A 72,089-nucleotide genomic window follows, 5' to 3' on the forward strand; every position below is an offset into this window, starting at 1 on the left:
GTGCACTCCTGATTTCTATTTTCCCTCACGTCTGAGACTTGTGACAGTACTCCTCGGTCTTTATAAACCAGGCACATTCAGGACAGTCAAACTTACAGCCTTCTATTTCGTCTTTCCTCTCGATACCAGGGGACGTTGTCACCACTCGTCTGGAGGAGGAAAGAAGGAAGAAGATCACCAACCACCTGGATACCCCAAAGACACTCATCTTTTGTTTTGAGTTGCTCTCTGACCCTGTTTTGACAATAAATTACGCCATCATTGATCCACGAATAAGACCTCTCACATCTGGTGTCAGAAGTGGGATCGGGGAAAATGAGGCCGCGATCCAGAAGATGGCGGAGCGTCACAAGAAGCTAGGATGTATAATGGAGAGGTTTCTAGATGTCACAGAGGAGGATGGGGAAAAGTTCCATAAAACTCCAGAACCCGGGGGATCACAGTTCGATCCCTGGCGCTGGTGGCAGATCAGCCCATCACCATGTGACTCTGAGCAATAGCTTGCTTAATCTTCCCTACGGCCCCCAGCGCCTTGACACCTTTTGGATAATTGTTTGCGTCTTTACAAATACCGGACATTTACATTGAGGGTTATAAGGTGTAGAAATCACATGTCATCCGTTCTAGCAGACAGTATAGTTTTGGAGTGTTTTGCCTGGAGAAGCAGAAACTCAGAATTTACAATGTACCACAGTGGTTGGGTGTCGGCTTTACTAATAAGAATGCATTTCAACCCCAAGGAACCATTTTTAGCAACATTAGGATAATAAAAGACTGTGGAAAAAACATGCAGCTCTTTGATGACAGTTCATAGCTGATTGTGCTATATTAGGATTGTAACTTGTGAACTGCAAGTAACAAAAGGATGTCTGTGATAAAAGCAGTGACTCACCTGCTATCCACATTAAATACAGTTCTGTGATCTGCATGGTACACGTTCTTTGCAGCAGACATTTTAACCTTTTGCACTACCTTATGATGAGTCAAAACTCCCACTAGGCACAACTCTGAATTTCTCCAGCAGGAACATTAATCACACGTGCTATCTTTTTTACTGTTGTCTGTAAAGTGCTGCATAACAGACTCTGCTGCTGGTGTAAGTTATTTCTACACACAGCAGCCCCTCGAGGTCAGCTCCAGGTGGGGCTGCACCGGTCACACCACCCTAAAACTGACCCTGCTCACCGGGTTTACCACCTGACAGCTTCCGCTGATTTTGCATGTGAAACTAGAAGTCATTGGTTTTAAAATGGAGAGACCACATTCTTGGAGGCAATCTAAGGTCATTCAGAGCAGTAGGGGAGATGTAGTTATCAAGCGCTGATGTATGTTGTATGTAAGTAGTATTGGTATAATGCAAATCTATATAAACAAGAAATAACTGTGGGTCTGTAATAACTACTAACTCTGTATTCAATCAGTGTCTAATCTACAACCTCTGTGAATTCAGTGAGATACATCGGGACTGATCACAATGTGATATATGTTCCCATCAGTTACACACTCTGAACCGCCCTCGTAGTCATCATTTGGGCAATTGCACAAGGTGGTATGTCCACACTGTAGGCATAGATATTCTAAATAGTGGTAACTGAAAGCAGTGCTAAACAAGAAAATGTGAGTGAAGGTGCTTCTGTTAAAATTGGATAGTGGGTGCACAAGTAATTTTATTAGAAAGCAGACCACTTCCAAGATTAAAAACATAAAGTGCAAAGTAACAGTAGTTCATAACAAATATCTACTGCATGTATGGTAAGGTCGACATGTTTCTGCAGTTGATAGATCATAACGGTATCTCCTGCTTCCTCAGGACCAATAATCTACTTTGCTACTGCTTCAAAAACGAGTGAGTGCATAATAACAAATCAAAATATTCAAAGATATCACCTGATTCAGTCCTCTCACTACTCCTTTGAGGTGAAACGGATATCCGCATACAAGAGGTACCTTGTAGAGGGGACACAATAAAGAGAAAACAGAGAAAGTGAGATAACATGTTAATAAAAAAGTTATCTCTCATGAGTTTCATTAAAGCATAATAGCTCATGACTGGTGTGTTAAAGAACATTACCCAACCCATTATTATTTGGATTTCCTCTCACTCACCTTGAGTATGAGAGGCAGGCACCGCTCCTCACCTGGCTACAGCTCAGGGAAATGGGGCACAGCTCTAATAAGAATAATGCAAATCTAGGCAAAATGCAGCAGAATACTGTACAGGATCAAAGACAAGCATACAGTTAGAGATGGACAGGAGAGGTAGCTTAGTTTTGGGAGCAGAAAGTATTGGTACTGTATTGTGGTGTAGTGTCCTCTACAAATATGTGTCTCCAACTCTCTCCTAAATTGGAGTGGCATTGGGGCATTCCTGATGGATATTGGGGTTTTGTTCTAGATTCTGGCTGCATAGATGGAAAAGATCTGCATTGTTTTTTTCTATTTTGAACTTCCAGTCTGATGGTGTCCTGGTGCACGTGTGCCAAGAACTCCCAGAGATGGTGTCCATCACAATGCTAAGGGGCAAACATTGACACTGATTGGGAACACAGTTGATTGCTAACAAGCTCTATTTTGCACCTCAATGAGAGCCTCCATGGGTGTGTGTACTATGCCACCTCATCCCCCTGGCAATAATATTTGCAGCAGAAGCTGTGTGTGTCTGAAAAGGTTTGACCCTCCTCACTGGTGCACATTTTCCTGACAGAGAACAAGCTTTGCAGGGAATTCACAAGCTGCAGCTTCTCAGAGTCTGCTGGTCATGTTCCCTCTGTTTACTGATGGATGGAGCTGAGTATGTGGGGGGCATGGTGACATGTCTAGTCACTTATGATATATCATTATTTCTTAGCCCAGTTGGATCCATTGAATTTACCTCAGAAGGATGACAAGTTGAACCTGGCCTTCTGGGACTGAAACTAGTAATCTTTAGTTTGAGCATAGATGACATCAGAAAGGGCATTGGTGAACTTCTCTATCTTACCCACTTGATGCCAGTCAGAATATTTCTACTAGAATGATGTAGCCTGCCTCATTACTGCGAAGGCTTCTCGGTAGTAACCAGTGACACTCTTTAAATCCAGACACCTGACTCCTCATTGTTGATAGTTTCCAAGGGTTCCTCATCTTTGTTGGACTCCCAGTGTTTCCATGGACCTCTAATCCCAAGACTACTCATCACTGCTAAACACAGGAGGCCCTAATTACCACCATCCTTAAGGAGGTTCTCATTACTGGTAGGGTCCAAGTCCTGCAACACCCCAGCCAATATGTTAGGCCCTTGTCTATGACTTCCCAACCCAAAAGAGATCAGTTGTAGAATAATTTCAACTGCAGCTACTCTCACCTGTAGGAGGCATACACCTCTCACAGAGCAGCACCTCCCTGTGCGCTTTGACACAATAGACTATGCCATTAGATTAAAACTCTCAGATTAAATGGATTTTCACTAGAGTACATCAAAGGTCTCTTTCAAATCCACAGTCAACAAACAATGGCGGGGCAATTAAACCATAGGGAAATCAGGTTCCATGTGGTGTATTTGATGGGTTAGCTATCAACTTTGGATCTTGTCACTACGTGTTTGTGAAGTTGTTCTGTGAGTGAGCTGGTCAAGGGAATATTACTGATTGCCTGTTTAACATGTTGTTACATTGATTCCGAAGTCAGGAACTCGAGCTGATTGTCTGTTCTATTCATAGAATAAGTGCTTAGGTGTGTTGTCTGGATTCCTCACAGCTACAAAGTATGAGGTTTATTTACAAGCCCCTTGAGGCGCCAGTGCGTCACTTTTTGTGATTCACCGGTGGCAGGTTTTTCTTCCCCATATTTGCAAGGACAGGAAAAGGCACCCTGCGTGGCTTTTCCAGTCCTTTTAAATATGGCCCCATCACATGCAGCACTTTGCCTAAAAGGGGCGTTCTATGGGTGCTGCTGTGGGTGTTCCCATGCAACACCCATGGAACCTGACACAATTCCAGATTTACGAGAAATCGTAAACCTGGAAATGCATCTGAATGCTACGCCGCCGAGGCGCAACAAGGAATATTTTGCAGCACACATGGCACAAGGAAATCACCTCTTATGATTGTTTATGTGCAGGAAGGGGCACCTGCAGGTTTTAATGTGGCATCAATTGTTGCCTGGTTTGGAGTTAGAGGAATTGGTGAAGGGAGTCAAGGACAGTGTTACAAATTACTGAATATAATTTAGAAGGTCACCGGGATATGGCATATGGTACATTGTAATCTGTATCAAACTTTTTGTAAAATGCTGGTGGTCAGGATATTCTCTGCCCGAGGGAAATGCAAGACTGGCTGTATGTATTGAAATCACCTGTATAACAGTGGGTTGAATAGGAGTATTGATTATCTCAGGTGAGAGTATGGGTGGAGGGTAAATTCCTTGCTGGTGTGCTTAAACTTCTGTACAATGGTAGAAAGCCATGATCTCAAACACCTAAGAAACCATAACCCTTGGCTAAGTATCAGAGATATTTGACACTTAACAATTGCAGGAAAAAGATGACAGGTCTCTATAATGTGTTGTCTGCACGCACTGTTCCCTGATGTCAGTTTGAATATTTGGGACAAATGGTATAGGAGTCTGGATGTTGCTTTAGAGAATGTAGAGTGAGACAGAGAGTCCAGACATCCTATAAGAGTGCTCTCAAATGTAAGCTTTAAATTACTGGATTGCAACATACTTAGAAATAATCTGCATGATATCTACATGGGTCCATGTATGTTCAATCAAGGCCATTCCCCGGGCTTCCCATGAGGCGGCCTTGGAAGACCTGTCTTCCTACACCTGATAAGGACCTGTCCTAACAATCCTACAGATTGTCATAAGGTTGCTGACTATGTTATGGGAAGGCTATCCTGTTTTAGGTTTAAACGTGGAGTGACTGAAAAAAGTGAAAAAACTTTCACTAGTGAAAATATATGAACACTGATAAATACCTGACCAAACTATAAACTAAAATGTAATTCAAAGAGAAAACAATTGATAGAGAATGAGTCTTTATAATTTCTTTCTAAAGGGAACAGCACAATATAATTTGGTAATGTAAGGCAGCGCCAAAAAAGACCGGTCTAGGATTATTCTGCTTGAGTTTTGTTGCTTAGGGGTGTCACTAAAAATATTGCTTCTACTTTCTATTTTTTCTTTATTTCCTTCAGTCTTGTGTACTTGGATTAGAGGTACAAGGTTTAGAAGCATGTTTTAGGTATGATGTAGTTATTTTATACACTGCAGAAACTCTGAAAATATCAAAATCATATTTAATTTTTTGCAGGGTTTAATTCTTTCATTGATTGGTGAAATGGCTGGCTCATAGGAATGTTAGCCAGTACACACTATTTCATTTATCCACAGACACAAAATGGGTAAAATCCTTTGATACAACAGCCCTCTTTTCTAACAAGTCAATATTGATAGCAGTATCTTCCAAACAGGCCAGGCTTTCATCATTCAATGCAAGGTGTAGTGATAGGTACCTGTGAAAAGAATACTTTTACAATACACTTGGGATAGTGGTGAAAACATGACAAAACCTTCCACATGCAAAAAAAATAATAGTTGTAAGGTGTCCAATTGTTATGTGTGATTCCTTCAGCTAATCCTGGATTTTTACCCAACTGTTCTTAACTTCTGGGTGTTTTGAGTGCATCATTACAATGTTAACAGAAAACCTCATGTCCTAGAATGCAATCTGCTATCCGATAAAAAGTCAGACCGATTTGAAATGAGGAATTTGTCATGAGGGACAATTGGCACCTATGAATGTCCACACAACAGCAGCACTGCCTTAATGTAGTCAGGCAGAGTGCAGTAAAGCAGTTCCAAGTATGCTTAAAAGATCAACTTTCTGGCGCCTTAGATTTAAGCTGGTGTAATTTAAAAATGTTAATGGTGTGATAAAATACTATGCAGTTGGCAGTGTTGACCACCCCTACAATGTCATATTATTCAGTAAGGAGTAGGTGAACGACCCCAACTATGTTCAGGAATTTGTTTATTAAAACATTTGAATTCAGCACACTTACATTTGTAATCCATTAATAGTCCTGTAAACTAGACTGCGTCCTGACAGAGTGAGTGTGAGAGGTGATCAGATGTGATAGAAAGTAATGCGATGTGAGTGAGAGTGCAACAGACAGACTTTCTATGCTTAAAATAGTCTAAAAGAAGTGCACTGAACACACCACCAATGAGAAGACACTTCTTCTTCCCATAAAATACATGCTTTATAAAACATCACAGCAAAAAAACACAAAATGATTTGTAAACACTGTAAAACACAATTTTTGTCTATTTTGGGGAGTAAGCAACTGATTAAATACAGAAAAGCATTGATTTCAAAATGTTTGTAAACCAAGGAGAAAACACCACTGATATCCACAATCAAAGAAATGCTGAAAACAGGGCGACCTAGTTATGGGCAGCACCACTGGAATTATGCAACACTGCAGATACAACGTATTCCATGTAACTATGGATCCACAGCACTTGCAAGAAAATTGACCATCTGATGCTTCATTTACATTTTCATCAAAATAAGCGTTTCTAACCCAAACAAGCAAATATATATAAAAACAAACAGAGCTGTCAAAAGAATGATGAGCAGAGAATCAGGGTTACATGGATAAACTTGCCAGCCAAGCAGAGGAGGCAGCCAGAGAAGGTCTTCAAGGTCATGAAGATAGTCAATGGTAAATCTTGTGCAACATACAACACCCCAATCATGGACATGCAAGGTCCGATTTTCCTGAAGAGTCAGATCAGATTTTCCTGAAGAGTCCCTGTATCTTCTGAGCCATGCTTAACCCCTTCCTTGCTGTCCACAAGTGCAACAAAGGCACGCCGGTATACAGGAGGAGCCCTGTATTCATGTCCTCAACGTTTGAGGCAAAAAACACTCATTTATTTCTGAACAGTGAGTGTTAAAGCGTTAAGGTAACCATATTGTTCCTGCTTATATTTTACATGCTTTACATAATCTTGCATTGCCTATGAGTGTTTGCTTTTTCCAGTATGTTAATATTTTTTTCCAGGCAGTGCATAATTTGAATCCAGTCACATCCAGGCGTTTATAACCGGCACAATTGGGTTGTAGCTGAAGGCAGTGCATGTTTCTCTCAGTGGGGCAGAAAGGTGTTCAGGGGGAGAGGATGTGGCACTGTGGCCAGAGCTACCAAAGTTGGAGCTGTGGAACCAGGATCGTGCTTCATGACCAGTCCAACAGACCCCTATCCTGAGGGAACACATTTCCCAACTGGACCTTAGAAGGCCCCACTAGATCATAGAACACCTGGTCTCTTAGCACCAGCAGGTGGACCCTACCAGTGGCCAGTGTGGGTTAACCTTTAAGCCCTTTCCACCACAATCCATACTGAAGTTCACCTCCAGTCTTGCAGGCAGGCCTACAAAGCAGCACACCCTAGATCAACAGAGACATTGTCATTGAGGTTACAAGACCCTTGAGTCCAGTCCGCCTCACCCATTGGTGCCTCCATTGGCCTTGTTCCAGCAGTAGCAATGCAGCTCACCAGGGATCGGCAATGCATGATTTGCACGCACACCAAAATAATGGGCATATTTACGAATCTTGCATCATTCTTGCACCATGGAACGTGGTAAAAACATGACACAAATCTCCAAATCATATTTATGAATCCACGCAAAGCCACTTTGCATGGCATTGAATGGTTTCATAAATATGGAGTAATGCAACACAGCCCAAATTGCTGCTTTGTCTTACGCTGCGCAAGGATGGCATTACAGTGGGTATTCCCACTCAACTTCCATGGTTTTTGACGCATTCCCAGATCTACAAGGCCTTGTAAACCTGGGAATGCATCAAAATCTTATGCCTCCCCAAGGGAGGCACAACAAAGAGAAATATCTTTATTTCTCCGAATTTGGAGAAGTGTGGCTCAATGGTTAGAGCAGGCAGACCTCGATGCAGAGCTCTGGCCAGGGACCAGGGTTCGATTCCTGCCCCAGCGGATCTCGGGCTCATTAATTCCCCTGACCGGATATTCTCACCTCAGTGCTTATTCTGATCATGGGTCCCTCGCTGCAACTCTGGGCAATAGCTTGCTTAGTCTCCACAACGGCCCCCACAACGCGAGGGATGCCTGGTCTGCACCATGGGCGTGCCCAGGAGTGGACACTTCACAAGGAAATCCAAGAAGGGTTCCCTTGCGGTATTCGTACAAGCGCCGGAAAACCCACTGCGGGTAGCTGTGCGCTGTACAAGTACAAAAACATTTACATTTACATTTCTTACTCTTTCTATATGTGCAGCACACATAGAAAGAGAAAAAAGCCTCTCAGGATTCTTATTGTGCAGAAAGGTACAGTGATGCCAGTGTGGGATTTAGTTTAGATTGCATTCAGAGGGCACCTTAGAGATGCCACCTGAAAAACAACCAGCCTCTGGTGGGTTTCCTGACCGGTAGACACCAGCCTGCCATCACAAGACATGTTTCGAGACCCCTAGGGTGGGAGCCTTTGCTCTCTGAGGTATTCACACCTCCCGAAGGTCAGGAAGAGCCATCTGTGGTAGGGGAGCTTCAAAGGCCTTGCTGGCTTTGCAACGCCACTCCCAGCCTCTCCTGCCATCAGGAGCAGGCCCCCTTCCTCACCTCCTTTTTGGTGGGAAGACAGGCAGGCAAATTTAGGACAGCCTAGAAAGTGTGCCCACCTCTGCCAACTCCACCCCTCAGTTGGGGGAGGCAAGGTAAAGCCAACTCTTTAGTGCCCGCCATCTTGCCAATGGCAGGCACTCTCCAATCAGGGCTAGGGATTGTGCCCACTCCCCCATGTGGGTTGAGGACACTAAGGGTGCAGTCACCCTAAGGTTAGTAGCCCTAAAACGCCCCCTAAATACTGTGATTTGGGGGCTGCCCTGGACCCAGAAGGGAAATTTCCGCAACCTACGAAGAAGAAGGACAAAAGAAGAGGCACAGCAGAGGAGACTGCAGAGAAGAACTGACTTGGCTCCAGCCCTACCAGCCTGTCTGCAGCTTCCAGAGGTTCTGCGCCAGAAGTAATCTTGTCCTGCAACCAGCGACCTCCAGAACTCCTGGGAGGACTGACTGCCTTCAACAAGGGATATCCTGTGAACAGCAACTCTGTTAAAAAAAATCTCCATAAAAAGACTCTGAGCCTGCTGAAGACAAACAAACCCGATGCCTGGAACCACCACTCCACCCGTCACCTACGGTCCGAGTGCAAGTGGCCCACCAATCCCCATGAGGTCCCCCAGCGCTCCAGAGTCCAAGTCCACCGTGGGTTGACCCCTCCAGGACTTCCTGAAATTGCCTGCAGCCTCTGTACGGAGACCCCCCCAACCAGTAAGCTTAAATCCGACCTCAAAAGGCACCCCTGCGCCCGGACGCCCTGCAACGCGGTGAAGAGGACCTGAGGTGGACTTACGTCTCTGAGCCCTCAAACTTACCTGCCCAGCTGTTGGTTCCTCTCGAAAGACTTCTTGGACCGAGCCTCCAGTTAAAAAACAAAACAGGAAATCTTCATAGGATTGCATTGGGCTCCTGACCTCTCCTAAGCACTGTGCACTCAGTCGCCTGGCGCAGCTCATTTTGTGGACTTAGTGCTGACCTGGGAACCCCTTTGCCCTGACCTTAACCCTAGGAGCTTGGCCCGTGAGCAGCCACCAACTGCCGGCCCCCTAGCCCCATAGGCTAACATTGGGCAACAGCACTCTGCACCCAGCTGCCCTTGTGCCGCTGAGGGTGCTTTTTGAGTTCATCCTTGACCCTTGGGGATTCCTTGTTCTAACCCCTGAAACCCAACCCTCAAGACCGATTACTTACCTGCAAACTGATAACCACATTTTCCTCCATAGGACTGCTTAGACTGTTTTCCTCTGAAAAAGTTCTGTGGTTGAGTTGTGTTTGTATGGAAATTTAAGTAACTGTGTTTTTAATGTAAATGTTTTTTACTTACCTTTGCCCAGGAAATGTCCCCGTGTGATATCTAGGCATATTACACGGAGTAGAAAAAGTGACCTAAAAAGTAAACACAAAGTATTCCAAAAGTACAGCTATTTTTAAGCAGTGGACCAACCTGTAACAAAGTCAAATTCATTCAGCTTGCATATTCTTATCAACCTGTCTGTGAAAGTACAATTTTACTTACCGTTACCAAGTCCTGCTTGGTTCTAAAAACAAAATACAATAAATAAGTGTCTTGGTTCAAACAATTGGTCTGAGTTCATTCTTTGAGTGTGTGTTATCATTTCTTGCTCAAGTGTGTACAATAAATGCTCACCACTACCCTCTGATAAAGCATTACTGCTCGCCTACACTACCACAAACAGAGAGTAAGGTATTATCTACTTTTACCTTTGTAAGCCTTTGGGGATACACTGGATTCTGTGTACACTATACCTTACGTTGGTTTAGCACATACAGAGCCAGCTTCCTGCACTCATAATTCCAGAGTTGATACATTTGCAATTCTCACTGCTAACTACCTTGAGTAATAATTTCACAAACTACTAACATAATAGTTGTATCTCAGTCATGTGATACTGCTTAAAGCATCTGCAAAACCAACATGTCTGGGTTGTTTTAGGTGTATATTTTTCCACTTTTGAGTGCTATGTCTAGGTGCAATAAAGAGAAACTAAGAGGCTTCTAATGCTGGCTTCATGACATGTTGCATGAAGCACATAAAAAATGTAGGACTACAATTTTGCATTGACCATGGGGCGCAGAATGATTTAATCAACAGGGCTCCCCAAAACATGGTGTTCCTGTCATGTAATTTAAACCCAAATTTTATGTTCCGAAATGGTTTGAAAAATAAAGAAATGACATGGCTCGAAGACAAATGGCTTATGATTCCACTTATAAGCGCATTTGGGACATTCTGTGATTGAAAAACAAACCCACATTGTAAATGTATTTTAATGTCAATAACTCATAAGGTAAACCTCAAATAAACGTGTATCTATTGGTTGCATTAAATACCGTTATAAGCTGTAACTGGTCAGTGAAATACCAAAAATACTAAAAATTGGTATGTTTTGCTCTGACCCAATCCTCAGGTTATGATCCTCCGCCCACTGTTCCCCTACTTGTTTTCCCCACTTCGACCATTGCCTACAAGGGAGAGTGTAGTATAGCTTTGAAGCCAAGATGTGTGTGAGACAGGGATGTGTGATGTCAGTGTAGCTCTTCAACCTAATCATTGACGGTTTTATGTGAAGCACAACTGAAGATCATTCCAGAGGCAACAAATAGACCTTATTCTTTTCACTAGAAGATCTTGACCATGCGTATAACCTAGCCTTACTCTCTCATACACACCAGAATATGCAGAAAAAGAAGTCTTGTTTCAATATCCGTGCACAGCAAGTGGGCCTGAAGATCAGTCCTAAGAAATCAGAAGACATGATGCTCAACATCCCCAACCCTTCACGAAACAAGGATGATCGATAGGAGGAACCTAGCCATAATTGAAGAGTTCACTAACCTAGGCAAGACTATTAGACAAGATGGAGGAGCAGGCAGTTACATCAAGAGCAGACTGATTAAGATCAGGCATGCCTTCAGGATGGTAAACAATGTTCAGAGGTCGTCTCAATACAGCATCAACACTAAGCTGAGAGTTGGGGGACGCTAGAGGGCGCACAGCGGAATGGCTGCCTCCTGAGACGGCTCCGCCGGCCAGAGACAAACAACAGGAAAAAATAGCGTAGAAACGGTGCTAAATGTACTGAAAACGGCATGAATAGGAATCAGAAGTTGACAAGAGCGTGCTGACAGGAGTGGAGTGCTGTTACATGACCTACCTATCTTGAAAACGGCTTTTGAACCTGACGTGGCTGGTAAACAAATGCGGCTAAAATGGCGGTGCCGTGAAGAGATGTGGAGGTGAGCACTCTTGTACTAACCACCAGCGTTGTGTAGTACTGTGAAGCGCCGGACGACCAAAACGGGAGGAGTAAAGCATTAAGTGGAGCCTTGGCTGTCGCTGAGACCGATGTGTGGGAGGCGATACAATTATAAACGGCACAAAAATAGACTGGAGAGCTCCGGTGGGCAGTGAGCGCAAGAACAGCTCTTAAAGGTACATGATCGTCGTAGAAATGTCGGTGCCGTAGCGCTAAACTGGTTGTCAACATTATGAATGACACAGCGAGATAAGAACAAGACCAGGTACTAAGACTCGTATGGTGTGAAAATCGATGTGAGACCATACAGCGACGGAATATGGCTTGGAAGCACAAGATGGCGGCGCCCACAGGCAAGTGAAACGTGGTGCAGATAGAGCATCAAAAAGATAAATAACAGCATACTGTGAAGATGTAGCCCAAAAGAGCGACGATACGGGTGACGATACGGCGTTTGGCCAGTAAGTCAGAGCTGGGTTAAAGCGAGCACGAGGCGAACAGAAGAGCTGCAGACAAGAACGCTCAAAAAAGGCGCGATCGAGACAGGACAAATACACACAGACTTACGTGGAAGATCTGCTAAAATCGATCTTTGGAGCCGACCAGCTGTCCACAGTATTCATCATTGAACGAGTGCACAGAACGCTTGCACCAAAACCGAAGCCGGGTGCCCCTCCACGCCCAATAGTGGCACGACTCCTCAATTACAGAGACCGAGACGTAATACTGAAGATGGCAAGGGAAAAGCAGGAGATTGAACACCAGGGTAATAAGCTGCAATTTTATCCGGACTTCACCGTCAATGTACAAATGGCGCGAAAAGAGTTTGCATCGGCGAAACAGAAACTGAGAGAAATGGAAATAACATATGCGATGCTATACCCAGCGAGGTAAAAAATAACCAGAGACGGTAAATCAGTGATATGTAACACTCCAAAAGAAGCGAATGACTATATTAAACGATTGGGACAACGGAGAAAGGAACAAAGGCGTCAGGAGAGAAACCAGGATTCGGATTAAAACATGAAAACCAGCAAAATTCGAACTAAAACAACGAAGAACCTCACTATGTTGTGAGGAAGGCAATGGGCGAACATACATACTGTGTCGCACGAGAGGAAGAGTCCGAGCTCACGGATAGACAAAAGCACAACAAACAACCCGCAGTTAAGTTGAACACTAGATAACTGTCGTTGTATGAACCTAAGATGGCGCAAGTGAATACTAAGTTATCGGTTGTTGGGAGAGATATAGTAAATGTATGTGGAGATGGGACGGAGAAATATTACACAGCGCACAGACAGTGGAAAGAATACTGGAGTAGCATGGTAATGTACAATGCTCATTGCTGTGAAGAGTAAGTGACCGCACAATACTTGTGTAATGTAAACATACTGTAAATGATATTTGTGTGTTCAGGGTGACAAAATGGGGGCATGCTGCGATAGTGCTGGATAGACTGCAGTGCATCACGCGCGGGATATAAAGGCGGGGACACAAGGCACTGCTGCGGTATACACCCACGAATTGGGGAAAACATGCATAGAATGTACTGATGCACCTGCACTACGCCCATCACTCTGGCCACATCCACTATGTTGGATGACGACATGTGACCCGAGCAGACCCCCCCACGGGGTGTCCCCCCACGATGGCAAAATGTTCGTTTTGATTACACTCAGGGAATGTCTTTGGCATGATTGGGGTGCTGAAGTGGGTGGGGGAGGGTTGGGGAGAGTTGGGGAATGTTGGTTTACAGGACTGTATTTGAGAAACACTGCCAAACTCCATGGGAACCATAAGCTGTTCACTAAAATATGTGGGCTAAATACGTCACACATTAGGATCGAGACTGTGCTTCACATCCTGAAACTGATAATATTACTGTTAAGGTATAATGGTGGATAGACATGTAAAACAACTAAGACTGTTGACTTGGAATGTACGTGGCTTGAGCAACCCCAAAAAAATCAGACAAGTGCTGGCGTATCTAACACGTTTACATGTCGATGTGGTGTATCTACAAGAGACACACATAGACCCGCGCGCGAACACGCGCATTGGACATAGATGGGCTGAAGCCTCATACAATGCTGCCTACTCTTCCTACTCTAGAGGAGTAACTATATTGATACGCCGTGGGTTGCAGTTCAAAATGGAACGAACACATACAGATAGTGAAGGAAGATATGTAGTGGTCACGGGCATACTAAGGGGCCATAGAGTTAACCTCCTGAACATTTACACCCCGAATATACACGACCCAGAGTTTTATACAACAATTTGGACGAAATTATCAGACCTACCAGATGTACCGACATTGTGGGGTGGGAACTTTAACATGGCACTGAATGTTGATGTTGACAGGTCCAAAACATCAACAGAGACACACAAAAGGGCGTTACGCACACTACAAGACATAATGCTGGATAAGCAACTAGTGGACCTGTGGCAAATAAAACATCCAAGCAAACAAGAGGCTACACACACCACAGCGGCCTTTAACAGCTGGTCTAGAATTGACTACTGGATTGGGTCACTGGAAGTGTTACAATGGTTGGAAGAAACAGAACACCTCCCAAGGACACTGTCCGACCATAACCCAGTGCTGCTCACGATCAATCTGCCTAATTATGTGCCTCCTCCTTTCAGCTGGCGCATTAATGGGAAAGCACTTCAGGACGAATGTTATCGTGATGCGATAAGTAAAGCAATATCAGAATATTTTGAGATAAATCAGGCCACGACGGAAGACGCTGGATTACTGTGGGAGGCCTTCAAAGCCACAATTAGAGGGGTCTGTATTAGCACGAATGTGGGCATATTAAGAGACTTAAGACAACAGTTGGAGAAAAAAGAAGCTGATATAAGAAAACTAGAATTAGAATATACTGAGTCTCAAGATCCGGCTATTCTGTGTAAAATTAGGCACGAATTATCAGAATATCAAAAACTAGCAGAAACAGAACTTACATACGTGCACAAACGACAGGTAGCAAGAAGATAGGGAGAGTCGGGAAGACCGGATGCGACACTAGCAGCTAAGATATGTGAGCAGAGACCACCACAAGTAGTAAAGGCAGTGAGGGACAATTATGGGGAGCGGAGACACAACACTAAAGATATACTAGAAGCATTCCAGCATACATTCGGTAAACTGTACAAAACTGACAAGACAGCACCGGCAAACGAAATAGATGAATACTGTGATACGATAGCGCTGGCGTGGTTATCGGATACACAGAGACAATACCTCTCCCACCCAGTGACAGTAGAGGAGGTGACAGAGATAATAAAGACACTACCAAATGAAAAAGCACCGGGTCCAGATGGACTAGGGAATTTTACAAGGCCTTTGTGGACTTACTAGCCCCACATATAGTGGATATGCTGGGAGAGGCACACGAGAAAGGTGAACTACCGGCCTCCCTGAAGGAAGCAATGTTTATAGCGCTCTTAAAGCTGGACAAGGACTAGAGACGTGTGACTCATACAGGCCATTATCTCTTATCAACGTTGACTCCAAAATACTGTCTAAACTATTAGCGACGAGATTGCAAGTCTTAATGACGAGACTGATCCTTCCGGATCAAGCAGGGTTTATCCCGACTAGATCGACATCCCACAACACGAGGACCCTGTTTGCACTGGCACACTACTTGTCCCCGGAGACGAAAGCAACAGCGGTACTGTTAGACGCAGCAAAGGCGTTTGACACTATTGCCTGGACATATCTGTACACCATCTTGCGAAGAATGAGATTCCCACTAATGTTCCTGCAATGGATAGCGCTCCTCTATACTAAACCTATAGCGAGAATTAGGGTCAACAAATACGTCGCAAAACCAATACAGATAGGAAGAGGCACGCGACAGGGGTGCCCACTATCACCCCTGTTGTTTGCCATAGCTATAGAACCGCTAGTATGTAAAATAAGACAGGAATATAAACACTCGGCATTGCAATTCCCCCAAAGACCACTTCACATATCGCTATATGCCGATGATGTGCTACTCTATGTAAGAGACCCAAAAGAAAATTTAAATCCGCTACTAAGGGAATTCGTTAAATTTGGATATCACTCTGGACTAAACATTAACTGGACGAAATCCACGATTATACCCCTCACTGACAGCACCCTTCCCTTCCACCTAGATTACCCCTTAGACTGGCAAACGGATCCAGTGCAGTACCTGGGAGTCTGGTTCCACAGGGACCCAGAAGAGGTGATTCGCACGAATTATGGCAGAGTATTAGATGGACTGGAAAAGAAAATTGATCGGTGGATACATTTGCCATTATCTATGGCAGACAGAGTAGCCATAGTAAAAATGGTACTGCTACCAAAACTGCTCTATCTCTTTAATAACATTCCGACAAAACCACCGAAACCAGTGTTCCAGGAGATTAGATCGGTTACCTTAAAATTAATTTGGGCGGGTAAGACGGCTAGAATAAACCTCCACACACTAACACTGCCGTATGCAAAAGGAGGATTTAAAGTCCCTGATTTTCTACTATATTACCTATATGCGCAGACACAATACGCGCATTACTGGTTTCACCTCACTCCATACATCACACATGTAGCTGTGGAGGAAGGTGACGCCCTCCCTATACCACTGAATGCAATACTATCGCACGTGCGACCGGCTTTACATAAAAAAGATATAAATACAGTGGATGCTACCACGGCAGCATGGCATGTAATAGCGAAAAGGTGGGTAAACAACCGATGTACACACCAGAAATGCAACTTCATTATCACTCAGCTCTTTCAGTCACACAAGAGGCAGTGGGAATGGACTTACTTAAACAAGTGGGATTAGACACCATAGGAGATCTGTATCAGGAGGGGACCATTAAGAAATTAGAAGACCTGGAATATATACAAAATCAATCATTGTTGTTTAAATGTACGTACTATAGGCTGCAGCGTGCACTGCAGGCACACTACCCCACTTACCCGGCTGAACCAGACACATTGCTGACGCTGCAATTACTCATCACATCAGCTAACCCCAAACATCTAGTATCTAGACTGTACACTTCATTGCAAGCTGAAATAGGAGACACTGCCGGCAAAGCGCTTCAAAAATGGAATATGTGCCTGGAAACGCCTCTATCAGAGGAAGAGTGGTGTGCGGCTGGCATGATTACTGGTATACTACCACCAAATGGAAACCTGAAGCTTATACACATTAGATACTTACATCAGACATACCACACACCCCAAAGACTACACAACTATGGTCTGCGCGAGGACTCACGATGCCAAAGATGCGGGATGGAGGATGCGAATTTCATACACATGGCATGGTATTGTAGAGGGGTGGCACAGTTTTGGCTAGAGGTGACAGATATGCTGAGTAAGATGGTGGAAATTGAGATTCAATGTATTATTATACGGACATGTCTTCTAAATGTATTACAAAATGTTAAAGCGAAAAAACGCAAATTCTGTGTATTGGCACTGCTATTGGCTAAGCGCAATGTAGCAATATGTTGGGAGGGTAAGAAAACACCACGAACAAAGAAATGGATAAGTGATATGATATACTGTAAGGACAATCTCAAATTGTATGAAGAAGAGTTGCCACCATGTACACGACCTAAGGACTATTGGCACTATTTAGTGGACTATCTATCAGGCTTAGATGAACAGTCGGAGTAAAACTAGAGAAAACTGTGTAGGATGTGGCGTAATTTGTCTGTACTAGCAGCCCGTCCCAACGTTGCGCGGGAGCAATTAGGCCTCAAGGCCTCCTCCCGCCCCGCTTTTGTAACCTGCAGATGTCACTTTTTCCTCCTGTAATTTCCTTTGCTTCAGGGCCCCCGCCCGCCCCACTTTTGTAACTTGCACACGTCACTTTTTCCTTGTGCACACGTTATCCACCCCCTTCCCTCCACTCCACCCAAGGGACGCAGGTTAAAACCCCTCTGGCTACACGTCACTTTTTCCTCCTTTTCCTCCTGTAATGCACCGTTTGAGTGACATTTGTAGTGCACCGTTTGCGTCCTCTTTCTTGTCCTCAGGCTTCCCTGACCGCCGCCCGCCCGTCCCGTCCCCCGCCTGGCCCGGCCTGTCCCGTCCCCTGCCTGCCCCTACATGAGTGCCTTTACCTCCGCCGGCGCTGCTCCCACCTGTCCGCTCGCACCACCGCTCCTCCCCTGCGCCATGTCCGCCGCTCCTCCTCCGCCGACGGTCCTCTGCTCCTGACGTCACCGCTCCTCCCCCGGGCCATGTCTGCCGCTCCTCGGACGCCGCTCCTCCCCGTGCTCCTAACGTGACCACGCATGTCGCGGCCGGCGCTACTTTTGAGGGACTACTTTTTTTTAATCTAAAATTTTAAATAACGTTTATTTTTTTAATTGATGTAGCTTATAACCATCTACACATCCTGCCGATTGCAACAGTGTATCGGGTGTGTAGATTGGCACAGTGGTTCCAGAGTTTACCCGCGTCAAAGCCTGAAAGTTTCTGCTTTATTATAGTAGTATAGATTGAAATATTATAATGGATATGGAGTGTTGTAATGCAGTTCAGTTGTATGAGGCATGACTGCCAAAATGTTGGACATTGTATGTCCTATGTTGTTTCTTTTGAAATACCAATAAATAAAATATAAAAAACACTAAACTGAGAGTTTGCCAGAACTGCATTCTGTCAATACTCTAGTATGGATCAGAATGCTGGCATATGCCAAAAAGCAATATCACCAAACTATCAGCCTTCCACATCAGTAACCTAAGAAGAATATTATGCATTCTCTGATTGTGAATCTTTTCCAACCAGTAACTGCTCACTAGGTGCAAGCCAGAGAGCATGGACATCATCATTATGAGAAAAAGATGGAGAGCAGATGGACAGGACAGGCCATCAGAAGAGAAGAAGGTTACATCACAAGAACAGCTCTCCACTGGACCCCAGAAAGGAAATAAAAGAGAGGTAGGCCAAAGAACACCTGGAGTCAAACTGCGGAAACATAAATGAAGACCCTGACCACAGTTGTGACACCGTACAAAAACCTTCCAAACACATGTAGAAGTGGAGTTCCTTCAATGCTGCCCTGCATGCCAGTTGCAGTTGGCATAACAGACAGTAAGTAAGTAAGTGAACAATGAGCACAGGCTTTGTGCAGTCAATAAAACTGAAGGAAGCCAATGGGTAAAGTGGACAGGCTGTATGCTGTGGTGGGTGAAAGAAAACCGTGAATGACAATTTAATAGTCCAATGGATAAAACCTGCTGACCAAAAGCCCCTCTATGTATGTATATTATGTACGATGTTTTATTTAAAAAACAATAGTCAGATAGGATTCACATGAAAATATATGCTGTGGGCAACACCCTGCCAGATAATTTGCAAAATGTAACTGATACTCTGTCAGTCATTACTGTATTAAGTCATTAAAAGGTGACAATTTCTTTTTTAGTATGCAAACATCTACTGCTGATGTACTGGACAGTAGCTTAAGTCTATGATAGACATGAGTTCTCTGCAAGAAAATGTTATGTGTTATTGCTTGTGGGGATTCCCATTTTGATTGCTGCCAGTGTTTTCAAAGCAGCAGGTATGTCACTGTTCTCAAGAGGATGCCCAAAGTTTTTAAGAACCCTGAAGTTTGTGCATGTTTTAAAATCTGATATCATGAATCTTACTGAACTTTTAGTGAGACACAAACATAGTAAATGTTTTCTAAGACCCCCTGCAGGGCGAACACGGGGTACATTTGAAACTGAAGCCAAATTTAACAAAACAACAAATGTGTGATGGGCAGAATAAAAAGGATAATCTTTTATGATTGCAGTGAGTATGTACATATGGTTTGATTTTACTGCTGAGTGCAACTGTATGTATGTTTTGTACAGACTTTTTTGCTTTAGGAGATAGAAAGACACAATGGTGTTCTATGTAACTGTACAAGACATACTCACAAAGCCAACAGATCTGTCTTTAGTGTGCCAGTGCACCTCCTCTTTATCACATTAAAGCCTGCCCTATTGGGTTTGTCAACACTGGAAAAGAAATGCCCAAAGGAATGCAGACGTATAGAATGCATATAGTAAGTAAAGAAGTTCATTGGATTTTTAGATGTAAAATAGCTGTCACGCATTCCAATCACAGATCTTTTTAGGAGATGAAATGTTGTGCCAAATAGCATGTCATGAAGGAGAAATACTCCTGTCGCTGACATCAAAGCCCACTGTATGTTTATTTAAAAAAGAATTGGAAACAGTAAGTCTTGAGGAGAGCTGTGAGTTCTGCCTACTTGAGATGTGTGTGTATGTGTGTGTGTGTGTGTGTATACATCAGAGAAGGGTAAATAAGGGAATTTGGACTCACAGAAAACACAGTATATTGTACCCACAAAATCTCTGCAGCGCTCTAGAGGAAGGATGTCAGCCCGCATCCTTTATTGGAATATAAACAGAACAATGGCTCTGAGCACATGCAACACATAGAGTCCACAACATCAATCCGGCAGTTGTCAGTGTTAAGTCTTTTCTTTAATTCTTCAAACACCAGCCAACACGTGTTTTGTCTTTGGGTATAATAACCCTCAACATCCTCAGGGCTGGTATATCAAACTAAATGTCTTACACACACATCCTGTAATCCCAAATGCCTAACTTGGCATTTTACGTGAGTTAAAATGCACTCCCATATCTTGAGTCACCAAAGAGGACCATAAGAAGTTGGGAATTCAGAAAGAAAGAAGAGGCACAAGAAGTTAAGATACTAATAGGAATGAATATTACATGTCAATGGATGGTATAAAGAATATGACAGTAAGTATTCTCAAAACCGCGTATATTAGGTTCATGCAATTGACATAGTCTCATACCTTGCATAGTGATACAGAACAAATATTGCCAACCTCTTGATTGCCACTGCTACCACAAAAGAAAAGAAAATTGTTATAACAAAAAAGTAGAGCAGACACAACATAGTCTGAAAAGCCCAGTATGTGTGTATGTATGTATGTATGTATGTATGTATGTATTTGGTATTTGTTAGGAGCGTATATCACCCATAGGTCTCATAGCGCCAGCAGATTACTCAGAGAAGTCGAGAGTGGGGGCTTGGAAAATCTAGAAAAGCCAGGTTTTTTATGGTCCAGTTCCAGTCTGAGATGTAGAGGTAGAGTGTTCCAAGTTTCAGGGGCAATTATAGAGAAGGATCTGTCCCCATTCCTTACTGTGCAAACTTTAGGGACAAGATGTTGACTGGTTGAACTGAGATTTCTGGCCGATTGGTATTTTGTCAGCTTATTAGCTAGATATTTTGGCCGTTCAGAGTCTTGTGGACTAGGCAACATAGTTTGAATGTAATCTTTTTTTTGATGGGGAGCCAGTGTAAGGTCTTCAAACTGTGCACGGAGGGAGTGCGGGGGGGAGGTTTAGGGCCAGTGTGGCCGCAGTGTTCTGCAGGACCGGGAGTTTATTAAAATGCTCTTCATTTATGGAGGCGAGTAGTGCATTGCTATAATCTAGACGGCTAATGATTAGTCCCTGTACTAGGGGCATGCGCGAGGGAAGAGGAATCAATTTCAATATTTATCTGAGATTACGCATCAGGCGCAACCCCAAAGAGCAATATCTTTGTCTTGCTTGCATTAAGTAGTAGGTGGTTGTCTGTCATCCAGTCATTTATGGTTATCATGCACTGTTTAAACCTAAGTTTGGTATTAGTGGGGTCTGGTTCTAGGGTGATTAGTAGCTGTCTGTCATCCGCGTATGATACTGTTTCGAACCCATGCACTTTGATTATTTTTGCTAATGGGAGACATATAGGTTAAAGAGAGTGGGGCTTAATATGGATCCTTGTGGGACTCCCTTGTCAATTTTCTGGCTTTTAGAAGAGAAATTTCCTAGTTGGACTTTAGAGGACCGATTAGTTAGGTAACTCTTGATCCTGTTTAGTGCAGAGCCCTCAACACCAAACTCTGCTAGGCGCTCCAAGAGGATGCCATGCGATATGGTGTCGAAAGCAGCCGACAAGTCAAGTAGAATCAGGATGGCGGATTGTCTTGTGTCGAGAGCAAACTGGATGTTGTCCACTATTTCGAGTAAGGCTGTTTCTGTGCTATGGAAAGCCCAGAATCCTGATTGGGAAGGGTCCAACAGGTTTTTATTTTCTAGGTGTTATAGAGGGTGTTTATAGAGTTGCTTGTTGACCAATGATTCCAGGGTATTGCCAAAATGAGGCAGAAGGGAGATTGGTCGGTAGTTGACAAGCTGTTTGGGGTCGGCTGTGAGCTTCTTTAGGGTAGGTCTTATTATTACCTCCTTCCAACGGGAAGGTACAGTGGATTGTGCTAGTGAAAGGTTAAAAATGTTGGTCTGAAATGGGAGAAGGGCGGGTGCAATTTTGGATAGTGTCTGAGAGGAGGCCATATCGGCAGGTGACCCAGATTTGATCCTATTTAGAGTAAAGGCTACTTCTTCCTCTGTGAGTATGTGAAGTTCACTGAGAGTCGCAGTGTGCAAGGTACGATACTTGTTTGCTGGCTGTTTCGGTGTTGTGTCGGTATGTTGGGGGAACAGTTTGTGGATGTAATTTACAAAGAAGGATGATAGAGAATCGACCCACTCTTGGGTCGCAGTAAGTGGCTGCTGGCATGAAGGGGGATTGGTGAATTCTTTTACTATTTTATATAGCTCTTTGTGTGAATTAGCAGCCAGGGTTATTCTGTTTCTCAAGTAGACTTTTTTGGCTGTGGCAATCTGATCCATATAGAGCCGATGCAATGTTTTGTAGTGCTGTCTGTCTGTTACGTTTTTTGTGTGTCGCCATTTACGATCAGCTTTCCTGATGGCGAGTTTGGTATGTTTTAGGTCTGGGATGTACCAGGATGGGAGTTTAATCGGGCAACTTGTTAACTTTCTTGGGGCGATTGTGTCTAGGGTCGTGTTGATGGCAAGTTCCAGATCTATTGCTACCTTGTTTGGCTGGGGAATTTTTTAGGGCAGAGGGGAATAAAGTGAGGGGAAAAGGATTCTAGGCAGACAGTTGGTACTGCTTTAAGTACAGATCAAGAGCAGCATTATTTCTTGGGAAATAGGTGAACCCTGCTTTAGCTAATAGTATGTTGGTGTTCGGATACTGAAATACAATAACACTACTGATTATCTGAGTTTTCAATATGTCTTTACTTTTGACTTTTGTTAATTCCATCCCATTTCCTTTAAGTTGTTCAAGTACTTATGCTTATTTTATCAGGAGTCATGTAACGCATAATCCTATACTTGGTTCAGATTGTGATCGATTGCCACAACCATCATTTAATACACTTTGGCTCTGACTGGCACAGTTTTTTATGATCTATATCTACCACTAGTATAGACTTCTAAGATTTGTGAATTGGTCTAGTATGCATTGAATTATAGTATTGTATAGCTACAATCAAAGATATAGGCAGATATTGGTCATTTATGGATTTGATACATTATACCGACATTAGAGGACTTGTTCATTCAAATATATTAGGTCTTAAGTCAAGACTCCATTATACAGACAAAATGATGGACCTCTCTAAGGTGGGTTACGCTCGGATGTATAAATTGTAGTCCCTCGTCATGTTTAATTAGAGTTGATTCCGGACAGTGGAACCTTCTCTAAGTTGTGACCTTACTATTGACATTATCACTCATCTCTGACCATAATATTAGAGAGTATTTAAGGTGCTGGACTAAAAATGATAGCGCCTCATTCCACACTGTAGGATTTATCCTTTTTCAACATGGCGGCCCGCTCACACTCCATTGCGGGTTACGCTTGTACATAACCATTACACGCTGTATGTCTCTTCCATTTAAATAAAAGGTGGCTACAGCCCACGTGCTGCTTGCACACTGAACTGGACAGGGCACGCCGGCTCATACATGGGTGAGTATGGGATCTAATTTACTGTGTTTTGTAATGGTCTGGTAAGGGCTTAATCTCATGACAGGGCTGACTTATTTTGTGTCTCCTATAGTTAGTGTGTGGAGGTCTGAACGATAGCTCTGACACGAGGGATCGACATGGATGCTTTCATGTTGGTCTCGCACACTACTGTATGTTTGGAGGGGCACTATGCTGGCTCGGAATTGAGTGATTCACCTTGACCTGTCTTTGACATATCCTTTTATTTGGTCGTAGTGCTGCAATAGCAGCTATTTATCACTTGCAAAACCCCATGGTTCAAATCAATAGTTGATCCGTCATATTCAGACATAAGTATTTGTATTACGATTTTAACTCTGGGTCCTAGCTACATCAAATTGAACATGTACTTAATAGCTTTGAAGTAAGGTTACCTTTTTTATCCACACAGGAGGTGTGACTCCGCAGTAGACTGTACTCAGCAACATTACACTTATTGATATTCAGGCATGGGTATATCGTTGTAGACACCTAATTATGGGAGACTCACTGGACTATATTTAGAGATTCTAATGTGGTTCTTACATGCACACTTTTATTTAGAAGGAATCAAGATAACTCAGATTGGTGATTGTACTCCGCAAACCTACTCTTATTGATATGCAGGTATGGATATAAAGTTTTTATACACCTAATTATGAGAGATTTACCGGACTTTATTAGGAGATTCTAATATGGACTACACATGCACACAATTTTTTAGATGGAATCAATAGAACTTGGATTTAAGTTAATCATGGTCTGCAGTGGTGTCAATGGCATTCGTATTTAGGGTCACTAGTATTATTTGGATATCCCGGGGCTTTCCAGACTATCTTACGTCTACTCTACTTTTTGTTATAACAATTTTCTTTTCTTTTGTGGGGGCAGTGGTAATCGAGAGGTTGGCAATATTAGTTCTGTTTCACTATGCAAGGCATAAGATTATGTCAATCGCATGAACCTTCTATAAGCAGTTTTGAGAATAGTTACTGTCATATTCTTTGACCTAAGCGTTGGCATGTAATATTAATTCCTAATAGTATCTTCACTTCTTTCGCCTCTTTATTCTGTCTGAATTTACAACTTGTTATGGTCTTCTTTGGTGGCTCAAGGTATGGGAGCACATTTTAATTCATATAAAATGCCAAGTTAGGTATTTGAGATTACACAATTTATGTGTAAGACATTTCTTTTGATATTCCAGCCCTGTGAAAGTCGAGGGTTATTAAACCCAAAGACAAAACATGTGTTGGCTGGTGTGGTTGGTGTTTGAAGAATTAAAGAAAAGACTGACACATTGATGACTGCTGTATTGATTTTGTGGACTCTATGTGTTGCATGTGCTCAGACCCATTTTTGTGTGTGTGTGTTTGTTAAGTAATATTGCTCAAATGACAGTCTCTGTGTTAATATGGCCAGCAACAATCGCTGTAATTTTGTGTAAAGAAAATTATGGCAAATAAGCCAGCAAAGGAACGTTCCAACAGCAAAACTGTCCCAGCAGCAAAAGGCCACCAGAGGCTCTCAAGTTATTTAGGAAATATCTGAGATGTAGAATATTACTAGTCAACCTGTCTGCAGCTATACTGTTTGTAATATTTCATAGAGTTAAATGTGCCACTAACCTGATTCCTCGGCACCTAGATCACAGAACATCAATTCCCAAAGAACTCATAGTACGAAGAAAAAGTACAATTTAACAGGTCAAAAAAGTGGAATATCTCCTACGTCACACTCTGTGTTGAACCCTCCACACATAATAGAGAGAAAGAGACCAAATAAAGACAGGGTGCTCATTGTCAGGATGCTACAGTTGAATTTTTATTGATTGGTATTGAATCTTATCCATAATAGTTAATCCAGAGGATGACCAGGATATTTGTCAGCCTCATGGTGCCTGAATCTGGGCCACACCAGTGCCGTTCAAGTTAGATACATAACCATGGGGCCTATCCCAGTGGAATCCTATACTGGTGATGAGGGAGCCCGAGTAGCGCCCGCTGATGTAGCGCAGAACGGTGTTGCTGTGAAGTGGGAAAAGGTTAAAGCAAGAGCCAGAGGGCTGGCCAAAGCGAAACATGCGGCCCTTGTTGGTCAGGAATATCAGCTCGTTGACATAGGTGCTGTACTTCCCGGAAACTTGTGTGATGTGTTCTCCATAGCTGAGAGTGACCTCCAGGTAAGAGCTTGAGGTGCTACCATACACCTGGCTCCACCTGCTGCCAAACCGGATTTGGATTCTGGAGACAGGACAAAGAGACAACAGAAAACATTACTGGATTATTGTTACATCATCTCTCTAGAGCTTGCACAGAGTCCATATCTAAACAATTACCCTGTGAGCACATTTCATAACTTAAAAAAACATCCCTGCATAGGTGGAAAGTGTTTTTAAGTCACTTTTTAATTGCAGGTAACTGGCATTACCCTGAGTTTTACTTTTCTCATCACAGTCCTTACTATATGTAGTGGATCTGTCTGCATCATTCTTTTTCCATAAGTAAACCATTACAGAATTATCTGGAAGAGTAGCTCTGCCCCCCGTGCCACAACACTGGACTTTCAGCCATTTCTACCAAGAATGCCAGGGTAGCCTTGTACTGTTCACTCTCCTGGTAGATTCAGAGCTGCCTGTGCCGTTGGTTGTTGGTTTTGTTCCTACTCTCTGGTAACTCATTCTACCTCATGGGCAAGCCCATGAGCAGCTGCCAGTCCTCTCACAATCCTACTCAGTTTTAGATCTCCATGTACAACTTCCAGGTGAAGGCCAAGATGTAGATCTTCAACATTGTGATTTTAAAGAGCTCCAGTATCTCTGCAAAGACAGGAGCCTCATGCTGACACATGGGAGGGGAAAGAGAGGAATGACTGCAGGGAAAATCAAGTATAAAGCGGAGAAAGACCTGAAGGTTCACACTTGTACTGCACAATTCATGTTGTTATGCTGCTAATGTCCCAAATTAAGTTGTTTGCTGTACAGAGTTAATTTATGCTGGGAGTCTATCTATTTCATGCATGGTTTAGTAAGATATAGGAAGGCATTTGTACCTGTGTTCTACCATATGCTTTTGGTAATTGATTGATAAGTCCAAAGTCAGCAGAGTAACTTGTAAAAAAAAGAATTCAATCAAATTTGTAAGGTTGAAAGTTAATAATAATAAATGAGCTTCTAAAGCGCTTGGTTATACTAGCTGGGATGTTTCTGCGCTGCGGCTAGCCTCCCATTATGTTTTGGTAACCTGAGACACTCCTACAGACTCAGCAAACTATATGTGGAAGAGCCAGGTTTTTAGTTTTTTTCGGATGGTCCTTTCAAAAGGTTCTGACCTAAGTGACTGCGGGAGAACTTTCCAGTGTTTCGCGGCAAGCCAGCGGAAAGATCTTCCTCCCATTCTTACTCTTTTGATTACTGTTAATTTCACCAGTCCTGTCCCCAAGGATCTCAAAGCCTGGGTAGGGATGTAAGGGTCCAGTAGTCTATGTAGGTAGCTAGGTCCCCTTCCCTGCAGGATGCAGTGGCTGATACATAACGTTTTAAAAAGAATTATTTCCCTCACCAGGAGCCAGTGCAGGGCTGCGATGGCGTTCCTGGACGGAGCTCTCCTGGGAAGCATCAAATGAAAGGTGAGCCGCTGCATTTTGATTGCATCGCAGTCTTTGTATACATTTTCCACTTGCTCCCAGATATAGAGCGTTCCCATAGTCTAGGCGAGATGTCACCAGTGTATGGACCAGGGTTTTTCTGGCGGATACAAGGAGCACATCTAGCCTCTCCCACAGGCCCTTCATTATTACAAAACATTTCCCAGCAACAATCCTGGTGTGGTGGTCAAAGGAGAGCTTTGAGTACAGCCACATCCCCAAGTTCTTAACCTGTTCATTGGGGGAAGGGGTTGGGCCAAGGGACTGTGGCCACCATGCCGAGGACCATATGGAGGGAGCCTTGTCTACTATTAGAAACTCCGTCTTACTGCCGTTCCGTTTGAGGCAATTGCTTGCCATCCAAACAGCTAGATCCTGTAAGCTAGAAAGTTAGACTTGAGATTGTTCCATTGTATACTTTTGGTAGTGGTAGAGTGGTTGAAAAACATCGCTCTTACCCAAGGATGTAACTGGTGCTCTCGCGGATGCGCAGGCCTGTGATTGGCCCATTCAAGTGCTCACCAGAGGTAGTGAATGCAACACCAGCTCCTCCTCCGAATTCCCCGCTGTGTGATGACAGCCGAGTCTTGACTGAAAGACAAAACAGGATACAAGAAGTCAACTAGTATCAGCTGCATTACCACCTAAAGGCTTGCTGCTACAAAAGCTAAGGTAAAGGGAAGTCCTGCAACAACCTAGAGGTAGGGAAATATGCAAAAACCTAGTGTGTGTGAAACCCTGTAACAACCTAGAGACAGGAAAATCCTGTAAGAACCTAGAGAAAAAGAAGCCCTGCAACAACATGGAGGGAGGGAAAGCATACCAGGGAAGTCCTTCAAGAACAGAGAGAGAGAGAAGCCCTGCAACAACCCACAGAGAGGGAACCCTGTAAGAAACTAGAGAAAGAAAAGTCATGCAAGAACCTAGACAGAGGGGAACCCTGTAGGAACCTAGACAGGAAGAAACACTGTGAAGGAGGCCCAGCAAGAACTTAGAGAGGAAGTCCCTGCAGAAAATGATAGGTATGAAGTCCTGCAGGATCCTGCATGGTGGTATGCAATGTAAGATCCTAAAAGGAGGAAAGGGAAGAAATGAAAGAGCAAAGTGGTAAGAGTAAGACAAATAAACATTGTTGTGGCAAGAATAGTAAAACAAAAAAAGAGCAAAATCAAGTGAGGGGCAAAGATTAAAAGATAATAAATTCACTGGTACATGCTGGTCACGTATTTGTTTTTATACACATCCTTGCACCAGTGGGGCATCCCTGGCAACTGGTGTCCATCCCTAGCATCTTATGGGCACCTCGACATGTGAATTAAATTCTATCCAAGTGGGGCAGTAATGCATGTGAATAATCTATGAAAATGCAAGATGTTATTTGAAAACAAATTGAATGGATTAATTTGCAATAACAATCTGGTTTATGTGTCAACATGTTAGATTACAAATCCAACCCCTTTTCTGGGGGATTTGAGTACTGATCAACCCAAAACAAAGCTGGTATTTGTGAACCAAATGTGCTCTCGTTCAGAAGATGACAAGCTGATATGTGGAGACAAACATATTGTAGGCCCATGTTATATTTGAAACTGGTATTTAAGGAGTATTATTTGGTGACCTGTAGATTACATTGTGCTGTGAATGTTATTTGAAGGTTCATGTGGTTGCATTACAACCTATCAATTGATAATACTTTATATGATCTTATTTACATTATTGCTTTCGCAGGCAAGGGTCTGTAAAACTGCCATAAATGATGGATATGGCTGCTGTCTGAGGCAACGTGGGATCTTTAGCTTCTGAATCTATGAGGCCAGTCTAAATTGAGGGATAGCCCTGCTGTCTACTGAGTATGAGATCTGTGTAACCTTCCATTTCCCTACTCCACATACTCCAAGTAAATAGTAATGATATATAGATAAAATTCTACATGTCAGGAGCAAGGCAGGAATAACGAAGGAGATGGAAAGTAGAAGTGAAGAAGGATGCTATATATACCTTAAAGATTATTAGGAGGCCATTATTTATGGAGTAATGCTCCCAGTGCTGTGCATTATAAGGATATTGCATGTCACCAAGGAGTTTGTTTATGAGGTTATGGAACTTCAAGGTGACTTTCAGTATCCTTAAAATGAATGTCAGAGGTTATTTTATTCCTTATGATACATGGTCACAACCGTCACCCTTCCTATAAACTGTTTAAATCCATAGTGTCTAGCACTTTAATATGAATGAGATCGTATAGTTGCAGTCTTTGAGAATAAAAGCAAAATTTAGTGTAAAACTAAACACATCAAAAAGCAGTGAGAAATGTTTAGCGAAAGTTATTAGAACACCTTAATGAAAGTCAGAATTAAAAAATGATGGGGTTCACAGTGTGTAGTTCTATTTTACTGTAATGACCTTTAACGTGCAAAAACTAAATATGTTCCAATAAATATCTCTATTTTCTTATCAACGTTACTGTCGGGAAAAGAAGACCAGACGAATGAAAGGCTACTTTTAATTTTTGCTGCCTTGTTTAAACTGCAGCTACAATGATGCTGAGAGTCTTGCTTTAGATTTCCATTTGAACAACTCTGTCATTTCTTTATAGCAGATGGTTAGATACATCTGAGGTTGCCTTTAATAATAAAATCAGATATGTCAGGAGTGGTATGCGTCCATATATTATAAATTGTATACCCAGTGTATGTGAACTGTTCATAAAATCTATGCGTGTTTTAGGTAAATCGAAACCACTGAGGATGAGCAGTTTAATCAGGCAAACCACAAAAATTATAGTATTGTAATGTTAAATGATGCTTCTTAAGAACTGTCTATATAACCCATGCCTTTTAGTGAAGATCATTGAAAATGGTGCTTTAAATGGACAATATGGCCCATGGTTTCAGACTTTTCTTGAGAGGAAGACTTCCCAACCCTCCTGTATTAGATCAGCATCAAACATCAGTCGTGGATTTTGTTTTTAGTACTTCGTGCAGGTCCTTTCAAAACTGCCTGGAAATGGTGCAGCTTTTTGCCCACATTTTTTGAAAATCCTTCCCTGCTCAAGTGGTAAAACTACCCCTACCACATGCTCAAAAAGATCAAGGGCCAGATGTAGGTAATTCCCATTTACTGATTCCTAAATACCGAATTTTACTGAATTGATATTTAAGAATCGGTAAATGGGATGTGGCTAATTATGCGTTAAATTTTGCTGAATCGATAGGATTGGGTCATTAAGAATCGGTATTTCCCTAGAAACCCATAGGAATGAATGGGAATTACCGAATCGGTAAATACCGATTCGGTAAAATGGGGAACACATTCAAGGGTGGCAGGGTGTCACATTGACACCCTGTTGCACCCCTGAATAGTGCATGGGTGCACATGCGGCACACATACATGCCCTAAGGGCATGTATGTCTGCCACATTGCACTGTTCGAAAAGCAAAAAATTGCTTTTTCAAAGGTTTTCGTTATTTAACACCAACTTGTAGTTGGTGGTAAATAACGAATCCTTAACTGAGGAATGCACTCACTTGAGTGCTCTCTACATTACGGATTCGGTAATTTACTGAATTGGTATGTTAAGAATTCGGTAATTTATCGATTCCTTTATGTCACCTACATTCCAAATGCCAAATACCGGTCGGGAACGGCGGAAATTCAGTAATTTTGGCTGTTACCGACCGGTATTGGGCGACCTACATCTGGCCCCAAGTAAGTGATAAGTGTGCGCTGTATGAAAAACACATAACATGCATCAATTGAAATAATGGGCTTAAGGTATTAGAGGGTCTTAGCCATTCCACGCCTATGGGGAAATGTGTTGACACATAGGGGCTTAGTGTCAAGTGATAAGTATGACTGGAGTCACTGTGGAGTCAGTCCTTTGATCTCCCGGTAACAACTTCTCTCTGCACTCGCCATTTTCCCGGCAATGTACTATGATTTCAAAATCTCTGTTATGTCTGTTTCCTCTCACTGTTATCTCATCTGAATATTAACTCCTTACCTCTTGTATTCATTGTTGCTTCCCTGCATTACATTATTACCACTCTTGTACTTGACTGTTGGGCCAGAACAGCCCTCATACTCACTATTGTGCTGTTCTGTGCCATATTAGCATTTTGGGGACAAGAAGTTTCAGAAAAATTATGAAAAATGTGACCAGACCTGCAGGTCTAGCCACTTGAATAATCTACTGAACCTAAATGTAATACTGGGGGCCCTGGTATGTCGCCCCCGGACCTGGTGGGGAAGCACCACATAGAAACTGCCATAGCTGACCTTAACTGGGGGGGGGGGGGGGGGGGGGGGGGGGAGGGATCTCTCACTGCCTCCGAAATGGGATGCCCTAAAAGTAGTCGTGAGGGGGGCGTGCATGAGCCTAACCTATGGGGCTCGGAAGCAGCTCCAACGAGAGCTACAGGAGGCGGAAAGCTGCCTCTTAGAATTACAGACCTCTGAGGCCACGACACTATGGTGAGAGAGGGGGAACATGACACTCAGACACTGTTGTATGATGGAACAACTACCACTTGAACAACAACAGTCTAAACAACTACTCCTTAAACACTACTTAGTCTAAACCACTAAAGTTTTAACAACAATTATGTTTTACAACTACTATGCCTTTACCACGCTTGCCTTTACCCCTTTAATGTATCTATTTTACTGGTAAGTTTAAACCCATATGTATATATATGACAAAAGCGAAAGCTGAAACGCGTCTGTTGCTATTATTTTTGCGCAATAAATCTATAATAGATTTAACCTAACGTGAGTGCTGGTTCTGTCATTTTGTGACAGTGAAGCTGTATATATATATATATATAATATATATACATACATGTATGTATGGGTAATGGGTTTGTATGTACCTGTAAAACACTTGAATTTCGTAGTAAAGGCATGCATGCGAGAGACATATGTGTTGTAAAGTGAATATTGGTAAGTTTTAACACTATATATAGACACACACACACCTATACTCACTATTAATATTATAAAATCCCTTTCCTCATAAAAAACTACACCCACCCTAAACCCTACAAATTCCCTTTCCACCCAAAAACCCACACCCACCATCAACCCTAAAAATACCCTTGCAATTCCAAAAACCCATACCAACCCTAAACTCTAAAATTACCCTTGTCACCCAAAAGCCCATACCCACCCTTAACCCTAAAAATATAGTTAACACCCAAAAACCCATACCCACCCAAAACCCTAAAATTACCCTTGTCACCCAAAAGCCCATACCCACCCTTAACCCTAAAAATATAGTTAACACCCAAAAACCCATACCCACCCAAAACCCTAAAATTACCCTTGCCACCCAAAAACCCACACCCACCTGAATCCCTTAAAATTCCCGGTCCACCCAAAAACCCATCCCTTCCCTAAACCCTAAAAATACCCTTGCAATCTCAAAAACCCATAACCACCCTAAATCCTAAAATTAACCTTGCCACCCAAAATCTATGTCCACCCTCAACCCTAAAATTACCCTTGCAATCCCAAAAACCCACACCCACTCTAAATCCTAAAATTACCTTTCCCACCCAAAAACCATACCCACCTTAAACCCTAAAAATACCTGTGCCCACCCAAACCGTAAAAAGTACCTTTGCCACTCAAACATCCATACCCACCTTAATTCCCAATATTACCCTTGCCACTCAAAAACCCATACTCACCCTAAACCCTTAAAAATACACTTGCAACCCTACATATACATACACATATATATATGTTACACGTAATGCTTACATTTAATACTTACCAAAATACTTACATTTTAAAGTAAGTATAAAAAACTTCCACTCTACAAACCATATATAATACAGCCATCCATCATTTTAGCGCAATAGTAATACATCTTTCATATACAATCCAAGAGTGCCATCTACTGGCCAGAGGTAGTTGTAAATACATTAGTGGTTAAAAGAATCATAATTTAGGTTCAGTCCTTGTTAAGGAGTCGTGGTTCAGGCCCTTCGTTGTGAATGAGTCATTGTAAAGGTCGTTTCCCCTCGGACACGCATCCACGATATTCTGGATAGGCTCGATAAATATACCCTCACACAATACAGGCAACGTCTCCATAGGGAGGGAGATAAATCGGGTCGACTTTTGGCCTGGATTCTTCGACGGGAGAGGGCCTGGAGAGGATTGTGGCCCCACGGGGGCCTACGGGGGGCTTGGTCCACTCTGAAGTGGGACTGCTGCGGGTCCTTCGGTCTCATCTCCAGCAGGTGTACGCTATGGACCCCACTGTTACCGAGATGTCTAATCTCCCTTACCTTCGGACATTGACCCTGCGGTCTATCCCCAAGTTGGCGCAGGAGGACCTTGGTGAAGCTCTAACTCTGGGTGAGGTGCGCACCGCCCTGCAGTGGCTGCTGAGAGCAAAGACCCCGGGAAGTGATGATTCCCTCCTGAGTTTTATCAGGCTTTCGAGGGTACACTCCCCCGACTTCTATTGCAGGTTTATCTTGAGGCATTTGAGAGCGGGATTCTCCTGCCGAGCATGACGCTGGGGTAAGTATGCATGATCCTGAAGCCGGGGTGGGGGGAGCCCATGAGCCTTCATCGTATCGACAGATTACGATGATCAATACAGACTTTAAGATCTTGTGCAAGCTCCTGGCCATGCGCTTAGCGCCGTACATGACTCACTTGGTCCACGAGGACCAGTGCGGATTCATACCTGGACATAATACGGCTATGAATCTGCGGCGGTTGAATCACATTCTACATGAGGTGCGTGGTCGGGAGGAGCAGATGGTGTTGGTCTCTATTGACCTCGCCACAGTCGATTGGGGTTATCTCCTTGAGGTCCTCCGTGTTATGGGGCTCGGCCCCAATTTTAGTCACTGGATTCGCATCTTGTATACGGCCCCTTGTGCCAGGGTGAAACTAGGGGGCGCACGGTCCGAGGAGTGGCAGCTGGGACGGGGTACACACCTAGGGTGTCCCCTCTACCACCTACTATTTGCCCTGGCCATGTAGCCCCTCGCTGTTAGGGTCTGAACAGATATGGAGCAGTGGGGTATAAGGGCGGGGGACACTTGCAACGTTATTTCCCTGTATGCGGACAATGTCTTGTTCTATTTGACCGCTCCCCAGGATGCATTGCCGATACTGCTGCAACACTTAGACCCATTTGGGGAGGTGTCGGGGTTACGGCTTAACCGCAGTAAGTCCCTGATCTTCCACTGGCGGGGTTCGATTTGGTGCCCTTGGGAGACCTACCAGACCTCGGGCTGCGCTGGTAATTGGAGGGGTTCCGTTATTTTGGAATACAGGTGGCTCCGATGGACACACAGGCGCTAGCCCAGAATGTGGATCGTATAATCGCGTCCTTACAGCAGTCAGTGTCTTTTTGGAATTCTCTACCACTCTCGTTGATGGGACGGCTGTCCGTCGCCAAGATGGTAATGCTTCCTAGGACGTTATATGTCCTCCAGAACTCACTGTGTCTGCTCCCACCCCGAGTCTTCAGCACTCTCAATACGCTTCTCATGTCGCTGCTGTGGGGGCGGGCCGACGCAGTAGGGTAGCTCTTCACACCGTTGTCCGCAGCTACGAGGAGGGGGGCCTTGAAGCTCCACGCTTCGATCTATATTATTATGCGGCCCAGTTACAACATGCGACCCGTTGGTTTACAGACGCTGACAATTGGGAGACACGCCTCCTCTCTGGTAGGGTGGATATTCAGACGCTACAGGTTGCCCTGATGCAGGGTTGGGGGCGGACACGTCCCTTTCTTATGTTGTGCGGCAAACAGCCGGGCGGTTTGTTGAGAGAGTCTTACGGAGGGCACCCTTTCACAGGGAGCTCCTGATCTGGATACTGGCCCCCTTCATCGACATGGGGCAGTACATGTCCTTTCACTCCTGGAGGGAGGGTGGCTGCGAAGTTCTGGCTGACCTTTACCCTAACAAGTGCTTCCTTACTTAGGAGCAGGCAGAAGAGACCTTTGGCCTTGGACGGGGACAGTATCTACACTTCCGGGGACTCCAGGATGTGGTGAAGGTCACCTGGCCCCAGTGCCCAGGTGCTCCACCACTGACCCACACCTTGGACATCCTCCTTTCCTGCGGCAAGGGGCGTAAACTGATTTCTCCCCGTCCGCTAAGGGACGCAACCGAGTATAAAACTGAGTCGACAGAGGCAGTAACAACGGCCTTAAGAAAGGAACATCTTAATGACCAGGTCCAACTGGTGGTAGCCCCTACTATCACAGGTCAAGACAACAAGGTTGTGCCACATGTCACTCATGTTATTCAGCCATCCATTAAGAGTCTTTTCCTCAATTATCAACAAAAGCAGACACAAAAACATCAAAGAAAAAATAATAAAAACTGTGGGTATGATGATGCTTGTGAAATGTTTCCTTCGCCTTCAGTTCCATGGGGTAAAAAGGGAGCTTACCCATGTGTATTATCAGAGGCCTCCTTAGAAATAGACGAATTGAAGGAGGTCGTAGTCAGCCACAACAAGTTCATTACTGGTATGGGCAAAAATGGGAATAGTGATGAAAAGGCTGAAAAGGTAGAAAATGTTGAAAATGATAAAAAAGCTGGGATACCATCAGAGTTTAAACTTTCCTCTCAGTCTTCGGGTCAGATTGGGGCAAAAGCACTATCTCATAAACCCCAAATTCACTTGCACAACTTGCACAACTCTGTAGTATGTTGTACGGAGTCCATTGAGGTCGGCAGCAGTCAGGTCCCATTCGGTACTCAGATAGCTGGAAGCCAAAAAGAGCAAGGTTCAGTCATCGATATCCCCTCCGGTCTAGAACAGAATTCAAGTGATGAGGTTTTTGTATTGGATCATATTGCCAAAGATATGGCGTTACTAACTACCGACCTAGTATCTAGCCCAAATGGTCATCTTGAGAATGATGACCATGTAAGACCTCTCAAACTGGACTAATCAAGTATAACCTTGGATAATAGTTTTTACTTGAATAAATCACTATTGGTTCCAGGCGTAGTTAATGGTGAAAAAAAGACCACTGTGCAATTGAACGAAAAAAATCCATTAACTCACATTCAAACAATCTGATGAACCCACTGGATTTTTCTTTGCTAACAAAATTTGATGGGAATTTTCAACCAAGATCAGAGCAAAGAGAAAATAAAACTGGTCGTGAATGTGACTTATGGGCCAATCTTCTGCATACTATGGACTCAATTACTAATGCCCTAAATTTTCATTTAGACAAATTAGATATGCAGGTTGATATTTTAAGTATATTGGCATTACATGTAGTTGGAATAGATGAAAAGTTGCACCATTTATCTGATTTGATTACTAAGGTACAAAAGGACAATGAAGGTCAATTAATAACCTGTACCTGTGCTCAACTGATCGATAAAATATCAGATCTACCGGCAATTGTTAACTCTATGGTACAGGAGGTAAAATTGTTATCTGTCAGAAAGGTTCAAGGTATTAAAGAGGGTAATAATTATTTAGGCAGACAAACTACTACCAATGACCTCATGGATGGCGGGGGGGCTATCACAGATAAAACAGGCTTCACATATGAAGACAGAAACAACTCAGTTAACAATAGTAAAATAAACAAGTCTCTACTGTTGTATGAAGAAATGATAAGTAAAAGCGTGGAGACAAATATATCGTTAATTGATATCTCCAAAAAACCTCAAGAGAAACTGCCACCAGAAATTAGTCAAGTTCTGGGCGCAAAACACAATCCTAGGATCTTATCTAAAAGGGCAAGAAAAATATTGAGGAAGAACCATAATAAAATCCCTTTGGGAACAAAACTTATTAGAGATGAGGTAACCATAAACCATATAAATATCAAAAATTCCTCAAGAGGTGAAGATACTGCAAACCCTATCAAAGAATCTGGAAAAAAAGCCCTATTTCCAATTTTTAAGTGTGTGAAAATCCATGAATCTAAACTAGGGGACGCACAAAATGTTAATCACTTAATACAGGGTGAGGCCCTTTTTAACACGTGTCCCGAGGCTGCCCAAAAAAGGGATCCCATGTCTGATCATCTATGTGGTGAATTGGTGGAACAACTTGGAGTGCAAACCACCCCAAATGGGGAAATTGTAAACTTTATAAATCCACATGTTTCAAAAACAAAACCCTACGCTACTTCCTCCTACACTCTAGCACAAAAATCCATCGAGTTGCCTGCCTCACGTCAACAGGTAGAGCTTGCATTGGACCATGTTGTTGTGAGGAAGGCACCGGTTGTTTCTATAGTTAAGGATGAAGCAGAAACCTCAGTAGGACAAATTGATAAGAGGAAAGTAGTCTTCTGCCCAGAGTATATCACGAGAGGATCTCATGATGTTCTGAATCGCTGCAATATTTTAAAGTTATTCACTGCAATCCCAGATCTGATAGACATAACATCGGAAGATCTGGAATTTGTGGAGTTTAAGATCGACCGTAATATTGAAACAACCGTGACTACTTGGCGAAGTGAGGATATTGTCAGTAAAATATTTGCCAATGCTGATACATTTGAAAAAGGGGGCATTAAAGTTAGGACCATCTGTAAAACTCAATACCCAACTCTGTTGATTCCCGTTAAATCATCCAGTAGTACGATACAAAGGGCATACAAAAAAACAGCTCAGGGTTCACCTGTTAGAGTTCTGAAAGGTGCCTCATGTCCATCAACTGATGTGAATATGTTGCGGGCATTAAGATCAAGAGCTGTCAGTCAGGATCACGAGTTTGTGTTGAACTACGGTCCACACCCAACACAATTGAGGATTGGAGTTGGCTTCCTTCAATACTATCAAAGGCTAACTCTGCAAAGATGGACTGAAGCCGATCTTCCTTTGAAAAAACATTTAAATCTCTAAAAAAAAATTCTTGGAACATAAACGGCCTTAAAACACTTCTTGAGGATTCAAGTGTAATGAGTTTTCTGAACTCCTTTGATATTTTAATATTGCAGGAGACCTGGCAAATGTGTAGTGAACCTATCATTGGTTATTATGAATATCTGAATGTGGCAACTCGTGAGGCCTTTATAGGTCGTCCTAGTGGAGGTCTCTCCCTATATGTTTCCTTAAATCTTGCTGTAAAACACTTTGAGATGGACCTCCAAGTACAATGGATTTTGTGTGTTAAATTCATTGCTAAACAATCAATTATTTTTCTAAATGTCTATTTGAGCTCGAAGAAAAAGATAAGGTCCTCACAACTCGATCTATTATGGGAAATGGTGAAATTGTTATATTACGACCATTTGGACTCGATGATCATTATTACTGGGGATTTTAATATGCACCTTTTTTCATATAAAAAAGGGATGGTACCATCATCCATCCTATTAGAATGGTCTAATTGTGAGTTCATAAAATATAACCTAAATATTCTCAAAGATGCTGTTAATATTCCTACATTTAGTAAAAGTGTTAGTCCTTCGATAATTGATTACAGCATAATTTCGGAAAAACTTGTGAAGGCAGTCCAAAGTTATCAAGTTGTACCAAGGATCGAGAGTGACCACAGCCCTCAAGTTATTACCCTTGCTTTTGCGTTCAATTATCTGCCCGAGACAAGAATAATTAAAACAGCATCTTCCGCTTTCAATCTAAAAAGGCTCATATGGAATGATAAAATTGAAAAGGATATCTTAGAATTTCTAGCTGGCCTAATTGTTGATTTGCAAGATGCGATATCCGAGGGTAAAAGTCCAGTAGATCTTTGGCCCTGTTTATGTACTGCGCTTTTGTCAAATTTTTCTAATTTAAACTCTACAGGTGGTAAGACGTTAACTCAAAGGAACCCAGGATGGTTTTCCCCTCGCGTAAAATATCTTAAAAGTAAACTCAATAAAACCATAAGATCGCTATATAGGAAAGCGAATGGGTCCACTTGTGCTGTGGTAGCTCAATAAATCAGACAATTAAAAAAGATTTACAGGAATGAAATTTGGAAGTCCAAACAAGCTTATTATGAAACAATTTGGTCCAAATTACATCATGCCTGCAAATCGAAAGACCCTAGGCTCTTCTGGAGTTTAATTAATAATTTAGAAAATGGAAACAATAAAAGCAATAGCGCAAATATTGACCAATCAACTTGGGTGTCTTTTTTAAATAATTCTAAAATGGTTAAATTAGGCCCTCAGTTTGTTTATGACAAAACTATTCTTATGCGTAATAATTGTCCAGAGATAACCGAAATATCGGGGCAAGTTCCAACAAATACCTCGGTTATTGAGCCATGGACAGTTCACAAAGTAAAAAAAATGGTACATAGGATTCGGTCAAATGGTGCGCCTGGGCCCAACGGAATGCCAAGTGCCATATTTAAAGCTACCTTCAAGGATTGGCCAGAGGTTCTTACCTTCCTGTTTAATGATGTACTTAGAACTGGTAAAATTCCAGATTCTTGGCAGGGTAGTATCGTTCAACCAATTTACAAAAGCGGCCCCCAAGATAACCCAGCAAACTATAGATTAATAGCCCTAACTGATGTTGATGCTAAAATATTCACAACCTGCCTGTTAGAGGAATTGGAATTATGGGCCTCAAAAGAAAAACTGATACCAAATTTACAAACTGGCTTTAGAAAGGGAGAATCAACCTACTCAAATTTAGTTTTATTAACACTATTCAGCGAAAGAGCTAAAATTAGGAAACAAAATCTGTATATATGTTTTATTGATTCAAAAGCCGTTTTCGATTCTGTGCCCCAAGACATATTATGGTCAAAATTAGATGATTGGGGAATATCCGACACACTTTTAAAAATGATTAAACTGCTGTATTCGGATACTTGGGTCCAGATTAAAGTAGGCGACGGTAGACATACAACCCGACGCCTGGAAACAAACACCGGCTTGAAACAAGGTTGTGTTTTGGCCCCTTGCCTTTTTAATCTTTTTACGTCTGATCTCCCTGCCCATTTTAAAGATATTAATGCTCCCCTTTTGTGATGGGCCAAGAGATTAAATATTTACAATATGCTGACGACACTATTTTATTAAGTCAGACAGTTATTGGCCTTAAAAGATTAATAGACTCTTTTAATGTTTATGTTAAAAGGAATGGTCTAAAAATAAATATAAAAAAAACAAAAATAATGACCATGGGAAAAGTTAAACTAGGTGTTAAAGAATGGAATATCAACGGTATGGTTGTTGACTGCGTAAAAACGTATAAATATTTGGGTATTAAATTTGATCACAATTTATCTTTCAGGAAACATTTTAACAACCTAGAGGCTAAAGGCTCATCTCTTACATTTGCCTTTAGAAAATTAAGGAATAAGTTACTATGCCCTAATTATGACCATTTGATGAAGGCCATGAAAGCGAAGTTAATTCCTTCATTGGACTATGGTTCTGTTATTTTTCGGGGCAAAGATGCAAAACTTTTAGATGATATTGAAATAAGATCATATAAATCGGTCTTTAGAATCCCAAAAAACATTAGTCGAGCGAATGTTAGACTGGAATTTGGATTGAAGAAACAGTGTCTCGTTAGACAATCTACATTTTTAAAATCTTTATTGTTATTATCCAGATCGGAGGAAGGCTCGTTGGCCAACCTTTGTTGGCTTGAGATCCAAAGAGGGGCCTATTCGGGAAGCTGGCGATCTTATTTAAACGAATGTTTGCATGCCTTTGATTGTCCGAACTTAGAGGATGAAACAAGGTATAAAATGGTTTTCAAAAAAACAATCAATCAATCAGCAGCCCTTTTGTCTTGTATAACGGACAAAGACGATTTAAGGGGTAAAAAACATCTTTGGACAATAGCAAACTCTTTTACTAACCTGTATCCCCAGCCTTACCTACAATTTTATTTAAAACCTTATATCAAAAATTAATTTATGCTGTTACGGTTTGGGATGTACCCAACCAAAGATGGAATCCCAAAATGGGAAAAAAATTGGCCCTCTAATGTCTGTAGATTATGTGGTAAGAATGAAGAAACTCTAAAGTATATTGTAACTTTGTGCCCAAAACTGCTTGTTGAACGAAAGATGTTTTTAAAACCGTTTTTTAAGGAAATGGGAGTAAGAACCTGCAGAACTGCAATCATTGTATGTCTAAGAGGTATTACAGCAAGATTAATTCATCAGTTTGTCAAGTATATCCTTATAGCAGAAACAAAATTATGTAAGGAAGAAACTACAACCGATGTAATGAATGTTATCTAAAATGTCAATGACTCTACAATAGTAAATGCTTTTAGGGATCACGAGGGAATTTTATAGACATTTTTTAATTTAATTGTTATAAATGTATCACCCCATTTTATAGATAATATTTGCTGCTAGCATATGATTTTTTAATCTATGGTGTTACATGATAATCATCATTAGTATTCGATTTAGTAAATACAACTCGAGGTACATCCTTAGGCGCTCGCATCTTGCACTTTAATAAGTAACGCTCTAATGTCGTTGCCACAAAGTACATCAAATCAGTTCGGGGGATAGCATACTACGTTTATTTTAAGTTTAAAGTGGTTTTATCAGAATTCTTTGCTTCCCATCCAAAGTATTTGATTTGGAACTAGAGCGCACATTGCACTTTATTTAACTTTTGCTGCTAAATTGTTCATTGTCAACTCGTTGCACTTTACTTAACTTCTGCTGCTAAATTGTTCATTGTCAATTCGTCCTACTACAGTTGAATTAAGAATGTATATGAGCGTTGGCTAGTCTCTTTTCCGCACTGGTTCTGTGTTTTTATTGTTTTTCTTAAATCAGGTTGTAAATTGAATTTGCTCTCTGCTGTTTATAATGGTTTTAATTAATCAACAAAATAAAATAAACTTATATATAAACTTATATATATATGATTTCTCCCCTCTATATGGCAATGAAACAGGATTCAACCCCCCCGGTGCCACCGTCCCGGGCAGCCTGGGAGGCGGATATCGACACTCCACTGGACCAGGGAAAATGGACGCGCATAGATTCCCTCACGTGCAAGGTCTCATGCAACGCAAGGTTTAAACTGACGCACTTCAATTTTTTATACTGCACCTACCTAACCCCAGTATCCCTGTAGCGTATCTCTGGGGATAGAGGAGACGGATGCCCTAGATGTAACGCTGAGAAAGCGTGCTTCCTACACTTAGCCTGGGACTGTGCTTTGGTTAGACAATTCTGGGTGGGGGTGGTGTCACGAATAGTCGCAGCTGCAAGCCTTCGGAAGGCACTGGAACCCCTGCATTGTCAGCTTGCACTAGTCCGGAAAACCAAGAAAAAGAAACTTTTGTATAAATTTCTACAAATAATGTTGGTACTAGCCAGGCACAGGGTGGCAATAACTTGGGTGGGGCAGAGGGCCCCGGAGGTGCCCATATGGTTCAGAGATGTGCGGGAGTGGTCCCTGGCCGAGGAAACTCACATGCAACTCACTCGGAGGGTTGAGAAGCTGCAGGACAATTTAATGGCCTGGCGCGTTATGTGTGCGTCGGGGCTGGCAGAAGAGGAGCTCTCCTCACACGACACAACTGAAAGTGGGAGCAGTGGGTTGGACACGCCCGTTGGGTTTGGGTCTGACGGGGAGCAAGGGGGTGGGCCCCAGTGATATTCACCACCTGCATCAGTGCCATGCCTGGTTCCTTTCTCACGGTGCTTTAATTGTATGCTATTGTATCCCTTCCCCATGAGTCCGTTCCCTCCCTGATGCTGCCTGTAGTCCTAAGTGCCGCTAATGAGGTCGTCGATCTGCTTACGTACACTGATTTGATGCCAGTTGTGTGTTATTGTTTATGATGTATAAACTGAAAAATAAAGTTTTAAAAAAACGAAACTAAATACAATACACTTGACCCATAAACTGGTCTCAGATTTGGGGATCCTTGGCAAATATTGTATGTCACAGTAGCCTTTTAGTTTATTACTACATATTAGAGGACCTTCTAATCTGTGAGGTTAGCATGTCTGCTGTAAAAAAAAATGTTGGATTTAATAGACTAATCATTGCTTCATGTATAACAAGAATATAGTCCATATATAGGGTACACATGACTGCTGACTTGCCTCTTAGTTCACTAATAGCGTTGTCATCAGGCTGGGGGAGGAATGTTTCTCAGATCATTGTGAATAACTCTCACTTTTAGTATATTATTAAAACATGATGTGGTAGTGCACTGCCTGATACAGACAGGTCATTTTCCATTGAAATGATCATACATTTTCCCACTGAAATGCAGTATTATCACAAGCAATAATGTATGGAAATTGAGTTTCAGCAAATATTTATCATTTGCAGGTCACCAAATAGAGTGTTCTGATTTCTTTTGATCCTTTTAAAATCTTTGTTTCCATCACACTTCAAAATTACCCAAAAAAGTTCTTTCCTAACTCCTGTTTTATTAAAATATTTGTACAGTTCATTCCTAAGCAATTTTAATGCTGTTAGGAAAAAACTGACATCCTATAGCCTTTCATTTCACACTGCCTTGTCAGACAGTTCCCTTTGCAAAATCCTCTAACTTTGCAGTCAGTGAAAGAAAAATGAACACCAAATGTACTATTTAAAATAAGCAGCAACTTGTAAGAAGACATAGGCCGACATTTGACTTTTTTCTTTAAATGCACAGCAAATGTCATAAGATAAATACATGATTTAAAGGCATTCTAACTGTTTCTTCACCTTCTGAATGAACAGAACAAACACCTGTTCTTTGCAAGCTCCAACTCTCTTGAAAGAAAGGACCAGTAGGCCCTGAAAATAGCTCTCCCTGATAACATCTTACTGCCGTAGCCAGTGAGTGAGCGAGTAGATTTGTTTGAGGCCTCATAACTATACATCCAGATGGCTCCTTCCACCTTCTCTCTGTTCCCACTATTTTGTTCCCTACTATTCTCTGCGTCTCGTCCATCAATCCAACTCCCCTACTCTTGAGGAGAGCTAGAGGTGTGTTACAAATAAGTAACACCATATGACTTGGTGTTTTTCTTTGGCATTTTAGGTCTGCTAGAGACAGGTTTGGGTTTTTGGCTACCTCATGTGTTTATTCTTCAAAAAAGGACTACAAGAAGTAGAGAAAGATTGGGTGTTGGGTCAACCCACTCAGCCACTGTTTTACCATTTGTTTTCATGGTTTGCCAGCTGTCAGATGGCCTGCTTATAAACGAATGGCATTGCAAGGATGGTTACATTGTCCCATTAGTATTCCCATTAGGTTGTTATGTATTTTTTGTTTAGTCTGTTTGGATGCTTTAGACTGTTATAAAAACTATTCGCTAATTACTCTTCTTCGTACATTTGTTTTACTTTGTTGACATGATAATATGCAACTGGGAGTAATGTAATGTTTTTCTATGAATGTCTTTTAAGTTCACACTTGCAGCGCAGACTTCATCTCTTGACTCCCTTTCATAACACTTTTGGAGGGTGCAGTTTACGCTGCTAATGGAGTCTGATCAAGGAAGGGACCCAACTCCCAGCTTTCCCATTGCTGTTGCCTCACTGCCGCTTTGTTAGCGCCAGGAAGCCGCTTGGTCACAGTGCGCTCTATTAAGAACCTTTTTCATTTCATTTGTTATGGGAGTTTCCTTCTCTGGCAGCTGGGGCAATGCACACAATGTTGCCCAACTATTACAAAACATTTAGGGCCTCCTTACGAGTTTGGAGGTGCAGGAGCAGGACCACCCCGCTCCCGCACGGCCAAACCTGTGGTTGAACTGGAGTTTCCTCCTGTCTGATGGCCGGTTCTTTGGCTTTCCCACGGCAGTGCCTATGAAATAGACAGCGCAATGGAAATGTCAAAATAGGCACCCGCACGGCATGGACTGCAGCAGTCCATGCCGTGCAGGTACTGGGGTGCATGCACCCGGGGCACAACATGTGCCCTCCTGCATGCACCCCATGGCCCTGAGGCAACAGGGGGCCCTGTGCGCCCCCTATGTTTCCCCTACTCCATGGTTTTCTTGGCGGGCTCACTGCATGAAACCCATGGCAGAGCGGAATCTTGCAATATGCTTGGCAGGAACGCAGCCGTCCCCCCAAGCATATTGCAGCCCCATGGCCGCTGCGCCACCACCAGGGATCTCTGAACAATGGCTGTTGCCGTGGTCCTAGGATGGCCCGACTGCCCTGGTTTTAATAGGGTGGTCAGAAGGCCGCCACTGTCGCACCCATTGCTTTATCATTGCTGATAGGTTTGTGCATTTCACTGACCATAAAAATGAGACTGGTTTAAAAATAAATCAGGGAAGAGGGTGGCAAGATAGGGCAGAGGCCTCGTTAGAGCACCTAGCTGCACATGTACCTCCAGGGTTACACCAGAGTCTGGAGAGGGACCCCACCTGTAATATTGTTTACTGCTAACTAGCTCAAAAACTATAAACTACAATAAATAGATAACCAGTAGCTAGCTTACTGGAGGCCACTTAAAGGAAAAGTTTTTTAAGTACTTACTGGTGATAGATACACTGACATTCTGGGCAAGTAATGTTATTGACTCGTGTCACTGCCCTTTGCTAAAACTGGGGGCATTGAGCAAGAGGCTAAATGCCAGAGTTAAGCTCAGTATGAAAAACTAGAAATCTTCTTATCTGCTCCTCGCCTCACCATGTTGGCTCTGGGATGTGTGTGACAGTCTCAGGAATCCTGCGCTGCCTGTTGACTAACTGCTTGCTTTGTCAAAAAATTGCACTTATGTACAAATGTGTTCAATTTAAGTGAATATCTCCAGTTTTAGTTTTTTATTATGTATTTTAACGTGTTTTATGCACTCTATAATGGCCTCAGTTATGGAAATAAAGTTCTTTTTGACTTTGACTAAACCCCTTCTCCCCAACGGATAGGACAGTTTAAGAGGAAACCTGTATACTTACTCTCAGAAGATAGCACAGGAGACATGAGCAGGGCGAAGGCCACAAGCGCGTACATTCTGTGGAGACAAGAAGGGCCCAAAGTTAGATCAAGAAGAGCTCAACAGCACAGCGGCTCCAGGAACCTCCCTATGGTGCCAATTCGCCATGGGAACCCGATCACCCTAAAAAGCATCCACTGGGCACCCGCTTGGAGTGAAGCTGAGGAAGTGTTTTCCTATGGGATCTTCTGGCAATTGATGCTGGCCATGGTCAGAGGATAGGTGATAAGTGGATATTAGGGCAGGGCTTGGAGGGGGTTGTAGGTTTATTGAAGTGAAGTTTCTGGGACTTTCTTGCAAGATCCTACACTTGTGTGGGCAGGAAGGTTAGAAAAGGTCTTTCCACTCCCACTCTCCCTATGTTAGTATTTACGGCTGTAGGTCTGTTTTAAGTTATTTAGGTCAACTTTGGTAGTAGCGTGACTGGAAGTAAATTTGCCACTACAGGACAAGATGCAGACGTGAAGGAGATGAGGAGTCGCTATTTGGATGGTGTTGGATATCTCTGGTAAGTCAGATGGGTTGGACAGCTTTGATGAGTAAGATGTATTTTTTATTTTTGCCGTTTTATAGAGCGCACCCTCGGTCCAAAGACATTGGATCGCTTTAAATTAGCACCACTTACATTACAAAAGGTCACATTCACTTTTTTTGTAGGGAAATTAAGTGATTTGCACAGAATCGCAAGATGTTGAGCCAACGGTCAGCCAGATAGGTTGGAAATCCATGATAAGTCAGATGTTTCCAGACCAAAGATGAAGGAAGAAGCTACATTCAAATGGTTCAGAATTGGGGGAAGTGCGAGTGGTTTGAATATGTGCGCGTGGATGAAAGACTGAAGATGGCGGCTTGATAGTAGGCGTTGTTTATTGGGGTGAATGTTTGCGGTTTAGGGAGGGTCAAGAGTGATAGGACGGTAGGGTCACACTTGCATTAGTGAGTGGGCTTTTTATTGTAATTGTATTGAAATTTACTGTTTGGAAAGCCGACCTCTCCTAAAAAAGTGCTTTTTGAACGTCATTTACGGGTCTTTGGTAAGATCTGCCTCTCCCAATGTTACCCAGTTAGTGGAGGAGTTGGTGTCAAAATGGCACTATACCATAGTGTTCTTGTTGTTTGCAGCTCCTAGGGCCAGATGTACCACAGTTTATTGCAGTAGCAAAGGGGTTTTAGGCCTGTTTGCATCCGCAAAAACATGTGGCCCGTGTATCAACCCTATTTTGCGAGTTGCAAACAATTTGCAACTCGCAAAATAGGGTTTAGCGACTCGATATTAGGAAGGGGTGTTCCCTTCATAGCTACTCAAAAGCTATGTAAGAATGTTTTGCAACCACAATTGCGGTCGCAAAAAGTTCGCAGTTTACCACTCTTCGAAGAAGGGTGGTAAAGCACTTGCAAACGGGAAGGGGTTCCCAAGAGACCCCTTCCTCTGTGGGAATGCATACATAAACATTCTTTAAACGCAGGCAGTGGTCCTGGGGACCTCTGCCTGCCCTTAAAAAATTAAAATAAAAAGTTATATTTTTATGTTTTTAAATGCATCCCATTTTCCCTTAAGGAAAACAGGCTGCATTTAAAAAAAAACCTGCTTTATTTAAAAGCAGTCCCAGACATGACGTCTGCTGACCCCAGCAGGCCACCATCCCTGGGAGTACTAGCCATTCCCTATGGAAGTTCATGAGGCATGCAATTTGCGACCCCACTGGAAATCGCTAACAGTGTCTCAAACACTGTTGTACACAGCATTTTGCGACTCGCATAATGCGACACAATTTGTCGCAATTTGTGAGTCGCAAAATGCTATGGCCGTACATCTGGCCCTTTGTGTTGCAAAACTTCGGAAAGAGATGCTATATAAAGCACAATTTTTTACTTATTATTAAGAAAGCATGGGATATTTAGACCAGCCATCACTCAGATGCTCTCCTGATACCCATGCCACAAGGAAAATGCCACCAACTGAATGGGCACACAGTTTGTGAAGGTAAAACTTCCAGAAGACCATCCTGGCCAGACGCACTAGAATAACCCTGCCAAAGCAGGCTAAGGTGGATTGGTGAGTTAATGACAGCTCAGATTGCTAGCATATTACAGTTTATTGATGACGTTTGATTGACATAAACCCAGATAATTAATGGGATTAAGAGAGTGTCGCTAATGAGTTTAGTTACCTCAGCAAGCTCAGTGGGTTAATAATCTCTCAGAAAGCTCGGTTAATGACAGCTGAAACTGCTAATCACAACAATCATGCTATACTGAGGTGGATAAACGAGGCGTCCATCTTACCTGGTGCAGGGGATCTTCACGCTTCTGGTAGAGATGCCCGGGTGGGTTTGCTTCTGTCTCTCTTTGTTCCTCCATCTCTCCTTTTATCCAGACTGCCGGCTTTGAAGTCTGCCTGGTAAACAGATGCTTATCAGCAGGTGCCACACGAGCACACAGGCACGTTTGTGATGCTCAACGCCACTCCCTGAGTGGACAATGTGGGCTTTCATTAAAAGCGGATACTGCTCTGTCCCTGGGGCAGAGCTGGGCCTCCCCAGCAGGACCTGGGCAGTTTATGGCACGGACAGACACAGGGCACCAGACAAGGCCGCCTGTGCTGGGTTTAAATAAAGAGGTAAATGATGAGACATTAATTGCACAGATGTTTGAAGAGAGGGAGGGAGGCTGGATAAGAATTGATGAAAGCATCGCCGTCTGGCCCACGCCCAGGCTTGCTGCCAGCGGGAGAGGTTTGGGTATAACTTTGTTCTGCGGAACCAGAGCTGGGTTGCCATTGGCCTTAGTGCAAGCAAAGTAACTGGGCTCACTCACTAGGGGGACATCTCTGTCAGCTCCTCCTGACACTCCTCAACCTTGTCGACATAGCCTGCATCTGCCATATCAAAATTCACTACCATTCTGATGCAGACACTATTGTATTTCCACTCCCCACTCCGCATTTCTGCAAGTCAAAGCCATAACCCTAAAAAACATTAACAAAGCCAATAGGTTTGGCCTTTGTAAAGTGCATGCACATTAAAAAGAAAACATACAGAGAGCCCATACTCACACTGCTGCCCTTACAGAGGCACACTCCCCACTCTGCACTCACACAGGGACAACTTTTAACCTGTAGACCATTCACAAAAATCAACCTCAATCCTGCATTCACGCGCGCACCCCTCCCAAGTCACTCACAAATATGGTGGTTATCCTGCACTCACACAAGCACACTGCTCACGCACAAGTACACCACTCACTAGGGAGGAGCAGAGTGGGGACAGATGTGTCACAGGAGGCACAGGTTGTATATCTGGTCCACTAGTGAAATTCAAAGCAGTTTAGGTAAGCTACAGTGAAGCCTGAATGTCAAATGATGTTATCTAATCTACCATCAGCTACCCCTGGCCTGGCACTACGGAATATGGGCCTCATCTACAAGAAAATGACGCTGTGCTGCGCCGCAAGCAATTTAGCTGCACCGTGCTGTGTCATTTTCAAAGCACCGGGATGCAACATATTAACAACCGTACAAAGCATTCCTGTGCTTTCCCCTGCTCTGGTCCACAATTGGCTTCCATGTGCCAGTGCAGGCACCCTTATGTCATTTTGCAAGGGTGCCTGCGCTGCAGAGATGATTGTTTTTGTGCAGGAATTCATACCTTCCTGCACAAAAACAATAACTAATGGCATTTTCCTCTTTCTGTGCGTGCTGCAGAATGCAGCACGCACAGAATGAGAAAAAAACTAGGAGAAATACAAGTATTTCGCTCCATTGCGTCATTCCTACACCTCCCCTGTGGGGTGTAGGCTTCTGACTCATTCCCAGTTTTGCACAATGTTGTAAATCTGGGAATGCGTCGCGTTCCGTGGGAACACCCACTTGAACATGGATGCCCCTTTCCGACAGAGTAATGCATGAAAGGGGCTTTATTTACAAGGCCATGCAAAGCCACGCAGGGTTACTTTGCGTGGCCTTGTAAATATGGGCACGCCCATTGAGCCACCGGTGCGTCAAAAAAAGTGACACACTGGTGATACAAGAGGCTTGTAAATGAAGCCCTATGTGCATCTGATCTTTGTGCATTTTTGCGGGACAGAATTTTTGTCATTAAAAAAAGTCCCAAATCTTTTCTAAAAACAAGGAGGTGATTTAATTTGTAGTGCAAGCATATAAAGAATGAAATAAAGAAACAAACAAAGAAAACATATGGTAAATAAATGTGAAGGACATGTGCTTCACTAAAAAAATAAAACTTCACTGGTTTGCCGTTCTTGGAACAGGAAAAAATGATAGAGTAAGCAGAATACCTTTTCAAGATGGAAGCATGGTTTCGAAGCAGTGATGTCTGACACCAAGGAAGTTGTGGTCAAACAGCAATGGCAGCAGAGCTGCTGGTACTCTTATTACACAGTGAGCCCCAGTCTGCAGTAACAGGTGAGGTGTTGAATAAACTATAGGAAATACCCCCTGAGGTCAGACTTCTCTGGATGCAGAGAAACACAGAGTGAGCAGGCAAAATACTGTTACTCAAGCTCCCTTATACCCTAAAGACTAGTGGCTGTCTACTCGGCAAATCCAAACATTGGCGAGATAGCCAATGGCTGAAGAAGGCTGGCGCACTGCCTAATTTATGTCTGCTGTTCTGAAGGGATGCACCAATGTGTGAATGACACTGATGAATAGATGAACTGGGCTTAGCCAAAAAACATTTTCTCTAACCAAGATTATGTATTATTTTGAGAAAACATGAGGCTTGTAACCAGTGCTAGCTCCTCCGCTATGGCAGAGGAGCGTCGCCCCACTGCTTGCGAGAAGCAAAAACATAAAATGATAATAACTTTGAGTTATTATCATTTTATGCTTCCTTTGTGTGCAGGTGGGTGGGTGGGGCTGCTTTGCTCCCAGGGCAGGGGAGGGGAGGAGTGGTTTGCCCCAGGCCCGGACTGGCCGTTGAGGGCACCGGGCAATCCCCCGGTGGGCCGCATGGTTGGGGGCCGATTTTGGGCCCCTGGGGGCAGTTTTTGTTACAGGGCCGTTATGCTGCAAAAACGGCCCTGTAACAAAAACGGCCGAAAACCGGCCCTGTCACAGAGCACGGTCGCACCTCTTCCCGCTCCCCTCTCCTCCCGGAGGGGGTGAGGGGGGCCGGCCGAGCACTTTGCCAGGGCCGGTTCTGGTTCCCAGTCCGGCCCTGGTTTGCCCACTCCTAAGCACGCAATGACTTTTTGGTCATGGTCACACCTAAAACACACAGGGCAGACGCGCAGCCGGGCCTTGGCTCACACGCATAAGACATATAGCACTAGTCAAGAACATCACAGTCTTCCCTGAAAATAGAAAGATTGTGTGATTGTGTGAAGCACGACAAATTGCGGACCATAACGCGATGCAGGGTGCGCTACGAAATTCGTTTTATTAATTAAATTGTTTACTTACCTTCAATTATCCATACTCCAGTTTTTAGCACAAAACCGAACCTGCCCCTCCCCCACCCCGCCTCTCCGCCCCACCGAAACTCCCTCCACGGGCCGTGGCTGGTTGCCGGTATGCTCTTTATCCAATTGTTTCTCGGGGGTTGAGTTAGTCTAATAGAAACCTTTTTTCCTTTTCGGCCTTAATTTACCAAGTTATGTAAACATTCCAACCTACAAATTGTAAATACTTGGTTCCAAACACGTGTTCTCACAATTTTTGGCTAATAGTTTATAGTGCTAAATGGTATACCACCTCTATATTTTAGGTTCAATATTGTGGATTCAGTGTAATGTTTACAAATCGGTACTTATTGGCATCATTGACCTTTTCCTCAATGTTTCTGCACTGCTTTGATACGTCACTTTGAGTGTTATGTCAGAGGCACTTAAGTAGTCATACAGGTGCACATTTTAAAACTTCTTTTATTATTCCTTCATTAGTTCATTCGACATTGGGGGGTTGATAAGTCAGTCTGTAGCCAAAACAGTCCTGAGGATGGTCTTGTGACAACTGAGACAGAACATTGACGGTGCTTCCACTTTTTTTTATATAAACTGTCGTCTAGATCCTCCTCCATGAATTACCTGCTATGCATGGTGGACTCAATCCTCAAAAAAGAGAGACCTTATCATGCATGTGTCCATGGTTTAGAGTATCTACAAGTAATTGATGCCAGGCGTGATTAATTCATGGAGCCTCATTTATGAAAAGTGACGCATCGCTGCGTGAAAACAGCGATGCGTCACTTTTCACTGCGCACCCCTTACGACATTCCTGATGCGTCATATTTAATGTATGACGCATCATGTCGCAAGGAGTTACAGATACGTCAGTATTTCTGACGTATCTGTAAGAGCAAAAGTGACACATTGCTGGAGTGTGTCACAAAAGTGACGCAACTCCAGCAATGCGTCCTTTCACATGGGGAAAGCCCCATGTGAAAGGGCTTGCGTCAGTCGTACGCCTGCTGTGAGGCAGGCTCAAGATTTTGACGCAACAGCATCCTAAAAGTGACGCAGTGAAATCTATGAGATTTCACTGCGTCACTATTACGAGGCTTTTAGCGGGGGAACGCCCCCTCTGCATACATTATACCTGACGCAGGTATAATGTGGCGCAGGGGTTTAAAAAGTGACGCATCTACCTAGATGCGTCACTTTTTAAATATAGCGCAACGAGGCGCATTTTTTACACCGCTGGTGCGTCACAAAAAGTGAGGCACCGGCGGCGCAAAACTGACGCAAGGCCTTCATAAATAAGGCCCATGATGTTTTGCAGTAAATGTTCTAGTAAATTCAAGTCACATACGCCTATTCTTTCTGGACAGGCTCCAACCTACTCTGAATTACACCACATGATTGAATCTCAATGTCATCTTTTGGAACATTAAAAACATTCCTTTAGTTAATAATCGCTTCATAAATGATGCCCTTATTGGTCATGTACGTTGACAAATTAAGCAATTACATCATTCTAACCCCAAGGACAACTGAATCCTGGCCTGCATGTGTGGGTGGCCTGTTGCTCGACAAGCATTATTAGAAGCCATTTAACACTTAGAAGTTGAGCAGATGTGCCATTTAACGTTGATAACCCTATCACACCTTTGTCAAACTGGTATTTTTATGGTTTATTCGAAATTCTCACTTTGCATGTAGCAGGCTATGGTTTTCACCACCGGTTTTGTCAAATGACCATGGCTGCCTCATTTGGGACACGTGCCCTACTTTCCAAAACAAATCCATTGCCCCTGTGTATCTTTAATTGCATTTTTCTAACCCTAATCTACTGCATCAACTAGAATTTCATAATAACAATTCCTGTTGGGCTTGCATCTAAATCCCTGAAATGAAATCCAGGCACCATACCGCCTTGTAAATAGAATCATTTTCTTTTTAACTGCTCATATAACTTAGTCCAAATTTAATCTTACTCCTGTGTTGTTGACAGAAATGCACAGGACTGAATACTAAATACGATTAAGATGGCCTACATGGGAAAGATCATTGTGGAATCGTTACCAGCCGTAACACTATCTTAGGGGTCATTACAATGGCAGATGGACCACGGGGATTGGGCCCGGCTGCCTATATGGCAGCAGTAAATAAATCAGGGTGCCTTTACAATGCGACCGCCACTGTGGTGGCCTCATTGTGCATGTTTACCATTGCTGCTGGTTCTGCTGGATGCAGCAGCTGCCGCAATGGTAAAAAGGCAAGTTCTGCATTTCCCTGCACTACGTGGCAGGCACCACGTGGTGCCTGCCACATGGTGCAGGGAAGGTTGGGGGCACCATAGGTGCCCCGCAAGTGAAAAACTTTAGTGCCCCTGCTTAAGGGGGCCCACTACGGGCCCAAAAACGACTTCCTGCCAACCTGTGAATGGCAGTTGAACCGCCATACACAGGTTGGCGGGGATGCAGCATCCTAATCTGGCAGACGGCGCCTGCTAAGCACCACCACAATTTTGTGGATGCGGGGCGGGTCAGACAGGCAATCGTAACGATTGCCTGTGTCGGACCCATAGCGGACGGACTTTCCATCCACCAGCAATCCACCCGCCATCCTTATCTGGTGGGCGGAGAGTGGCTCAGGCTGCCGGTGGCGGATTCACCGCTATCGTAATGACCCCCTTAGTATTTACAAATGTGTAGATTGCTAGAACCAAAACTAGTAGTCAAGCAGGAGCTCTATTTAATTTAATAAAAAGTTATGTTTTCCCTTAACTCAACGGGTAAGTCATTCTGCAATTTTGCCTCAGCCACTAAATTAAATATTTCCAATGTGGTTTTCTAAAATGTAGGAGAAGCTAACAGCCATTTAGCATCTTACCTTAATTTCTTACCAGATACATACAGCAAAAAGTGTTCTCCCTGATTAATTTGAGACCATTTACAAGGTAAATTTGTTTGTCAAAGTTACATTTTTGAACTTCAGCCTTAATACCTAAGGTAGCTAATGAGGTCTTCAAAATGTCTGGGTAATAAGTATCGGTATTTTTGCCACACTTCCAACATCTGAAATCCTTGTCTTCTCTAACATGTTAAGACGTTTTAGGAAGATCCATGAACAGAGTATTAACATACTCTGGTCTGGGGTGAATAATAGCTCTCACCACAGTGACTGTCAATTTGAGTAACACAGTGAGTTAGTGAGGGCATCATTTACTTGTAATCAAAAGAATGTGTTGGATATTTTTTAAATTGCACGTTTTTACTGAACTTGACACTAGTTTAAATCATCCTTTGTATTAAATTTACATTAAGTTCTTTTTTTCTTTAATTTTCCTAACCCTACACTTTCCTTTAATCTAATCTTAACCCTTACCCTACCCCTTACACTATCGCCAATGCTGGACTGGCCATACCGGGCAGCAGGCATTTCGCCGGGAGGCTGGAAGGGTCGGGGAGGTAATTTTGTTAGTGTGGGCCAGGTTTGTATCAGTGCAGCAGTTTAAAAGTACTGCAAAGTTCCTTGTATATTTTGCAGTTTTCAGGCAACAAAAAACGTTTCAAGTTAACTCTGGTGATTAATGTACCTGCTGGAGAGAGATCGGAGTTGTGTCTGGTGGCTATTTTGATTCATGTAAGGGCACTCGGAAGCTTAGTATGCCTGCTGCAAAGAATCTATACCATGCATATTTTATGCGCATAGCTCTTTGGGTTACTGCTTTTGTCACAGAGATTCTTTTGTTACTGTGCAGTTAATAAGTTAAAACCGTAATCTAGCACAATGAACTGCCATCAAAGAGCTGCATGCAAGATGCATGGTACAGGTGAGGAAGTTATGTTTTCACCAGTGTTTTATTATCCTGATGTTGCTAAAAAAAGGTTTGTTTGGGTAGCAGTATGGATGGCAAGTGAATCTTGCACCTACTCTTTGCCTTATGTAACATTTGTCTATACACTGATTTACACTGTCTCTGTATGAGCGTGTGATGTAATGTGCTATGACACCCAGCACTGGTATGAGAGGTGCTATAAAACAAATCAAATACATGTAAGGGGCTATGGAGAGAAAAGAACTTTTGGAGGGTGATAGTGAAATTAATCGACAAAGATTGTTGTATCCTGATGCTCAGTAAGGTCATCATTCACCATGCTATAAACGCTAATACAGCTGAATATATAATGACAAACGTGTTATAGAACGCAACAGTTTTCCAAACTTTTCTTGGGGGAAACCCCCCAAAAATCCTCTTTGTAGTGGTCAGACTCGCTCACTGCACTCGCTATGCACCGTACGGGGGCTGGTCTGACAACATTTGCCAGGGCTGCTTTTCGGTTCCCCATCCAGCCCTGACTATTGTTAGCCCTAATCTAATCTGTACCCCTAACCTTGTCCATAATCCTATTTTTCCCCAGGACCCTGTCTTTAAGCCTTGTCCACACTGTAACTCTAATGCTAACACTTGTCCTAGCTACAGACCTATAATCAGATATACCTTCCTTCTCGCTATTTGTTTCACTTATTGTTTTTCAAACCATTTGGTTCGCTCTACATGTAATTAGAACCATATGTTTTGAACTCGTCAAAGTTTACCTTTCTTTCTTGGCCCCGAATGGTCACCCAATAACAGGGCCAGACTGACTACCGGGCAGTTTGGAATGCTGCCGAGCTGGAAGCTGATTTCACTGCAGTGGGGGCTGAATTCGATCATGGAGACCTGCATGTGCTTCGAAATAATGAAAGTAAAACAAATTTCGTTTAGTACACGCAGGTCTCCATCAACAAAATCAGCCCTCAGCTCAGCAGCATTCCAAACTGCCCGGTAGCCAGTCCGGTCCTGCTCAATAACTTCTCCACGTGTGCCACTCATTAAGATGTCACTACATTCACTGCAAACTTTGTTTATAAGTGGGGCGCAGTCATAGAGTTTAAAAACTAGGCCCACCTTTACTGTACTTTGTTCAGTTTAAGTTTTAAGACAATGAATTTCATAAGAAGCTCAGGTCTGTAAGGCATAGAAGCTGTGCTGTTTTTCAGGTAGGGGTGTAACACTAGCTCCTGAAGTGCCTGTAGGGCAGTGGGACCCCCGAGCACTCACATTGACATCAATTATGGGGTTTTCGGGGTTCTCAACTGCGAACCCTGGCTTGCCCCTTGCCACCCATGGAACTGGCTTTGTGACCCCTGAACCCAGAGCTGCAAAATCAGTGCCAAGAACCCAGGGATGACTCTGCATTCCATATTTTCAGCACATTTTACTTTATACTAATAGTGAATATAATCCTATTATTCACTATTAGTGGAAAAAAACATGGAGCATGCTTATCAGACATGGAACCTCTGGTGGCAGGTGCAGTAAGTAAAATTATGTTTAAATGTATGTTGTGTGCATGCTTGAAGGTGAGACTGTGTTTATGTGTGATAAGAAGATATGTATGTGTAAGCATGTGTATGTGTTAGCATGAGTGGGTGAGTGAAAGTGAGTGAGAATCAGTGACAAGTAGTGAGTGAGATTGTGTGAAATTGCTCCCCAAATTTTCTAATTTTTGGTGCAAGGCAATGCTGGGCCAAAGATTCTGTGCTGCCTTGTGTCAAAGAGAGAGAAACAAAATGCACCATATCTACTACATTACGGTGCATTGTTTTTCTCCCTGTGCACTGGTGCACTTTTGGCAACCAAGCACCAGCGCACACACCCTTGGGCCAGTGTGCAAGAGTGAATGCGTTCTCTGAAGCATATGTTTTGTACTGGAATGGGTACATTCCCGTACAAAAAGCTGTGCTTTACGGCTTCACCCACTTTCTATATGTTCTGTACAATTTAGTACATTCAAAGTTGGAACAAAGAGGAGAAATGAAAACATTTCTCCTCATTATGCCTGCCTCGAGTAGTCATAAGATTTTGGCACAAATCCCTCAGTACCAATACTTGTTGATAGGGATTTGCTTCAAACCCCATAGGTAGTTGCATGGGTATGTCCATGCAACATCAATGGCATGCCCAATCAGTGCACAATTTTGCAAAGCAGTGCATACAGCAACTATGTGTTACTTTGGGATGCTATCCAAAGCAAATCAGCATTTGCGCTGGATAGTAAATACCATCCTAACACTTTGCACCAAGTTTGTGTCTCAAAAAAGTGACACAAACATGGTGCAAAACATAAGTAAACCTGGACCTGAATGTCAGTATGAGTGAGTACAAGCAGGAGCGGCTCCTCCATTAGGGCGGAGGTGCGAGAAGCAGAAACATAAAATGGTAGAACTACAAATGATGCTCCCTTTCCAATCATACATAACAGGTTCTCAGCATTGTCTGGTTTGGATAACCAGGATTGACTGCTACCCTCACTGGTATACACCAAGATCATCCTTACACCCAAACATGCATCCATCAGAGCCAAGTGTGCATGAAATCTTAACTGAGGCGACTATTGATTCAAATGTAAATATAATAAGCTGAAATATCTCTAGTTTAGAGTAAAAAATAACCCTACCAGACTGGCTAGAAATAGTCCAACATCAAGACATCCTTATGTTTCAGGAGACCTGGGCTAGGCAGGATCTATATATTGAAGAGTTTGAATGTTTTAATTATGTTGCCTTAACACCAAAGCTAGCCCATCCATCTGATGGCCTTTCAATCGGGATCAATGTCTCTGTGGGAGGTAGTGTCAAGGCTTTAGATACAAAAAATTACACATTTCAAGCCCTAATATATAACTGGTGAGTAATAATTTTTACACTTAATTTTTATAATAATGATTTTCATTCCACACCGAACATGAATTTAGCCAACCTGTTTGACTTCATTCCCACACTAAAATACTGTAATGGCTTTAATAATTTAGCTGGCATTTGTTTGGGGGGAGATTTTAATGCCAAGATTCCTAGGGAATCTATCCCAATTATAGAACGTATCACTAAGGCGCATTTGTGCAATAGAGGGGTAGAATTATTGATTATCTGCGCACCAATAATCATCAAACTAATGTGATGGAAATTGCCGCAACAACCAATAATAATAACCCTCCTGAACCAACATTCAGAGGCAGATGTTGTGCTTCCACGATCGATTATGTCTTTATTTCCCCCACCCTTGAGGATTGCTTGTTGAAACTTGAGGAACTCAGGAGTGTACTGGATACGGGTGGGAAGGCTGCCCTGATACTTTTGGATCTTTCAGCAGCCTTCGACACCGTTAACAATGATATACTCCTAACCCGCTTCACAGAACTAGGAGCTTATGACACAGCACTCTCGTTGATAACCTCATACCTGACCGAGAGAAGCTTCACAGTCAAATTAGGAGACCACACATCTAAACCTTTTAAGTCACCATGAGGGGGTGCCTCAGGGATCTTCCCTGAGCCCTACCCTCTTTAACATATATGTGGCCCCTTTAGCAACCATCATAAGGAAGTGTGGGTTCTTACCCGTTTCCTACGCAGATGACACACAGATAGTGGTGTCAATCATGAATAACGTAGATGAAACAGGAGACAGATTTAGTAACTGCATGGAACAAGTTAATCACTGGATGCAGCTAAACTGTCTAAAACTGAACAGGGAAAAAACCGAAGTCATGATACTTGGATGGATATTAACACCTTGTCGCCTAAATGGTGGCCTGATAGCTTAGGCATCTGCCCTTCCCCAGTGGATAAGGTGAGGAACCTGGGTTTTGTTTTTGACAATAAAATAACGTTTAATGCTCAGATTAACAAACTGTCCTTGTCAGTGTGGTACATTCTAAAAATGATAAAAAGACTTCTGCCTTTTATTCTCCTAGAAGCTTGCAAAACACTGGTAACAGCACTGTCCCTATCCAGGTTGGATTACGGAAAAGCCCTGTATGCGGGGCTACAAGCCCAACATCTGACTAAACTGCAGCGTCCACAAAACGCAGTAGCTAGACTGGTTCTGGACATCCCCAGATCTGAGCCGGTTGCCCACAGATTAAAAACTTTCCACTGGCTGCCTATGGAGAAAAGAATAAGGTTCAAGTCAGTGTGCCTAGCATACAAGGCCCTTCATAGGGTAGATTCCCATTTCCTAAAAACGCAATTGAAACGGTATGAACCTCCTAGGAACCTAAGATCGAGTGAGGCTAAGCTAATAAAGGTTCTCAAATTCAAGCAATTTGGGGGGGAAGAAGTTTTCTATTGCAAGAAGCTTGCAACGTGGAACCAACTACCACTTTAAAATAAAAATAATAGCTCCTCGCTGCTAATATTCAGGAAGGCAGTAAAAACGCGGCTCTTCACATCTTAGTCATACTCCATGTTACCAGTAGCTCCAGTCGTTTTTTTGCATTTAACTCAGCGCCAAGACGCCCTTGGGCATTCGTGCGCTCTATCAATTTATAAATCAAAACAATCAAAGCTGAAGTGGTCCCAACCACTTATGGTGACCACAACCCTATTGAAACAATATTGAGAATTGCCGCAAGGCCGATATATAACAACAAGTGTGGTACTAGGAACTTGACCTCCTCTACTGACAATTTAAGACTAGTCTGGCGAGGAGTCAATAATACTGATCTGTTTTATAGGATGCAAATTTAATGGTAACAGTTAAATCTGAGCGCACTGCGTGTAAAGGTCCATGTAATGTCCCAAAACATAAGATAGGTGCTCAGGATGAAGGTGGTCGTTTACCACGACTCAACACATAAACCACCGAGGTAGTTCAGAACTATACAATTTTCTTCCGAGCACTCAAAGTTCATAAATTAAAGTATTTAGATGGTAGAATCTCTCAATTTATTTTCTTCATTGTAAATAGCCACCATAGTAAGTGCCATTCTTAGTTACTTGCTCTGTCATAAACAGTAGGTCATGGCTTTTAACATTAACTTTAGATGAGGACCAAAATGAGCAACAACGTACCAATATAACGTTATCATAATCCATTTCAGATCCAAGTACTATAATATCTCATTCCTTTACTCCATCTAGAATCAACCACAAAATATTTGAGTGTTTCTTCTATTCAAAATTGTCTAATAAAGTTCAAATCTACTCATACACACGAACTCACCCCTTTGTGTTATATTCCTGACCATTTATTTGTCCTCTTAGCCAGCAAAACTATCTAGGAAAATTTAATTAAATATTTATACGAATACCTAAGTGTTTATCCATCTGTCTACTGTCATAAAACAAGTTTAAAGATCGTTCATAATGTCCCTCACCTTCCACAGCGCTTTTTCGTATATGCCGGCTAGCTTCTAATACAATCTGTTTCCTCCGTCAAAGTTGTGCGAGTACGACACCTAAAATAATAATAATATCATTCATTTCCTGATTCTCTAATGTGATCCCACACAAGTTTCTCTATTTGCAACTAGCAGTCGTGCTCCCGAGATTCCAGCTTACCTCAAGCTTTCAGTTACAATCGTATCCTCGTAGCGTTCTACTTCAGCGCCATCTTGCATCTCTCATTTATACGATGGTAGAGTAAGCGCCATCTTGGTACAGTAATATCTTCTCAATTCTACATTAACGATTTAAACTTTGATGTGAAATTATCCCCTGTATTCAAATTTACCTACGATATATGGTAATAGTATATCCATCCTCTAGTTTCAAATCCAATATTAAGTTTGATGACGAATAATCAAAGTTAGCTGTATTTCCAAGTTAATATCATATGTATTCTTGAGCGAATCTATTCTAATCTATAAGTCATATATATTGCCGCTTGCCCTCTTAGTATGTATCTTTATTACTTCCACCGGCATAATAGAATTACGGTCGCCATCTTCGATTGGGCACCGTAGTTGTAACAACCTGATTACCCGGGATCGGAGGAAAGACAAGATATCACCAAAGACCAGACTCCAATCAGCCAATATTGTCCAATTGTATTTATTGGAGATATGCTATAAGAAGAAAGAATAAATGAAGCTTATCATGATAGTAAGTCATTAGGTAATAATAGTCACAACTGAGAAGAAATAAGTAACCAAAGACTACTATACCCATTTGCAGCCGTGCTCCCTTTAGTCCCTCAGGGGCTCACACCGTCCTCCGCAAGAACACCGGTCCCGGTGTTCGCCAACGGAGGGCACCGTGCTAAGTAAGAGCCGAAAATGCTGTTCGAATGCTGTTAATGGTGGAGGTTATCTTGGGGTCTGATGTTGTGCCTGGGAATGCTCTTACTTGGTATGCAAGGAACTTGAGAATGCCCAGCCGGACACTCAACCTTGCAGTTCGTGCCTGTGATGAAGGGAGCAGCCACTCGACCTTCTATTGTTAGAGCAAGGCACTGAGTACCTGTACACGTACCCCGTGTAGTTTGCTGTCTTTTTAGCAGAGACGCGGCAAACACCTCCGTGGTGTGCGTCTCTGCTTCTAACAAGCTAGGGAACAAGACAAAGAACTGGTTTGGCGGGGGCAGAGAGCAGCCGCTCTACCATGCCTTGGTAATCCGCTGTTCCTGCCCTCAACGATGCTCAGTGGATGCAGGGGAGACGCGGCAAACACCTCTAGGGTGTGCGTCTCCTCAAGTATACAACCAAGGTGTGTTAGACTAACACACACTATCGAATATGAAGAGCGCGAGGCAATGAGCAGCCGCTCGAAGTTACCTCACTCCTTCAATCGGGTCCGCTACGGCCAAAGAACGCCTTGATTCCTCTCCCTATGGCTGCAGGCAAGATCGGTAAGGATTTCAATATCCGGCGCCGAGTCTTTGCCGAGAACGCTATTTGAAGGCGTTTCCCGGTCCGCGCTTAGCCTCGCTAAGCATGCTGGTTATTGTAGTTCCTGGTATGTGGCAACTCCGCTCCTCGTATGCTGAATCGTGGTACACCTGTGCGTAGCGCACCAGTGCGGATGGGAAATCATGACAGTACTTCCTTCTCCCCTCAGCCCCTTCCTACCGGGCCTGCACTGTCCGGATGCTTCCTGTGAAACAACGACAGAAGACGGGGGCATGGACTCTGGCAGCAGGCTCCCACGATTGTTCCTCCGGGCCATACCCTTTCCAGGCCACAAGGTACCACAACCAGCCCCTTCTCCACTTGGAGTCCCTGATTCCCGCAACTTCATACTCCACATCCGAGTCCACTGGTACCGGGACGGGTGTAGCACGTGTATTCGCAGAGGAGGGTTTGAGCAACGAAACATGGAAAACCGGATGGATCCGTAGATGAGTAGGCAAACATAGTCTCACGTTCACCGGGCCAATGCACTTGGAGAGGCAGTAAGGGCCAATGTACTTGGGATGAAATAAGCTATGTTTGCGGAACCGCAGATTTCTGATTGACACCCAGACGTAATCTCCCACCCTGTAAAAGGGCCCGGGCCTCCTTCTCCTGTCCGCCACTGCTTTATACTGTGCTTTAGCAGCATCCAGGCATTTTCGTGATCGCATCAGGGTTTCCTTGATGTGAGCGACCCTTTTGGAGGCTTCAGGTATTCTGCCGTCCCTAAGAGGGTGAAGAAATGGCAGAAACTGGGGGTGATGTCTGTAGTTGCTGTAGAAAGGGGAAGCTTTGGTGGAGCTATGCGCGGCATCGCTAACCACAGCAGATCCACTCATTCCTCCCTTCCTTGTTCATCGAAACAACGCAGGTATTGTTTGAGGGACTGGTTAAGGCGTTCCGTCTGGCCGTCCGTCTGCGGGTGATAACTCGTCGACATAGCCAAGGTGACGTGCAATGCAGAACGCCACGTCCTCCAGAACTGGGCGGTGAACTGCGAACCTCTGTCCGACACTATCACGCTGGGCAAACCGTGCAGCCTCACCACATTCCTCAGCAGCAGCAACACTAGTTGACCAGCAGACGGCACCTGCTTGCAGGCTACGAAGTGCCCCATTTTCGTGAGGTAGTCTACCACCACCAGGATCGCCATGCATCCCTGATCTAACGGCAAACCCACAACAAAGTCCAAAGATATGTTTTCCCACGGCCGGCTTGGCGTAGGAAGGGGTTGCAGTAAGCCCTGCGGCCTCCTATGGTCCGCTTTCATGGTGGCACAGGTTGCACAAGCCGCTCCCCACCTTCTGACATCAGCTCTCATGGATGGCCACCAGAAGTTCCTCCCCAGACAGGCCACTGTTTTCTCGAATCCCAGATGACCAGCACAGGGCGAATCATGGCACCAATTGAAGGCCTGTTTCTGGAGCTGTGGCGTGGGTATCAGCATACAGCGACCCTTCATTGGTATCCCGTCCCTGACCTGCCACTCCCTGTGACATTGGAGCCACCTTTTCTAGGAAAAGGTATGTATCCCTTTCTGTATGCCCTGGAGAAAGGCATCTGGCTGTATCACTCCCAACACCGCATCGGGGTGGATGATGGAGTGTTCCGTGTAAGGCCGTGGCTCTGTGGCAGAGGTTTGACGGGAAAGCGCATCCGCCTTCCTGTTTTCTGTACCGGGTCGATATGTGATGAGAAAATGGAAACCGGAGATGAAGAGCATCCACCTCAGTTGCCGAGGAGATAGGTGTCTGCCGCCGTCATAAACTGAAGATTCCTGTGGTCCGTGAACACCGTAACCACATGCCTGGCTCCCATTAACAGATACCTCCACTCTGTGAACGCATCCTTTATAGCCAGCAGCTCCTTCTCAGCGATGTGATAATTGCGTTCAGCATCATTTAGCTTTCTGGACATGAAGGCCACAGGATGTAGCTCTCCTGTGTCTGGATTACGTTGGGACAGAATTGCCCCGAGAGCCACCTCCGAAGCGTCTGCCTCCACCACATAGGGTTGTTCCGGATCGGGGTGAGAGAGTACAGGGGCCGTAACAAATGCCTTCTTCAGCGCAACAACTCCTGCGCCTCTTGATTCCATATGAACGCTTGTGATTTTCGCAACAGCTGAGTGATCGCGGCCAACAATCCAGAGAACCCATCAATGAAACGCCGATAAAAATTGGCGAACCCGATGAAGCTTTGTACGTCTTTGACGTTTTGCGGAACAGGCCATTCCTCCACTGCCTTGATTTTGCGTTCTGCCATTTCTTTCCCGTTCGGACTAAGCATCACTCCAAAAAACTCCATGGACTTGACGTGGAAGTCGCACTTGATTAGCTTGCGTGAACAGCATGTTCTCTCTGAGCTTCTTGAGCACCGATGTTACATGGTGTACGTGTTCCTCTTCAGTGGTGGAGTATATTAGGATGTCATCAATATACACCACCACATATACGTCCAGCACGTCACAGAACACCTTGTTGAGGAAGAATTGGAAGGCCGCAGGGGCGTTGCAGAGCCCGAATGGCATGACGAGGTATTCGAAAAGACCGAATCTGGTCTTAAACGCCGTTTTCCACTCGTCGCCGTTCCGCGTGCGTACCAGGTGATATGGCCCCTTAAGGTCGAGCTTTGTGTAAATGCAGGCCTTCTTCACCTGTTCCAACAGGATGCTGATGAGGGGCAAGGGATACCTGTTTTTGACTGTGATGGCGTTCAAGGCCCTAAAGTCTACACAAGCCCTCAACTCCCCATTGGCCTTAGGAATAAAAAAGAGGGGCGATGCTGCCGGGGACTTAGATGGTCTGATGAAACCCAACCCCAAGAGTTTGTCAAGGTAGGATCGGAGATGGATGTTTTCGGGTTCTGTTAAGGCGTACAGTCTGCCACTGGGTACGCATGCACCCGGGACCAGGTCAATCTGGCAGTCATAAACTTTGTGCGGAGGGAGCACCTCTGCTCGAACCTCATCAAAGACGTCGCTATAGCCTTGGTAAGCGTTTGGAAGGTCAACCGTTTTCTCTGCCGCCGTGGCTACCATGTGAACCCTGCCTTTTTCGCTGTTATGTGTGTCACGACTCATACCGCAATGCTGAAGGCAATGGAGAGACGTCATCCTTAGCTCATGGGTTTTCCAGTTGATCGAAGGGTTATGCCTCTTGAGCCAGGGCAGTCCCAATATCACACCGTATTGGGGTGCGCGAATAATGCTAAAGTCAATCGTCTCTTCGTGCCATTCCCCGTATTTCACAGGGAGCTCTCCCGTGTGATGCCCAATGGGTCCAGTAACCAGTCGTCTTTCATCCACGGCATACACATCCTCTGGTACTTCCTTGGAAATGAGGGGGATGTCCAGCCTTTGCGCGTCCTTGAAGAGGCCTGTGGCCCCGGAATCAACCATGGCCACCACAGGTATCCATTGTGCATTAAGGCCTATGTATACTGTGATAAACAAGTGCTGTTGTCGCACCTGTTCCAGACGAGTCAAAGAAGGGATGCATGTGTGACTCCAAGAGGCCCCTTCACGATTCAGTTAGTTTTCCGCCGGTCCATCCACAACGGCCGTCACCGTCTTGTTGGGCCGGTACCGACTGTTCTTCGGTTTGGCAGGGCACTCACAGACGTAATGTCCCTTCTTGCCACAGTACAAGCAAAGGCCTTGTTTGCGGCGTGATTCTTTTTCTGTAGCGGTCAAGCTAGCCCGAATGACTCCGATGTCCATAGGTTCCGCTTTCGCAGCGTTGCTGGATTCGGGGTTTCCTGATGACACATATGAGGGCAGAGGCTTTCCTTTTCGTCTGTGGTCTCCTTTTCTCTCACCCAGCCTGTGGTCTAACCGCAGTACCAAGTTGATGAGACCTTCACAGGTCGTGGGTTGTGGGTCAATTTGTGCGACGACGTCGTTGAGTTCGTCGCTCAATCCTTGGTGGAAAAGCTCTGTTTGTTTGGAGACAGGCCACTTTGTCTCAGCCACCAGACACCTAAACGCGTCCAAATATTGCAAAAGGTCATTGTTGCCTTGACGCAACTCCAGCATCTCCCTGTCTGCGGTATACGAGTCCGCCCTTCTGTCGAACACTTTCAATAATTCCTCACGAAAGGCCTCCCAGTCACATAGGAGGGGGTCGTCCCTGCTCACCAACGGGACCACCCATTGTGCAGCGTTCCCAGCAAGGTATGATATGAGGAAGGCCACCCTTGTTTGACTTGTGGGGAACGCCTTGGGTTTGCACGATAGATGTAACGCCACTTGAGTGAGAAACACTTGAACAGTGTTGGGGTCTCCACTATACCTCTCAGGTGTGGCCAAGGGAATGGAGACGGGCATTTCCACCACTACTGCAGGAGAGGGAGTCGCTGTGGAGGGTCCCACATCGAAGGGGTTCCTTTGTAAGGCATCAAGTCTTGCCTTCACATCTGCTGATTCCTGTCTGGATGCAGCAAGCTCAATCTGAACTGTTGCCAAAGCTGCCAACACGTCGTCCAAGGTAGCCATTGCCTGCCACCCGACCAGGGGTAGTTAGCGTTTAGAAGGGTCGGATATTTTGTAACAACCTGATTACCCGGGATCGGAGGAAAGACAAGATATCACCAAAGACCAGACTCCAATCAGCCAATATTGTCCAATTGTATTTATTGGAGATATGCTATAAGAAGAAAGAAGAAATGAAGCTTATCATAATAGTAAGTCATTAGGTAATAATAGTCACAACTGAGAAGAAATAAGTAACCAAAGTCCACGATACCCATTAGCAGCCGTACTCCCTTTAGTCCCTCAGGGGCTCACACCGTCCTCTGCAAGAACACCGGTCCCGGTGTTCGCCAATGGAGGGCACCGTGCTAAGTAACAGCCGAAAATGCCGTTCGAATGCTGCTAATGGTGGAGGGTATCTTGGGGTCTGATGTTGTGCCTGGGAATGCTCTTACTTGGTATTCAAGGAACTAGAGAATGCCCAGCCGGACACTCAACCTTGCAGTTCATGCCTGTGATGAAGGGAGCAGCCGCTCGACCTTCTATTCTTAATGCAAGGCACAGAGTACCTGTACACGTACCCCGTGTAGTTTGCTGTCTTCTTAGGAGAGACGCTGCAAACACCTCCGTGATGTGCGTCTCTGCTTATAACAAGCTAGGGAACAAGACAAAGAACTGGTTTGGCGGGGGCAGAGAGCAGCCGCTCTACCATGCCTTGGTAATCCACTGTTCCTGCCCTCAACGATGCTCAGTGGATGCGGGGGAGACGCGGCAAACACCTCCGTGGTGTGCGTCTCCTCCAGTTTACAACCAAGCCTCGCTAAGCATGCTGGTCATTGTAGTTCCTGGTCCATTGCAACTCCGCTCCTCGTATGCTGAATCGTGGTACACCTGAGCGTAGCGCACCAGTGCGGAGGGGAAATCATGACAGTAGTTCAGGTAATACAGCAAAGTAAAGGTGCCATCTTAGAGTGGTCAAATCTACCATTCTGGTTACTATGACATTGTTATTACCATATCTCCTATTCATGAAATTGCTAAAGACTAATTACTAATATTCCATCCCAAGATATCTATAATCTCCAATCGTGTATTACAGCATATATAAATCATATCCATTACCAAAAACCCTCATTGTCAGAATCTTTATTTCTTCAAATAATACGATTAAATTACGGGCACCTTATATGGGTGGCCACCGTAATAATCGTAGTTCCATAAAAATACGGGCACCGACATTGGACAATCAAACCTACCGCACGGGTTGCTATGACTTCAATATTCTAGCGTATTATTGTAACATAGTCCTACCTACCACGTCTTAATTAACAATACTAATTCTTTTTCCTTATCCCACGCTATATCTATCAGCAAGTTATCAGCATGGGGAGCACTCCCACTGATAATATCAAAAGTCAGTATATCACTAGAATTTAAAACTCCTTCACATAAAGGAGAATTAAGTAATTTGCTATTGAGTAATCTCTAAATACATCAAGATACTAGTTACAATTGGTACGTTGCACTTCTTAGAGACCACATCCTCTAAAATGAAAATCTAAAGGCATAAGACCAGATTTTGGAGTGAAAGAGAGAATTAATCCTGGTATCTATTAGTTACTCAACGTCCTTTCATTACAACACTCTGTGTCTTATAGTCTCAATTACTAAAGCGTTCACCTAGTTGTAATCTTGCATCCAAGTACATTCTAATTCTAATATAAGCAATGTTAAAAAAACATATACAATAAATATTTCTCCTACACATCATTCCCTGGATACATGAAGTTCATCTGGTAAATTCTTATCTCCAAAACAGTTGCAGATAATGGCAAAAGTACATTATTCTTGACCCAAAAACAATTCATATTCATGATCTATGTTCAGTCCTCGTTCCACGGCTTTCAATTTAATCAACCACATCACTTCTTTTCTTCTTAATGTCAACATTCTATTACCTCCTCTAGGGTCTTGCCTTATGTGGTCTATACCATGATAACTGAAAACATGGCGTTCTTTACTCTCATAATTTTGAACCATTTGGGATGCAATCTCCTTGTTTTAATGCTCTGTAATGTTCTGTCATCCTATCTCTCAATCTTCTTATGGTGCTTCCCACGTATATTTTACCACAGGTGCAAACGATAACATACACCACATCGGTGGTATCACAGTTAATAAAATTTCAATAACATTCTCTCCTGTCTCATTGTAATTAAAATGCAACACTTTCTTCTTCGCCCACCTACATGAATTACATCTCCCACATTTGTGAAACCCTTTATGCCTAGTCAACCAGTCTGAAGTCTCAGGTTTCCTCAGGTAACTGGGACTTATCATATTTGACAAAGTCAAACCTTTCTTAAAGGTAAGACTTGGGTTCTTAGTAAGGTGAGGTTGTAAGTCTTGATCCAATAGCAATAAGTTCCAATGTTTTTTCAAAATAGAAAAAAGTCTTGAACTTTCTGTGCTAAAGTTAGTTATCATTCTAACTTTATCTTCTTTCACCTTCTTATTAGTTGTCTTGTTCCTCTCTTTAAGAGTTTCACTGCGTTTCAATTTCATGACTCTAGTTATTGCAAATTTGATCACTTTCTCTTCATAACCTTGATCCATGAATCTATGTGACATGCCTTTCACATTGTGATCAAAATCCCTATCTAAAATACAATTTTGCCGTGCCCTCACCATTTCCCCATATGGTATGGCGTTAATTTGGCTGCTGGGGTGGCAGCTTCCAGCGTGTAAAATTGCATTACAACTTGTAGGTTTTCTATACATTCTGCTTCTCAATCTATCTCCTTCAACAAACAACTCTATATCCAGAAACGTGATGCTCTTGTAATCATATTGTGTACTAAATTTAAGATTAAAGGTATTATCATTTAAATAATCAAAAAAACCCTTGAGCTGTTCAACGGTTTCCGTCCAGATTAGAAGGCAGTCATCTATAAAACGACCCCAGTAGTGTATATACTGTATCCACTCTCTGTTATCAGGACCCCAGATCCGCCCCTGCCTCAAAGCACCCCATAAAGAGGTTAGCAAAAGATGGAGCGAATCTGGATCCCATTGCAGTTCCAAGCCGTTGTTTGAACCATTGTCTATCAAATAAAAATACATTGTTTTTAAGGACCAATTCTGTCATATGTAAGATCATCTGAGTATGGTCATAAAATTCAGCTGGTCTACGGCTGAGAAAAAAGTCTAGTGCTTGTATGCCAAGATCATGGTTAATGTTAGAGTACAATGATACTACATCTAGTGTAGCCAGTATCATCCCTTCTTCCCACACTAAGTCACTCAGAAGATTTAAAACGTACTTAGTGTCTTCAATAAACGATGGTAAGTTGTATACATGATCTCTAAGAAAAGTATCTATGTATTCTGATAAGTGCTCTGTCGGTCCACCTATGCCGGAAACAATAGGCCTACCAGGCGGTTTGTCCCGGCATTTGTGGACCTTAGGTAAGGTGTACATGCAAGGCGCCCTTGCATAAGTGACCTGCAAGTATAAGTATTCGTCATGATCCAAGAGGGTTTGATCATACCATTCTTTAATGTTAATGTTAATGTTAGGGGGTGTTTTATATAGCGCTCAGCTACTCCGAGGAGTGTCCCGGCGCTTCAGACCTAACACGGACAAGGGAACGGAAAGAGGGGGTGCTGGCGCTACTGAACAAACAGCCAGGATTTTAGATCCTTCCTAAAAGCCAACAAGTTAGCGTTACTGCGAAGGGTGACAGGCAGGGTGTTCCACAACTGAGGAGCCAGGCGCTTAAATGACCGGCCGCCAATCCGCACTCTTCTTATGACCGGAACCGACGCCAGGGCCAGCGACTCTGACCTCAGAGATCTAGAAGGCTGATAAAAAGCCAGCCGCCTTTGTATGTATTTGGCGCCGGAATTGTGAAGAGCTTTGAAGGCTAGGGTAAGCGCCTTGAAAACAATACGTTTTCGAATGGGCAGCCAATGAAGAGTCTGCAAGAGATCAGAAGCTCGGGTTCTCCGATGTAGGCAAAAAATGACACGCGCAGCGGAGTTCTGAACTATTTGCAGGCATTGGAGAAGATACTGGCAGTCCAAGGTACAGGCTATTGGCATAATCCAGGCGAGACCCAATAAGAGCCTGCACCGTAATTTTCCTGTGTGCCAACGTGAGCAGAGGGCAGTTTTGCTGGAACCACTTAAACACGGCCCCCAGGCAGCCTTTAATGTTCTCCCCATCAAAATCAGACTCCTTTCCACAAGTGAAGGGGAGCTGAGTGTCATCGGCGTAAGACATGATCTGGGCACCAAACGACTCCACCAGTGCCGCCAGAGGGGTCATAAAGATATTAAAAAGAGTTGGGCTCAGAATGGAGCCCTGAGGGACTCCCACCTCAAGTGGCGGCACCACGGCAGAGAAGGGGGGGGCCCAGACCGTTTGACACCGACCCGCTAGGAAAGATTTAAACCAGCTGAACACCGTCCCCCGCAGACCGATCTCACTAAGTCTTGTAAGGAGGCCCCCGAGGGGGACGGTATCAATGGCCGCCGATAGATCGAGCATTACCAGCATTGCCTTACCTCCTGCATCCAGTACCTCTTTGATTGCTTCCGTTACTTCCAGCAACACGGTCTCAGTGCTCAAGTTGTTGCGGAAGCCGGATTGTGTACTGTGCAGGAGGTTGTTGTTCTCAAGGAAGCTGGAAAGGGAGGTATGTACGTGCTTCTCCACAACTTTGGCAAAGGCTGGCAGAAGGGAAATAGGCCTAAAATTTGCATGAAACTCCGGATCTAAATTGGGCTTTTTCAGAAGCGGAATGATCAGGGCCTGCTTGCAAGCTAGAACAACCAGAGCAGTGCTGAGAGAAAGATTCAGCACGGGGTTAATAAGGGGGTTGATCTATTCCGCCATTCTAGCCAAAAATTTGGCTGGACAGGGATCCAGAGGGGACCCAGATTTTAATTTGGTTAGGAGATCCAAAGATGTTGCAACGGAGAGCAGGGGAAATTCAGAAAGAGTGGGTTCCATACCCAGAGAAGACCTAGAAAGGATGCTAGTACCGGGGGCTGCCACTACCCCGGACGGCAGGAAGGAGTCCTGAATGGTCTTAATTTTATCTTTAACTTTAATATTGATCATATCAGTAAGTTCCCTCATAGGATTAG

General features: G+C 43.6%; 1 protein-coding gene across 1 annotated transcript; it reads right to left on the bottom strand.

Annotated features, from left to right (window-relative positions):
• Positions 1-25,636: 25,636 nt before the first annotated feature.
• On the bottom strand, positions 25,637-48,682 carry LOC147703760 (zymogen granule membrane protein 16-like). Its single transcript, XM_086928971.1, has 4 exons — positions 48,629-48,682; positions 46,305-46,360; positions 27,941-28,073; positions 25,637-26,080 (listed from the first exon to the last, which is right to left on the bottom strand). The coding sequence occupies exons 2-4, from the start codon at positions 46,357-46,359 to the stop codon at positions 25,729-25,731; spliced, it is 540 nt and encodes a 179-aa protein (XP_086785097.1). The 5' UTR covers position 46,360; positions 48,629-48,682; the 3' UTR covers positions 25,637-25,728.
• Positions 48,683-72,089: the final 23,407 nt, after the last annotated feature.

The sequence above is a fragment of the Lissotriton vulgaris genome, chromosome 7 (genome assembly GCF_964263255.1).
Source record: "Lissotriton vulgaris chromosome 7, aLisVul1.2, whole genome shotgun sequence".
NCBI lineage: Eukaryota > Metazoa > Chordata > Amphibia > Caudata > Salamandridae > Lissotriton > Lissotriton vulgaris.

Excerpts from the sequence above, each read along its gene's own strand:
- LOC147703760 (XM_086928971.1), bottom strand. The coding sequence starts at position 46,359 with ATGTACGCGCTTGTGGCCTTCGCCCTGCTCATGTCTCCTGTGCTATCT. Across the intron at positions 28,074-46,304 it reads TCCTGTGCTATCTTCTGAGA|TCAAGACTCGGCTGTCATCA; the intron begins GTAAGTATACAG and ends TTTGTCTTTCAG. Across the intron at positions 26,081-27,940 it reads AGCACCAGTTACATCCTTGG|AATCCAAATCCGGTTTGGCA; the intron begins GTAAGAGCGATG and ends TCCTGTCTCCAG.